General features: G+C 42.3%; 2 protein-coding genes across 2 annotated transcripts; both read left to right on the top strand.

Annotated features, from left to right (window-relative positions):
- The first annotated feature begins 2,925 nt into the window (after positions 1–2,925).
- On the top strand, positions 2,926–17,920 carry ARPIN (actin related protein 2/3 complex inhibitor). Its single transcript, XM_075273310.1, has 6 exons — positions 2,926–3,055; positions 5,162–5,237; positions 9,587–9,719; positions 12,885–13,091; positions 14,593–14,759; positions 17,525–17,920. The coding sequence occupies exons 1-6, from the start codon at positions 2,964–2,966 to the stop codon at positions 17,531–17,533; spliced, it is 684 nt and encodes a 227-aa protein (XP_075129411.1). The 5' UTR covers positions 2,926–2,963; the 3' UTR covers positions 17,534–17,920.
- A 21,160-nt stretch (positions 17,921–39,080) lies between these two features.
- On the top strand, positions 39,081–68,719 carry AP3S2 (adaptor related protein complex 3 subunit sigma 2). Its single transcript, XM_075273312.1, has 6 exons — positions 39,081–39,207; positions 39,288–39,379; positions 42,522–42,633; positions 58,490–58,561; positions 64,364–64,471; positions 67,514–68,719. The coding sequence occupies exons 1-6, from the start codon at positions 39,139–39,141 to the stop codon at positions 67,640–67,642; spliced, it is 582 nt and encodes a 193-aa protein (XP_075129413.1). The 5' UTR covers positions 39,081–39,138; the 3' UTR covers positions 67,643–68,719.
- The last annotated feature ends 3,370 nt before the right edge of the window (positions 68,720–72,089 follow it).

Genomic DNA, 72,089 nt, shown 5'->3' with positions numbered 1-72,089 from the left:
CTCCTCAGTGCAGCACTCCGTGAAGAATGGGCTGCCATTCCCCAAGAAACCTTCCAGCACCTGATTGAACGTATGCCTGCGAGAGTGGAAGCTGTCATCAAGGCTAAGGGTGGGCCAACGTCATATTGAATTCCAGCATTACCGATGTTGGGCGCCACAAACTTGTAAGTCATTTTCAGCCAGGTGTCCAGATACATAGTGTATATCATACTCAACTGTCCCTGGCACTCCAGTGTCCCAGGACACTGTCCAGTCGTGCCCAGAGTTGTCCCGGTGGAAGTCCTCGCCACACTTGACCACTGAAGCCAATCAGTGGCCTAATGAAAGGACCCCAGATGTCACTTACATACTAGTACATCACCTGTGAAATCCGGTTCCTTTACTTCGCCCTCTGATTGGCCTAAGCAGTCACATGTGGCAAGGAATTCTGCTGGAACAAGCCCTTGGGAGCTGCTGGACATCAGAGAGCCAGGGAGAGGAGAGTATGATTTTTTATTTTATTCTACACCTGTCTCCTCGCAAAAATATGTAATTTCTGGACAACCCTTTAAGGCCGGGGGCCCAACAAGGCATAAACGCCATGGAAAAAACCACAGCGTTTTACAGTCTCTGCAAAGAGGAAACTCCTGTGGACTTTCTTTAAAAATCGGTCAGGAAAAACTGAAATGTGTTGCCATCTTTTTTTTAATTGCTTTTTTTTTTTTGCTGCGGCCCGCTATGGCCCGCCTTAGCCTAAAGGTGAAGTTCCTTTTGCCCACAACTGGAGCCCTTTGTACAAGAATTATTCAGTCTCTTAATTTTAGTCTATCCCAGAACTGAAATCTACGCCATCCAGTGGTGCATCTATTGCAAAAAAAAAGATAATGTGCCAAAGATGTGCCACTTCTAAGCAGTTTTCTGGCATACATGTCATAGCACCCAAACCGTTATAACTGTTTGTCACTGTATTTTCCATAGTTTTTCTTTTTTAGTTGAAAATGCTATGGAAAAATAGTGTATAGCAACATATTAAAACGTCTAACATACACATTTTGGCATATTTGGGGTCACCGGTTCCTCTAGGTATGACAGTTTTCTGTATGTTGCATACCGTAGCAGCTCAGAAGCTTTCCTCATATTGTTGTCAGTCTGAACTTGAGCAGACTACGCAAACTCTACCAAAAGGCTAAGGCCCCGTGGTTTTTGTTGTGGAGTTTACGTTTCGTGGGACCACCGGCCTTGGACTGAGGTTACACAGCAATATCTGGCTGTGACTCCTAACACACAACTAAAGATCACTGTATTGTCTTGCAACATCTGCACAAACTTCGCATCGTGAGACTGTGGTTGTAGTTGTGACAGTAACATTAGTATTAGGGCGCATTCATACGAGCAAGCTTCAGCCGTGAAACTTGGTCCGTGTGTTGGCTAGAATTACTGGCCTGCAACTTATACTGGGAATGACTCCTATCAAAATAGTTATCTAAGCTGCTAGGAGTCCCTGCCTCCCAACAACATCATCCAGAATCAGACACTGTGATAAATCAGGCTGTCTGTCTAAGGGCTCGTTCACATCTGCGGCCCGGCACTCCGTACTTAGGTTTCCGTTTCCTGCCTAAAACACAGGCAGGATACGGAAACCTGCAGGAGTCTCTCTCACCCATTCATTTGAATGGGTGAGAGAGATGTCCGGCCGTGCGCGGCGGTGAGCGTTTTAGGCTCTCCGCCGCGAAACCGGGTTTTATAATCCGGACACAGAGTCGGACATGCAGTACTCTGTGTCCGGATAAAAAAATCCGGTTTCGCGGCGGAGAGCCTAAAACGCTCACCGCCGCGCACGGCCGGACCCGGTCTATGGTTTCCGTCTTCTGCCATGCAGAAGACGGAAACCATAGAACGGAGACCCCAAACGCAGGTGTGAACCCAGCGTAAATTTACACTACTGAGTTTCCCCCTGAAAATAAGACAGTCTCCAAAAATCCTGAAAAATCATGCTATGGCTTGTTTTTGGGGTAGGCCTTATTTTCAGGGAAACATGCTATTAGTAAATCTTGGCTAATGTGTACGGCTGTCCTAAGCCTACAGTACATTTACTCCACCATTTTTCATGGTCGTTTGCCCCTGAGAGGTGGCTATTTTCACCGATCCCTTATACATTACAGTATATGGAGGGATCTGTGAAAACAAACAAAAATAGAAAATGATCCATATTTTGATGCCCCCATTCACAAAGAAATGAATGTGACTGTGTTATAGGAGCAGCGGAGGATGCATATCCAATAGTAAGGCACAAAACTGGAATCACTATATTGTAAAGTTTGCTAATTTTCAGTTTTAAATGGAGAGAAAGTATTTTAACTTATGGGAGTTGTGTAACTGTATAACAGGAGTATATACATATATACAGGTTGTGTAACTTGTGTAGCTGTATACACTGTATAACAGGAGTATATACATGTATACAGGTTGTGTAACTTTTGTAGCGGTATACACTGTATAACATATGAGTATATAAAGGTGTATAGAATGTGTAACTTTTGTAGCGGTATACACTGTATAACAAATGAGTATAACTGAGTATATATAATATACTGTATATATTATGTAGCTGTATGCACTGTATACCATCTGAATATATGTATATACAGTGTACAATCCACCCTCCTGCCCTCACCTGCAGACATGACACTGTGCCCACTACTGACGCTTTACTCCCAGGAAGGAGGGAATATCATTACAGACTGTACCATGTGCACGCAGTGGAGGGGGTGTTCTATTATTGTAGTAGCTAGTAGTTAATGATATATAACATTACAGCTTACATACTGAGTTATATACTGACACAGTATACACAGGGTACACGTCTGCCGTAGTGTTATGTACATGCACAGTTCCTGTCACCTCCATGGCCCGGAGCACTGCACTGGTTCCTTCAGCAGCTGAGTGCTCTCTTTCCGGCCTGAGTGTGGAGAACTACTGTCACGATGAGCCGGATCTATCACGATAGTGCCTTGCAGAATAAGCCGGTGCATGATGAGAGGGTGCCCGGGGAGTGGCAGCCGGCGATATACCAGAGGTATGAGGAGTGGGCACAGCGCTGTGTGCCGGCTATATAGGCTGATATAGGAGGAGGTGCAGCCCGGGCATACAGGGGGGAATAGGAAGGGGCTGCAACTAGTGCGCTACCGGCTGCGATAATACAGGATTGGGCCACATGATGGAGATGTCATACCTTACAGCACTGTAAACATTGGGGGACACTGGTAAAAGTTTCCTATTGGGCCACCTTATTGAAAATAAAAAGCTTGGAAATCCCCGTATTACTTTGTGTTTTTATGTTTCCCCCCTATCTATGGCTTTTTTTTAAGTTATACAGAATTTTTCCTGCATTTTTTCTACAATTTATCCCTGAAGGGGGAGGGGGGAGTATACGTCATTTGGGATATTATTGGCGTCTCTCCTGCCACATTGCATGAATTTTGGCGGAGTGGGGACCCCGAGTGATTTATTATAACGGACACCAGTTTTATGCCATGAGTATAGTAATGTACACCAGTTCTACCCGGCATAGGTTCCTATTATAGCGAAAGGACACCCAATAGATTTAGGAGGAGGCCCTGGCTTCTATATACTGTATACACATTTCCCTTCGCCATTTGAGCACTGTGTATATAGCGATCAGGAAGGCAGCGACGGTTCCTTGTAAGAAATCTGGTGATGGGAAAGAAGTTAACAAAGCAAAGAAACTTCTATTTCAAAGGCAGTACCCAAAGGTAGTGGGAATAGAAGAGGATCTGTCATCTCCTCTGACATGTCTGTATATAGTAACAATTGTGGAGCATCTTTTCTCAGAAATCTGCGTTGCGCGGTTCCTCTGTTATTCCTCCTAGAAATGTATAAATGAATTGAAACCTGGGTATTACCTGTTAGACTCCAGATATCCATGATCTGTTACACTAGTAGTCCCAGCCTACACTGCCCTTCCCTGTACTGTATATAGTGAGGACAGTAGGACCGCGAGGAGGTGGAGATCACTATGATTCAGGGAGTCCTGGTCTTCTGACTGGGTTCAGGCCATGAAATGTGGTCCATGTATGGTTTGGAGCTTCTGGCCAGATTCTTCTCATGCATGGGACCTTGCAAAGCCCCTACTGCTGCTTTAGCTTCCTATAACAGATATTACTCTGATTTGGTAGTTTAACCCCTAGACGCCACAGCCAATAACAACCACTGCTCCCTAGTGATGTAATCATGCGGTTGATGTGGGCTTGTCAATAAAAAAAAAGAGGAAAAACTCACCTACTCTGTCTTCCACTCTGAATTTGGTTTCGCATTTTGTACTGGCATTTGGTGGGCTGTAAATGAAAGAGCTCGGGTGACCACTGCTGCCAGTCACTTGACTCCCACTCACATATGATGTATTAGCAGTGACATCACCCGTGATTGGCAACAGTAGTTACCTCAGCCACTTCACTTCCAGCCCAGCAGGTGCCAGCACGGACTAGCACAAGCTTGAGGGTCTTGAGGCCAGAAATGAGGGTAGGTGGCCATGGAAACCTCTTTAGGCCGGGACCTCACGGGCCGTAAACACCGCGATTTTCCCGCAGCGTTTTACAGTACAAAGTGAATCCCATGCCCACTTTGCAGTAGAAACTGGGGTTCGGACACACCGCGATATCCAAAACTGGCATGGTTCTGGAAATTGCAGCATGTCAATTATATCTATAGAAACACCGGCGGTTTCCCCATAGGTATAATTGTAACAGAAATCCGTGGAGGAAAACTCAGCAAACTTTCTGTTTAAAACACTGCGGGAAGAACCGCGATGCATTGCCGCCGTACTTTTTGCGGGAACACTTTTTGGCTGTGGGATGTCCCTAGAGGGCCTTAGCCTTAGTCTTTTGCAGATTTTGCTGCCGTTTTTTGAGCTAAAGTCAGGAGTGGATTTAGCAGATGGAAGTGTAACTACATCCTATATATTTCCTATTCCTTTCGTGGCCACTCCTTGGTTTGACTCAAAAAAGCACAGCAACAAAAAAAGTTTCTTTTCTCCAATGTGGGGCCTTAGCTTTAATGCTCATAATAAACAGGTCCATAAAAGATTAAAACTTAGATTCATCTGATTCCAGGAGGTTACATATCTCTGGCGTTTATTATCACATTGTTTTATTGGTTTCTGTAGTGGACCAGGCATACTTCTGGAAGGGACGCTAGTGGATTACTCTCGCCATACTATAACAGACATCAAAGGGAAGAAGGTAAGTAGCCGTTTAGTCTTTCTCGCTCTGGTGGACCTGGTCTGACTACCTATTACATGAGTTCCAAGTACTACTTGCAGCTCCCTTTTGCTGATAATGGACAATCGTCTTAAGGCCGTGTGCCAGAAAAATATGCAGTGTTTTTACAGTCACTGCATAGTGGATGGGATGTTAGCGAATCCCACCCCCAAAGTGTGGGAAAATACATGCTGCGGACAAGCTGTGATATCCAAAACCGACTGCGGTTTTGGAAATTGAAGTATGTATGTCTATTACACCTACATAAACGTTGGTGCTTTCCCTATAGCTATCATTGAAGCAGAAAGTCCACTGCTTTTTTTGCTGCAGGATGCTACTTGGGGCTTTAACCTAAAAGAGATTTCTTAGCATTTACAATTGATGGTCTATCCTGCAACCCTACCAATTGTAAGCCAGAGATGATCTCTGCATCCTCCTCATTACAACACACACTTCCATACGTTGTATTGTGGCTGTGCCCGGTACTGCACACAGATCCGAGTGACTATGACTAACCTGCTGTAACATGCAGAACCAGGTACCAGTACCACAACAAAGCAGATGGTGTTGTGCCTAATAAACTATGGAGTGGCGGCTGAGGTTGCCACAATACTGTGGCCCTTTCACTGAGCTCATTCTAAGGGTGCTGGAAATTGGACCCAGATTTTAAAGATGCACCATCCCATGATGGATCATGACATTATTGGAATGTACATTCGCCTTCCCTTTTCCCCTCACTAAAAGCTGAAGTGTGATACATGCAGACAGTACACAGTATATACTTACAGGACAAATTGTGGGTATAAACTTTTGATTATTTCAGCCATCCTTTTTCGCAGCCTTCTCGGCATACACATACACAGCTTCTTTTTCATCAGGTTAGTGGCACATTCTGTCGTGTGCTATATGTATAGAGCTATTCTCTCCTAGAAGCAATTCTTTTATGTTAGGGCTCTGTACATTTGGCACCCAGCAGAGCCCATATTGCAGCACACAAAGGCTGAGGAAAAAAATGGCTGCCTGTTAGCAGTGTTTTATTTTTTGTATACCTTTTTGTCCCTCTGTTCGAGTATTTTCTAGGCTCCAGTTTTTGTATTAGTTTGCAGGCACGTTCTATGAATTCGGCTCCTTATCTGCAGCTGGAATATTGATTAAGAAGGATGGGAGTGGGCTTTATAGATTGTGCTAAGGAGCCTAGTCTTACCCAAATAGTTCTCTTTTATACTTCAGATGTCTTGCAGTCAAGCGGCAGTATGTTTTATTGATTTTTTTTTTTAGCTGTACAATTACATCTACACGAGTTTGTAGACGGCATGGTGAATACCGTGCCGCTGAGCTACGGAGATCAATTCCGCTGCTTACATGCAATCGCTGCTCAGTTCCTGGGGTTCACTTGTCTGATGTGCTGCTTTTATTTTCTGATGTTTGTTTTAGCCCTTTATTTTTTATGTTATTTCTATATGTATTAAGCCTTTGTCTTCCCATACTTCTGATACCCAACAGGATGTGAGCGATACAGAGATCAAACCAAAGAGATTAAATGGAGCGTGAAAGTATAGTCTGTTCACAGATAAAAATACATGCCCAGAGCTGGGGAAGAAGAAGTTGTGTAATGATCTTTCTGACAAGTGAAATCACATCTCGCACTAAGGGCTTTGGACTGTTCGAGCTGACTACAGCTTCACCTACCGCCATCCACACACTAATAAGAATATGTCTTCCACTCTCTTTATATGAGTCCTAGATTTCAGATGGCTTTGGCAGTGCCACTATTCCTCTGAATTGAATTTTGTTCCTACTTCGGTAATCAGCTTAGATGAAGAATATTTTCCTTCAGTACACTTTGAGAGTTTTCACACATGCCATTTTGATGCAGTTTTATTTGAAGCTAACATTAGAAATCAATTAAAAAATAGGACAAGTAGAATCTGTTCTGTACAGTTCCCCTTCATCAATCCGCCCCAATACATAGCACTTGCACAGCACAACCCACATATGTATTAGGGTCTTTCTACACTGCGTCTGTAGCATACATGCAGATCAGTATATTATAACTGAGGTCTCTAAATACACATCTATAGACACATGTTTTTGGTTTGGCCAATATAGGAATTTGATTTGTATATAATAGGAGAGGTCTTTGTGCACAAACATAGTCCTTCCTGAACTAAATGGCCTATATATCGCAGTATATACAAATATATAGGGGATGGATTGCAAGGGACACTCAGTCCTATTTTCAATACATGACCCTTGAGGTGTTAGTAATAATGACACAACTTTGAATGTCAGTCCCTTTTGGCTGTACAGTGGGGCATTCTCACCACAAACTCCCACCGTGACCATGTACAGTCCTATGAAAAAGTTTGGGCACCCCTATTAATCTTAATCATTTTTAGTTCTAAATATTTTGGTGTTTATAACAGCCATTTCAGTTTGATATATCTAATAACTGATGGACACAGTAATATTTCAGGATTGAAATGAGGTTTATTGTACTAACAGAAAATGTGCAATATGCATTAAACCAAAATTTGACCGGTGCAAAAGTATGGGCACCTCAACAGAAAAGTGACATTAATATTTAGTAGATCCTCCTTTTGCAAAGATAACAGCCTCTAGTCGCTTCCTGTAGCTTTTAATCAGTTCCTGGATCCTGGATAAAGGTATTTTGGACAAACAATTCAAGTTCAGTTAAGTTAGATGGTCGCCGAGCATGGACAGCCCGCTTCAAATCATCCCACAGATGTTCAATGATATTCAGGTCTGGGGACTGGGATGGCCATTCCAGAACATTGTAATTGTTCCTCTGCATGAATGCCTGAGGATTTGGAGCGGTGTTTTGGATCATTGTCTTGCTGAAATATCCATCCCCGGCGTAACTTCAACTTCGTCACTGATTCTTGAACATTATTCTCAAGAATCTGCTGATACTGAGTGGAATCCATGCGACTCTCAACTTTAACAAGATTCCCGATGCCGGCATTGGCCACACAGCCCCAAAGCATGATGGAACCTCCACCAAATTTTACAGTGGGTAGCATGTGTTTTTCTTGGAATGCTGTTTCTTTTTGGACGCCATGCATAACGCCTTTTTTTATAACCAAACAACTCAATTTTTGTTTCCAAAATGAAGCTGCCTTGTCCAAATGTGCTTTTTCATACCTCAGGCAACTCTATTTGTGGCGTACGTGCAGAAACGGCTTCTTTCTCATCACTCTCCCATACAGCTTCTATTTGTGCAAAGTGCGCTGTATAGTTGACCGATGCACAGTGACACCATCTGCAGCAAGATGATGCTGCAGCTCTTTGGAGGTGGTCTGTGGATTGTCCTTGACTGTTCTCACCATTCTTCTTCTCTGCCTTTCTGATATTTTTCTTGGCCTGCCACTTCTGGGCTTAACAAGAACTGTCCCTGTGGTCTTCCATTTCCTTACTATGTTCCTCACAGTGGAAACTGACAGGTTAAATCTCTGAGACAACTTTTTGTATCCTTCCCCTGAACAACTATGTTGAACAATCTTTGTTTTCAGATCATTTGAGAGTTGTTTTGAGTAGCCCATGATGCCACTCTTCAGAGGAGATTCAAATAGGAGATCAACTTGCAATTGGCCACCTTAAATACCTTTTCTTATGATTGGATACATCTGGCTATGAAGTTCAAAGCTCACTGAGGTTACAAAACCAATTTTGTGCTTCAGTAAGTCAGTAAAAAGTAGTTAGGGGAATTCAAATCAATAAAATGATAAGGGTGCCCATACTTTTGCACCGGTCAAATTTTGGTTTAATGCATATTGCACATTTTCTGTTAGTACAATAAACCTCATTTCAATCCTGAAATATTACTGTGTCCATCAGTTATTAGATATATCAAACTGAAATGGCTGTTGCAAACACCAAAATATTTAGAACAAAAAATGATTAAGATTAATAGGGGTGCCCAAACTTTTTCATAGGACTGTATGTGAAATATCTGCCATTTTAGGCTAAGGCCCCATTCAACCAATCCCTGCAAAAAATGCTGTGGCTTTTTGACAGAAAGTCAAAAGTTGGAATGTATTATTATTATTTTTTTATAATGGCATCTATATAACATATGTGCTTAACTCTAAAGCGAAATTTCCACAGCTTATTGGCTACACGTAATTCAAGTGTGAACTTAGCCTAAGGACTTCTAACTGCGCTGGAATCAGTGGAGCAGTGACTATTAACAGATGCTAAGAACTAGAATTAGTGGAGGAGGTGAAAGGTCCTCTTAAAAGAGATCATCTTATTCTCTGACTTTAGGAGAATTTTATCTGACCATCTTTTTTTGTCTTGTGGGATTTTAGGAACGATGGTACATTCTCTACTTAAGACCAAACAAGATACATAGGAGGAAGTTTGATAGTAAGGGGAATGAAATAGAGCCGAACTTCAGTGATACTAAGAAGGTGAACACTGGCTATCTCTTGTCTTCTTACAGTAGGTATTACATCTATATATGTTTATACAATCTTATTATTATAAAGAACTACAAAAATAAGTATTTTCCTGAAACGCAACTATTATGAATTCCAGTAAAGAAAAAAAGACATATGCAAATTATAGGTGATTGTTTATTACATAATATTTTGGAGTCAGTGTGTTGATGAGACTTCTTGGACATGAAATATTAAAGAGGTTCTTCAGCCATAAGTTTTGTGGATAGGGGATATCATCCACCAGACTTAAGAACTAGGGTGTTTTGCACCCAAGTTTAAAGAGAGGCAGTGGGGTGCAAAACACCACAAGAAAAAAATAATGGAAGAAAAAAGTCTGCTGTGCCCTGAATACTGCACCTAGAGTACTAAGGGCTCGTTCACATCTGCGCCCGACATTCCGTTATGCAGGTTTCCGTTTCCTGCATAAAACAGAGCAGGAGACGGAAACCTGCAGGAGTCTTTCTCACCCATTCAAATAAATGGGTGAGAAAGCTGTCCGACTGTGAGCGGCGGTGAGCGTTTTATGCTCTCCACCGCGAAACCGGGTTTTTTAATCCGGACACAGAGTCGGACATGCAGTACTCTGTGTCCGGATTAAAAAATCCGGTTTCGCGTCGGAGAGCATAAAACGCTCACCGCCGCTCACGGCCGGACCCGGTCTGTGGTTTCTGTCTTCTTGCATGTAGAAGACGGAAACCACAGAACGGAGACCAGAACGCAGGTGTGAACCTAGCGTCAGTCTGGTATTATTCTAAATCTATATCTTCTCTATATTATAAAAATGAATTCTTGTCTGTGTGTCTGTTCTCTATGCGCGACCAAACGACTGGACCGATCTTCACCAAATTTGGCACATAGATACTTAAGGTGTCCGGGAAGGTTTAAGACAAGAATCCAACTCACTCAGACGTACCGTTCTGGAGATACAGCTTTCCCAACACCCTGACCCCCCATTAGCCAAAACAAACCTGCAAGTCTTTCACTCCTATTCCAAGTGCAATACACACGGTCACTCCACATGTATGATCCAACACTGATATACAAACTGAGATACACACATCAGAGATTTAGATAGCACTTCTTCACACAGTTTCACACACCAGAGGATTAGATACGCACATCTGCTCAAAGTTCCGCCCACTGAAGGATTAGATACACAGGTCAGCGCACAGTATCACATGCCAGAGGATTAGATATGCAGGTCTGAACATAGTTTCACAACCCAAAGGATTATATACGCACATCTACACACAGTACCACACGCTGAAGGATTAGATACACAGGTCAGCACACAGTATCACACGCCAGAGGATTAGATACGCGCATCTGCACAAAGTACCACATGGCTAAAGATTAGATACGTGCGTCTGCACACAGTTCTACATGCCAGAGGATTAGATACGCGCGTCTGCACAAAGTACCACACGCTGGAGGATTAGATACACAGGTCTGCATAAAGTATCACACGCCAGAGGATTAAATACACGCGTCTGCACACAGTTCCACATGCCAAAGTATTAGGTATGCGTGTCTGCACAAAGTACCACACACCAGAGGATTAGATACACAGGTCAGCACACAATATCACACGCCAGAGGATTAGATACGCACATCTTCACACAGTACCACACGCCGGAGGATTAGATACGCACGTCTGCACACAGTTCCACACGCCAGAGGATTGGATACGTGCATCTATACACAGGTCCACATGCCGCAGGAATAGATATGCGCGTCTGCGCACAGTTCCACACGCCAGAGGATGAGATACGCTCGTCTTTACATAATACCACACCTTGGAAGATTAGATACGTGCCACTGCACAATACCACATGGGAAGGGTTAGGATACATGCGTCTGCACACAGTACCACATGCTGGAGGACTAGATACACAAGTCAGCACACAGTACCACATGCCAGAGGATTAGATACGCACATCTGCACACAGTTCCACACGCCGGAGGATTAGATACGTGCGTCTATAAACAGTTACACATGCCGCAGCATTAGATACGCACGTCTGCGCATAGTTCCACATGCCGGAGGATTAGATACGCACATGTTTACACAAATACCGGAGGATTAGATACGCGCGTCTGCACACAGTTCCACACGCCGGAGGATTAGATACGTGCGTCTATAAACAGTTACACATGCCGCAGCATTAGATACGCACGTCTGCGCATAGTTCCACATGCCGGAGGATTAGATACGCACATCTTTACACAATACCGGAGGATTAGATACGCGCATCTTTACACAATACCGGAGGATTAGATACGTGCGTCTGCACACAGTACCACACGCTCGAGGATTAGATACACAACTCAGCACACAGTACCACACGCTGGAGGATTAAATACGCATGTCTGCACACAGTACCACAAGCCAGAGGATTAGATACGCGCGTATGCACACAGTACCAAGCGCCAGAGGATTAGATACACGCGTCTTCACACAAATCTACACGCCAGAGGATTAGATATGCGCCACTGCACACAATACCACATGCCAGAGGATTGGATATGTGCCACTGCACACATTACCACTCGCCAGTGGATTAGATATGCACCAATGCACACAATACCACACGGGAGGATTAGATACGCGCCACTGCACACAGTATCACACGCTAGAGGATTAGATACGCACCACTCCACACAGTAACACATGCCAGTGGAATAGATACGTGCGTCAGCACACAGTACCACACGCTGGAGGAATAGATACATGGCTTTTAACAGAGTACCACATATTAGAGTTTTACTCAAGGATTCCATAGCAACCCTGCCATTTTTCTTCACTACTTTATGTCAGCCTTAAAGGGGCATGGCACTGTGGGTGACACTGTTACACAAAGTCACATACACACAGCTTTACTTCAGGTCTCCATAACAACCGATCGCAGGTTTTTCACTGATATTTGAAATGAGATACACATGATCACATGACGCCTAGGGACACACACAAACGATATACAAAATATACCAGTGCAAAATTGGACAATTCTTATGGGGCCACTACATGAACAAAAAAATTAAATATACCCACATTACATGCTTCATTGGTTGTGAAAGTGTTGAGCTAATTCTCTACTACTGTATATTAAAATATGAGTTATCACAATGATTTTTACATAATTGACTTTACGATCTTCTTCACTAGAGGTGGAAGCGAAAGGTGAAACAGACAGACTACAGACAGAGGAGCTTAAACATATTATTAACAAGGAGGACTTGCTAAAAATCAGTATGAGGTTTACCCCCAGAGATGGTGTGGCATTTTGGCTACCAGAAGCTGAAATGGAGAAAACTGAACTGGAGTTTGGTGAACAGTTACGTGTGAAAACCTTGGGAGATGGACCATTTATATGTAAGATTGTTGCTCTAGTAAGAGTATCTTCTATCTTCTCCAGCATGCTGCATTCTCCATGTCTTGTTGAATGCATTATTGTTAGCCAATATCAAGCCTGCAATGCAGGACACCATAAATTCTAATCTATCAACTGCAACCAACAAGTAGTGGTATTCTGGTGTATAGCTCCATAAGTTTTACAGCCTTACTTTTATGTCATTACAGAAGCCACTTTTATGCTTTTTGGGTAGATTATGCAGGTTCAGTAAATTATTTTGCTGGGATATTTCAAGTTTACTACCAATGAGAAATAAAACCTTCACACCACTTATAGATCAAGATCTCACAGATCACAGATTTTTCAAGCTAGCTCATTAAACTTTTCACCCCCTCATCCCTACAGTCTTGAACCTCTTACACGGAGGCTGATTGAATTTGTGCAGAGGCTGCTGTAATTACATGACCATATACATTAACGGGTTTCCTATAGCTGTTACATAAACAGCTTGTAGTTTCCCGGTTGGATAGCATATTATTAAAGAAGACCTTCCACCACTTCTCCTTCTTTGCATCCTTTAGTAGGTGCTGCTCCACTTATTCTGGTACAGATAGCCTTTTTTTCTCTCTCTCCAGCCTTCACCATCCCTGAGCAATCAGTGCTGTTAGTTTCATGACCCAATGTATTAAATAGGCTTTCTGTCAAGGGAGCAGTCTTGGGCTGGAGCAAACACAGGGACCACCCACTTAACAGTAGAGAGCTTATTTAGGATATTGGGTGCTGAAACTATCAGTAATGACTGTTTGGGAATGATAGGGACTAGAGATGAGCGAACACTGTTCGGATAAGCCGTTCCGAACAGCACGCTCCCATAGAAATTAATGGAAGCACCTGTCACGTACACTTTGCCAGCGGCCGGTCGCCATGCCAGATGCTTCCATTCATTTCTATGGGAGTGTGCTGTTCGGAACGGCTGATCCGAACAGTGTTCGCTCATCTCTAATAGGGACTAGAGAAAAATTCCAACAGCACCAGAATCAATGGATTGACACTTATCGAGCGATACAAAGAATTGGAGTTGGTGAAGAGTCCTCTATAAGTTATTCTGTCTTTTGTTCGCATTGTTTCTCTCACAGACTGAGGACCAGATATTTTTACCCAGACTAATAGAATATTTATTGTCTGTTTATTGTCTTAGTGGGAAAAAAAACAACAAATCTTTTGCATGATGTAAGCTTGTCACAGTAGTCAGAATTTCCATACAATTAGATACGCCATGCTCGGACACCCAGGATTCTGTTTGGATTTAGATGCAGAATTTGCTGACATTCCACCAATGACAAATTCATGCTGTGTCTATATGGCCAGATAAGGGAACGTAAGAAACAAACAAAAAAACAGTATCATATTATAGCCAGACACTTGGCTTTCAGGTGATGTGTTTTAATAATAATGGTGTATCTCCCTGCTGCATCAATACTGCCAATGACGGTCGAAAGTGATACCTTTTCTGTCCTTTAGTTTCCTTAGCAAAAATTGACAGTGGAACAGTGACAAAATGTAATTTTGCTGGAGATGCTCCGACTGGTGCTTCCTGGACAGACAACATAATGGCCAATAAATCTCACAGTGCTGATCCCGCACCTGAGGCCCGTGGTCAAGGTGATGGAGCTGAAGATGATGAATGGGTATGAAAACTATAACAACTTACCAGTGTCCAATATACTATTAAAGGGATAGGCTACTTTTAAATATATATGGGGGCAAAAAGGTACGTAAACTGGCTCTCATCCAAAGCTGCCTCTTTAATGATATCGGTTGAAGGTGGCTATTATATAAATTATATACAGTATTATATCCAACTCTAAAGTTATGTTCACAGGGAGTTTTTTTGCAAATCTGCTTCAGAAATTAAACTTTTTTTTTTACATATTTTTTTTTTACATTGTGTTTTTTGCAGTTTTGATGCAAAAAAAACCGCATCAAAACCGTATCCCATTTTTTCAGCATTTCCCCATTGATTTCAATGGGTTTTTCAAGATAGAATCCTCCTGCAAAAATTTCTGTGTGAACATACCCTAACAGACTTTACAATATGACTTGGGGATATATGCCAAAAAAGTCCAATTGTTGGCACTTATGAGGTACATTTTATCCTCTAGGATGGGAGCATATTAGCAGGCCCTTATGTTATGTAACTGAATCATAAGATGTATGTATCATGAAGATATAGATAACTTGTGTATCTTCATATTGAATATGAGCATTACTCCTAAAAATGGTATCCAGTTTTAAATGGCACTTAAATTGACACAGTAAGGAAATCCATTTTGTGGGTGTTATGCTACCTATCCGCACAACCTATAATACGCTGTACAGAGGTGAACAATCCTTGCTGCAATTCTAGTGAATACATATTTCCTCAAAAGCATTGTCTACATAGGAATTTGCATGTTCTGTTTACTTGAACCAGTTGGAGATATTTTTATAGTCTTCAGATTTCCTGTCTTTGTCTGTGGAAGGACATAGCTTGATTGTTCATCACATGATGCAATAGAGGACACTATTATTTTAGCACTTTGTAATATTGTTGCCTGTTAGTATATACCGTATATACGCAAGTATAAGCCGAGTTTTTCAGGATAGTTTTTGTGCTGAAGAAGCCCCCCTCGGCTTATACTCAAGTTGGGTTGGGCGGCGGTAGAGTGTCTATGACCAGTCAGTAGAAAATGACTGTGAAACACATACACAATAGGTATCCCTGTGTCTGAAAGTGCCTGGTCTGCTGAATATAGGGTATCTGCAGTGCTCCTGTTCCATCGGGTAGGGGTTGATAAGAGCTCTGCAGATACCCTATATTCAGCCAGGCTGAAATCCAAGTGGGGGGAAAAAACTCAGTCCTCAAGCTCAGGGAAGGGGCAGACAGACAACCAAAACACCCCTTCCCCACCACCCAGCAACTACTGCACCCAAAAACTCCGGCCATTTTAATTTTTGAAATTTTCCAGTAGTTGCTGCATTCCTCCCCCCCCCCCCCCCCCTCGGCTTATACTCGAGTCGATATGTTTTCCCAGTTTTTTGTGGTAATATTAGGGGCCTCGGCTTATATTCAGGTCGGCTTATACTCGAGTAAATACAGTAATAAAATGTTGTGCTACATTTAAAATCACATATTTAATGGGACTATATTCAAACATAATAGTCAGATCTGGTATATACAGAGTTGTCCTTCAGGAGAAGCAGTGCTGCTTAGTGAGAACATGATCCTACATACACCATATAATGGAACATGGCACTATTCTTTTTCTTAGGAGGTTGCAGACATTTGAAGGTATGGTAAAGGTCTCTTGCACTACTATGGAAGCCCTATTACAAAAATGGAATTGTAATATGGCCAAGTGCTTGAGCCTTTATATCAAGTCATTTTATACAGTATGTAGCGTGCTCTGCTATGATATTATTACTGGTAATACTAAAGAGGATTTGGTGAATTCCATTATAAATCACTTAGATTCATTAGGATGTATAACAAAATAGATCTCTTATGGCCATTAAAGTGCCTTAAAAATGATGCCAGTAAATGTGAGTAGTTATTACACATAGCAGCTAGTCATTTTTTTTCTTTTTTATAGAATCCCCAGACTTTGTTTCTCTACAAAAGTCTTAGTGTAAGTTCACACGGGGTATTTTGTACCGGAAACCTGAGGCGGAGGACACCTCCAGTTCTGATCCAAAATACGGGTAACCACGACTGAATGCCGGGGCAGTGCACCGGCATCCAGTCCAACACTCCGCTCCGGATTAGGCCCAATGAATGGGCCTAGTCAGGAGGGAGTGTCTTCAGGCGGATGTCGCGAGGCAAATCGGCCTGAAGAATTAGCATCTCGCTTCTTTTGTTTGGTTTGTTCCGGCTATCGGAAAAAAGACCTGTCCGGCTCCCATTGATTTCAAAGGGAGACGTCTTTTTGGTCAGGATTTTGAGGCAGATACGGCCTCAAAATCCTGACCAAAAAAAACCCATGTGAACTTACCCTTAGTCCTTGGATTCCAATGACGCAGCCAGTATATTGAGAGACGGACCATGTAACCCTTCTTTGGCCACTCTTTAGCAATGACGACTGAGAACTAAAGCTATATATATCTCTTTTATTCTTGTCATATTCTTAAATGTTACTGTTTTTCTTAAAATGTTCTTATATTCCCACGTGCCAGTCTCTTAATGATATAGCAGATGTGTCAAAATGAATTCCACATCTAAGATTCTTGACAGTAATAAAAGCCACTTGACATTTCTCGGGTACAGTTCTATACAATCTTAACATGAAATGGTTAGGCAGGAGACTCTACTTTTATTTTGGGGCAGTTTAACCACGTTATGGCCTTTATATTTAGAAACCTTATTACATAAACTTTCAACCTAAACTTGCCTTATGTTTGTATATTTATTTTACAGGATGATTAAGGACTCGCTGGTGGTTCAGCACAGTACCAGAATATGTCCCAGCCCTCCCAAGCTGATCAGATCAAGCAAGCATTTCTTTGCTGGATTATTTGTGATCAATGACTACATTTATGACTCTGTGTACGACACATCTGACCGTCTTGTGCTGTTTTGCCATTGGCATTCGTGGTCATTCCTTGGACTGACACTCCATACCCACTCCTTTGATAGCGAGAACAAATCCGCCTCAAAATTCGCCTACAAAAACAGCTCCCATTGACTTCAATGGGAGCCGCTCGCTTTTTTAGCTAATAGCGAAAAAAAGAAGCGAGATGACCTATCTTGTCATGGATTCCGTGGCTGATTCAGCCACAGCGTCTGCGGCTCAAGACACGCTCCTGTTTAGGCCCATTCAATTGGGCCTAATCAGGAATGGGGTGTCGCAGCGGAATGCTGATGCACGGCACCGACATCCCGCTACAACTAGCCGTGCGGTAGTTTGCATGGCAGAAACCATTTTTCGCCAAGTGAACATATCCTTATGCTTTTTGTATGGTATGTTTAGTTTTAGTTAGATTTATGTGCCAGTGATGGGGTTATAGATTATGGCTATATTTCTATGTTGCTGAGGTGGTCTCCACCACATTTCCTCTGCAGTTGTGGTACATTTCGAGCCAGCACTGCACTTGCGTTATAGGTGCCAGTCTTTCATGGACTATACCTTTGCTTTCACTGGGAAGCATTATTGGTAGCAGACTGGTGCTGCATTGCCATACTCAGTGTATAAGGGTGGTACTTTACTGTCATGTAGTATTTCATATATACAATGCTGTCTGTACTTTTAGTTCGTGACTGTGTCCTGCATTGAGGAAACATTTTTGCTTTGTCAAATTTATTCTTTGTATTTTAGATTATCAGTTGTTGTTTTTTTAATTTCATGGTTCTGAAACAAAAAACGAATGCCTGCACTACAATGTATTGGTTTGAGGATAATCTTTTATTATATTTTTATATAAAACTATACAAAGTAAATAAATCATGTACACACACATTACACTCTCTTTATTCAGATATGCCTTTGGCTACATTCTGTGCTGAAACACATCACTACTTTAACTATCATTTTACATTTTTTCTTCTCAACTAAACTCCTGGGTTTTGGGTTAATAATGTTATAAGATATTAACATGTTTGGCCTTCGTACCTATTTTTTTTTCCTGTCTTTAACCACCACTGCTAATTGTCAATATTGCAGTAAACCAGTAATTCTGTTAAATGTAGAATGTAAGTGAAATCACCACTTAATAAGGAAAAAATACGTATGAGAAATGTCCTGAAATTAATCAGTGTCCCTTATTTATTAGTGACTCCCCCTGTGGTCCTAGAACTGAGTGCAGCTATAACTACATCCAGGTACATAGTGTGCCACCTCCATAGTAATGATATATAGCCTGGAATTAATCATTGTGTCACTTATTTATTAGTGGTGCCCCCAGTGGTCCCAAAACTCAGTGCAGTTATAACTACGTCCAGGTACATAGTGTGCCACCTCCATAGTAATGATATATAGCCTGGAATTAATCATTGTGTCACTTATTAGTGGTGCCTCCTGTGGGACCAGAACTGAGTGCAGTTACAACTGTGTCCAGGTATATAGGGTGTCTTTCCCCCTTCATCAGGTAATCACAAATTAAATCCAGCGGTATGTCATTAATGGCCACGTGGTAACAGTAAAATTCATGACCAGTAATTATATAAATCTCAAGTTAATTGGCCTTTAAGGGTTGGTTCACACTAGCGCTTCTATTCCGTCCGCAAGGAGTCCGCTTGGAGACCCCCCCGGACGGAATGCAATCGCAATTGCAAGCCATGTGCTTGCAAAACACATGGAACCCATAGACTATAATGGGCTCCATGTGCTTGCCGCGCACTGCCCGCACGAATGAATTGTGCGGGCAGTGCGCAGCAAGCACACGGAGCCCATTATAGTCTATGGGCTCCGTGTGCTTAACTGCACAGCGCTTGCATTAGCGTTGGTATTCCGTTCGGGGTGGTCTCCATGCGGACTCCTTGCAGACGGAATACAAGCACTAGTGTGAACCAACCCTAACTTGCTGAGAAATGAAAGCACTAGTGGCCCGAGAGCTGCATTGAGCTATAGCTACATCCAGTACATTGTGTGGAACCACCTGTAGGGCTGCTCCGCACAGCTGAGTTTGGGATGGGAACTTGGACTGTATATTGGTTAAATTTACTTACCCAAATCCAGCTCAGTTGAACTGAACATGTTAAGTTCTGTACAAATAAGCAGCATTTTGTGTTTTGGGCCAGTAAATCTGGCTACTACATGGACAGCGTTTCTTGGCCCGAAGTCAGCTGTGTGAAAGAACCCTTAGCGCTTGAGAAACTTTGTTCATTTTATATAGGCTGCACTGACTTTGCTGGTTAGTGAAGCATGGATGAATCAAAAGAATGTCAAAGAGTCTGTGAGCAAAAGGAGCTCAGCTTTATAAATAAAAGGATATAAAAAGATTTCCTTAGACTTGAAAATGCTGATCCATTGCAACTATGATGAACAAGTGGATATTGGCTCCCAGTCAGATAGACCAAGAAGGATTTTAGGTAACTGGCAGGATAACATGACCGAGGAGGAAACAGAAAAAAACTGTACCAAGAGCTAATAGCAACCACTAGGCATGCATGTAACTCCCATGGGAGATGCGGATCCCAGTGTGCGGAAGCTGGCCACAGGAACATGGTAAACGAAGTTCACACGTCAGAAACATCACAGTGTACAAAAAAGGAGGCAATGAGCGCGCCGGTCCAAACACATTCTTTTATTAGCACAACGTGTTTCGAGAACAAGTGTGCACACGCAAATGCATTGTATTACTAAAAAAATCTACGTATGGACCAGCGCACTCGTTGCCTCCTTTTTTCTATACTGTGATGGCAGGATAACATGTTAGGGTGTAAACCCTAACGCTACCTCTATAATTTGAGATTCTCTGAAAGTACAATGGTTTTGGGTAATCTAGGACGGATGGATGATACATCACCACACAGGGATTTAGTGAAAAATTATGGCAGAATAAAGTAGCATCTTATTAAAAGATATTGGGGGAGAATTTGAGCAATGAAGCTGTGCATGAGAAACAACAATAATCTGAAATATAAGTCATGTTGACCCTTTAGTGACTGAAGGTTTTGAAGTGGCAATCTCCATCTCCTGACCTCAACATCATTGAGCCACTTTGTGGATAATCCAGACCTGCAGTTCACGCTAGATAAACAATAATGTTTTTACAGGATCTAGGGGCATTTAACCAAGTGGAATGGACAACTATACCACATGAGAAATGAAGGGCTTCTAACATAAATCAAAGACGACTGCAAAAGGGCAATAAATTATATTAACGAAATGTATCTCTCTACGGGATGGATCATTTATATATATTGATCAGTGGGGCCTGACACAAGGACCCCACACTGATCAGCTGTACTGGCAATCACAGCATTAACTCAGCCCTATTCAGGTGAGTGAGAGCAGACCTTTGTGGCTTCCACTATACAACCGACACGACCTTCTGCTTCTAACTGTCAGACCAATCAAATATTGATGACCTATCCTATGGATAGTAGCAGTATTAAAACAGTCACAGTGCCTAGACCAGGAGTCCCCAGCCTTCGGTCTGTGGACCAGGACCGGGACGTTGTTTTTTTTTTTTTGTTTGCTTGCTGGTCTATGGGCAGTGAGCTGGCTTCAGTTTTAGCTGGATTCTTTTGCTAGGCCACATTGCTATGGTAACGTATAAACTATCTGGTAGAGAGACATCCTGTAGCTGCTAAGGATGCCGCGCTATCCAATAGTTTACACGTTATTATCATAGCAATGTGGCCTAGCACAAAGTATCCAGCTTTGGTGTCTAGCGATTCGCCATGTCCACTCAGATGCTCGTTTCACGCCCGCCTGCCCCGCAGAGCATTCCAGCGGAGAGCCTTCCCATCCACACAGTGGAGCCCAACTATAACCCTGGCCCCATATGATGAAAGCCCCATCCTGCGGGCTTTGGGAAGATTGTCTTGCTTGAAGCCAGTCCCTGGTACAAAAAAGGTTGGGAACCACTAGCCTATACAATCCCTTTAATAATTTTATCACTATGATCTATGTAATGTTTACACTGTTTTGTGGTGTATAACAGGTTAGTTTTAAACACATCAATAATAATATTGATTGATTAATTAAAAATAATACGTCTCACATATTCTGCCGAGGGTATGTAAATTTATAATCCCAACTGTTCTGTCATAGGAGCTGAAAAACAGACTCAAAGCTGTGACAGATCTTCACACCGTGGACAGCAGCACTTCCCCAATAACTCATAACAGGGTTCATTGTTTTGCTAGAAAAAAAAAAAAAAAAGAGTGATGCATACTGATAAATCTGCAACAGAGCTCCAAACAAACCTACAGTGGGGCAAAAAAGTATTTAGTCAGTCACCAATAGTGCAAGTTCCACCACTTAAAAAGATGAGGCGTCTGTAATTTACATCATAGGTAGACCTCAACTATGAGAGACAAAATGAGAAAACAAATCCAGAAAATCACATTGTCAGATTTTGTAAGAATTTATTTGCAAATTATGGTGGAAAATAAGTATTTGGTCACCTACAAACAATCAAGATTTCTGGCTCTCACAGTCCTGTAACTTCTTCTTTAAGAGTCTCCTCTTTCCTCCACTCATTACCTGTAGTAATGGCACCTGTTTAAACTTATCAGTATAAAAAGACACCTGTGCACACCCTCAAACAGTCAGACTCCAAACTCCACTATGGTGAAGACCAAAGAGCTGTCAAAGGACACCAGAAACAAAATTGTAGCCCTGCACCAGGCTGGGAAGACTGAATCTGCAATAGGCAACCAGCTTGGATTGAAGAAATCAACTGTGGGAGCAATAATTAGAAAATGGAAGACATACAAGACCACTGATAATCTCCCTCGATCTGGGGCTCCACGCAAAATCTCACCCCGTGGGGTCAAAATGATCACAAGAACTGTGAGCAAATATCCCAGAACCACGCGGGGGGACCTAGTGAATGAACTGCAGAGAGCTGGGACCAATGTAACAAAGCCTACCATCAGTAACACACTACGCCGCCAGGGACTCAGATCCTGCAGTGCCAGACGTGTCCCCCTGCTTAAGCCAGTACATGTCCGGGCCCGTCTGATTTTACTAGAGAGCATTTGGATGATCCAGAAGAGTATTGGGAGAATGTCCTATGGTCTGATGAAACCAAACTGGAACTGTTTGGTAGAAACACAACTTTTCGTGTTTGGAGGAAAAAGAATACTGAGTTGTATCCATCAAACACCATACCTACTGTAAAGCATGGGGGTGGAAACATCATGCTTTGGGGCTGTTTCTCTGCAAAAGGGCCAGGACGACTGATCCGGGTACATGAAAGAATGAATGGGGCCATGTATCGTGAGATTTTGAGTGCAAACCTCCTTCCATCAGCAAGGGCATTGAAGATGAAACGTGGCTGGGTCTTTCAACATGACAATGATCCAAAGCACACCGCCAGGGCAACGAAGGAGTGGCTTTGTAAGAAGCATTTCAAGGTCCTGGAGTGGCCTAGCCAGTCTCCAGATCTCAACCCTATAGAAAACCTTTGGAGGGAGTTGAAAGTCCGTGTTGCCAAGCGACAGCCCCAAAACATCACTGCTCTAGAGGAGATCTGCATGGAGGAATGGGCCAACATACCAACAACAGTGTGTGCCAACCTTGTGAAGACTTACAGAAAACGTTTGACCTCTGTCATTGCTAACAAAGGAGATATAACAAAGTATTGAGATGAAATTTTGTTACTGACCAAATGCTTATTTTCCACCATAATTTGCAAATAAATTCTTACAAAATCAGACATTGTGATTTTCTGGATTTGTTTTCTCATTTTGTCTCTCATAGTTGAGGTCTACCTATGATGTAAATTACAGACGCCTCTCATCTTTTTAAGTGGTGGAACATGCACTATTGGTGACTGACTAAATACTTTTTTGCCCCACTGTATCCCCTGACATGAAAACAAAAGATTAATGCTGAGATCTCACATTGTGGAAAAGCTGCTTTTTGTGTTACAGATTTTATTGTATCTTTTTAGCCAAACCCAGGAGCGACTGCAAAATATAAAGGAAGTTTTAATACCTTTCGAGCGAGTTACTGCCGGCTTTGACTCAAAAAAATGCAGCAAAATCTGTAACAAAAAGAAAAACAGCTTTTCCGCAAAATCCCAGGTCAATTAAAAATCAGTTTTGAAATAGCTCAAAAATATAGAATATCTACATTTCAGGGCAATTCTTGGCTGCATGATAACCTGTATTGTTTAGTTTCCTGGTAGCCACTAGGGTAGCCTTATCAAAAAGGAGGGCAGGTGATGAGCATGTGCTGAATGACATCAGCTTATGTCAAGTGATCAGGGAGTGCTACAAAAGACAAATAGAACATTGAAAAAGAAAAATCCCCATAAAATAATAAAAAAAACCCATTAAATGCTGACCTATAAAACTGCTATATTATACAGAAGACCTTTTGCAGTAGTATAGAATGAGCCAGTGAGGTACACCCCAGGGTGTGAGATAACACTCAGTAATCTGTTCCTCAGTGTGGAAGACAGTCCATTTTTCAGTGGTTCTTGCTTTCCCGATGTCCTGCTCATCTTTGTTTGAATAAAGTACATTATACAGATGAGGCTGGGGTCACATCTGCGTCAGAGGCTCCATTGCAGAGATCGCCAAAATTCAGCAGAAAGTAAAATGTTTTCATAATGGCAGACACCCAATAGTGCCATAGTCAATGAGGTCCGCCAGCCTGTGCTGTTGTAGCGGTCCAGCTCTCCGAGCCTGGCGCTTGTGTGCACCCAGTGTTAGTGCACCCACCTAGCTTCTTTTATGGCTGCAGCTTTGTAGATAGATGCTAGACTCCTGTTACTACAGAATGAAGCTGCGTGCTTCCAGGTGAGCAATGCCAAAAGAGGCTTTGTTCTTCTGTTGGTCAAATCAAATGTATGTCAAACAGACAGGACACTCTTCTGACAAGACTATTCAGAGAATCTTTAATGTGCACGTGACTGCCATTTTCAAAAGCGTGACTGTATATGGGCCTATTCACATATCCTGTTTTCACAGATGCACATAGACTCAGTCCTATGAGGAATCCAAGACATTTTGCATGGCCATTCTTTAGCATGGTTGTGGAACTATAGCTTAACTTGTAAAGCCATTTTCTCAGTTTAATCCCTGCCCAGTAGAGGGCGTCATCTACCTATTGTCTAGAAAATCATGACTTTAAACATTATTACAATAACTGTCACAGAAAAAAAGTGCACTACAGCAACATAAGGTGTGTGCGTAAGGTGTGCTGTTATTGTGCAAAAGGAGTAAATCATATTTGGCACTGATGATACTGTACTGAGCTATAAAATAATAGTAACATGATAATGTATTGCAAAATTTATAATGCAATATCAGTAGAGGAATATTTTTTGACTCGACTTCCCAGAAAAGGTTATTAATAGCTAAAGAGGTTTTCTGGGCTGGGGACTGCTTTAATACAGGTGACCTAACCTCAGTATAAGTCATCAATATCAGATTGGTGGTGGTCTGACATCTAGTTCAGGTCATCAGGATAAAATTGTTGGTGGTCTGACACCTGGGAAAGGTCAAAAGGATAGGTCATCAGCAGTGTAACTAGGAATGGCGGGGCCCCGTGGTGAACCTTTGACGCCGAAGACCCCGACCAACCCCCCCATTCCTGCGCGCACTATTATGCCCCATCGTTGCCCCTGCACACAGTATTATCCCCCATAGTGGCCCCATCACCCAGTTTTATACCCCATAGTGGCCCCATCGCCAGGCCCCCTAATGTCCTGGGCCCTGTGGCATCTGCCTCCGCTACTTCCACGGTAGTTACACCAATGGTCATCAGGATCAGATCAGTGGTGGTCTGACACCCAGGATACATCAGAAATAAGACCTTTTAGGCCCCGTTCACATGGGGCGCGGATGGCGGATTTTGGTCCTGATTCTGTACAGAATATGGCCAAAATCCGCCTGCCACGACTTCCGACAGTCGTGGCACTCCAGTCCGGCGTAGGCCCAAATGAATGAATCTGCCTGAAGAAAGGGCAGATCACTTCGCTCACGGAAAAAAGAGCGCTAGCGGTCTACATAGACCGCTATTGTGAAGGGGTGGATTATGACGTGGATTCCGCACCAAAATCCGCCCCCATTTGCCCTGTGTGAACGAGGCCTTACATGGATGAAAAGTTATGGCTATGTGGACACGGCAATTCCAAAAAAAAAAGAAAAGCATTCCTGTCGCCTTAACCTTTTCGCTGCCAAGGGTCTCTGGAAATTTTGCACCTCCAGTAGCCAGAGCAATTTTCACAGTTTTGAGATGGATAAATCAAAGCTAAATTGCAACATTAAAAAAGCATCCAACCCCCCCCCATACCTATATATTTTCTTAAAGTAGACACCTGCAGCATTGTCTCAATGCAACATGGTACTGTATACGAACAGGCACCTTCATGCAATTTTGATTTAAAGTGAATGTTTTATGAAAAAATGCAAATAAATTTGGAAATCAAACAATAAATTATATGTACCAAACCTCCTTAAAATAAGAATTCAACATGTGCAGAATTCATACATATCACTATGGCCTGAACCCGCATGCACATGTCTTCAGAAAATTGCTAGAACTGGAAGGAACAAAAATCTGCTTTGAAGCTGGAAATGCTAAAAAAGTATCACCCTATAAAATCTAGGGATTACACACCATGAAAAACAAGTGAACCCCTAAACCCTATATATTTTTTGAAAGTAGACAACCTGAAGATTACATATATCTCAATGGGTCATCAATAGCCACATCCACCTTCATGCAACTTAGTGACAAACACAAAACATTTTTTTTTTAAATGCACTAAAACACATATTTGCACCTAAAACTCATGTTCAATCTCAGATTCATATACAAAATACATCTAAAATAATAAGTTAAGGTGTATACAATGTGTATATATACTATATGTACTGCAAACATCAACTACAACAAGAGCTCGGACTCCCAAAAACCCTAATACAGAAGATAGGCAGGATTTTGCTGTTATTCACTAATATGTTATAAAGCTATACTGCACCTACCAAACTGTGACTGTGATACCAAAATCTAACTTTTTTGAGATTGCACAGCATACCGTATATAAAAACACAATTTAATAGTTCATATATACAACCACCTTCATGCAATGTTGCGGCAAACAGAGATTGCAAGCAAAAATTGAAAATAAATTCAAATTTGCCACTAAAGTGCCGGCTCAAGCAATCCCTTTCTGCAAACATAATGTACTGTCCAAAAAACTGCAATATATGAGGAGTACATACATACCACACATGTATATATTTACAGGAGCGGGTGTTAAAGAAACGCCAAAATCGCAGAAATGCGCCATCCCATTTTGTGCATGCAAATTAAATAGGACTTTACATAAAATTATTATTTTCCATCCCCCTATAAAAATTTTAGCAACCTGTACGTTCATCTCTAGTGATAATAGTTTTTACTATTATTTTAGCATGTAACGGATATTGCTTGAGGCGTATTTTACTCTAGAAAGCTCAGATATGGACAGGGATTGGGTGAAATGTAAACTTTATTCATGACTTTGTATGTGTTGTGTAAGTGTTTGGTGCGACTTTTTTTTGGCGCTGTGACCTGGACAATAGTAAATGTCTGGGTCACAGCGCCAATAACCTTCCTGGTTGTGTTCAGGAAGTATAACATAAGAATACCCCACTAGTAAAGCTCAGGGGGAATTATATTATACCTGTATGTGACAATCAGACAGCAAATCAGTATGCTATCTGATTGACAGGAGGGGGGAAATAGGGACTGAATCCCTCCTCCCCCTCCTCCTAGGGTCACATAGAGGTTGTCCACAAAGATTAGAGAAAAAGCTTCTCTATCTCTGTGTCTCCTGCACGCTGCTGCAGCTGCAAGTCCTTCTCCCCTTCCTGTTTCACTAATACTTCCCGAGACAGGAGGGGGGTGGACAATTTAAAGTCCTGTATCTCAGGACTTGTTTGGCCTATGAAGATAATTTTAGATTCATTTTAAAGATGAGAATCTCATCTTTAAAATGACACCAAGATCTTCATAATAGCCCTTACAGATTTTTAGCGAATTGCTGTTAAAAACACTGTCGGGAATTGAGATCTTCAATGAGATCTAAATCCCCAATAGCATTTTCAACAGTGAATCGCTTTGGCACAGTAAGGGTTAACATGAAGAACTTGGTGTCATTTTAAAGATGAGATTCTCATCTTTAAAATGAATCTAAAATTATCTTCATAGGCCAAACGAATCCTGAGATATGGGCATCAGAAGTTAAGCACGTACCTCTACGTCCTCAACTATGCAAGTGACACCCTGGGAGGACGTAGAGCTACGTGATTGGCAGTGAAAGGGTTAATGCCAAAATAACCTGGGGACTTCAGGACAATATTGAGAGATGAATGTTATAGTTTGTACAATTAAAAGTTGTACAATTTTTCAAAAAACTTTCAGTGTCAATTCCTGACAGTTTTCCAGATCTCTGCTTGCTGTCACTCATTCTGCTTAGCTCCAGTGGACAAAAATCAGTCCATGGTCATGTGATGTACACACAGGTGCCCAGCTCATTAGGCCCCATTCACATCTGCATTAGGGCTTCCATTCGGGGAGTCCGAACATAGTACTTTTCTCTCTGCATGTTTCGTGTGCAAACCGAACGGAAACCACACAGGCCTCATTATAGTCTATGGGGTCCGTGAGGTTTCCTTAGGTAACTGTTTTTTAATGTGTATAGGTTTCCCCAAGCAGACTCCCCAGAAGGAATACCGAATGCAGATGTGAACCAGGCCTTACAGTCACAGCGCAGTAATCAGACATTTGCCTGGTAACAAGCTGTGCACCTGGATGTAAATCACATGACCATGGACTGATTGTTATCCGCTAGAAGTAACAGAATGAATGACAACAAGCAGAGATCTTGGAAAATTGTACTTTTTTTTACAATTAGAGGAACAATAACGTATCACTAACTATTGGTCTGAAACTAGACATCCCCTTTAAAGGGTAAAGCTTGTGTGTAGAAGTTTTATGTTATGTTGCAATAAGAAGAAGCCATGGGGATTATGTGCAAGTAAATGTGAAAGCGGAGGCCACATTCACCATCGTGACACAAGCCATAGCTACACAAGTCGGACATGTAGGACTTTGTGTCCGGTTTAAAAAAAAAAAACGTAGTGGAGAGCATAAAACGCTCACCGGCGCTCACAGCCGGACACTGTCTGACAGGTTTGCCAGCAGAAGACGGAAACCGGAGTACAGAGACCGGACGCTGGTGTGAACCCAGCGTGACTTCTGGGTTTATACGCTGTAACAAACCCTCACTGTTTATGATATAACCAATAAAGTTACTGTCTCTCTTAGAAAACCCATTTTCATACTGACCCAGGGAATTCTGAGATAATAGAGGGGGGGTCCTCCAGCCAGGACCCCCAACTATTACCGAGAATGGAAAAAGATTAAAAGCAGAGCCTCTTGTTCTAGAAGACCCAACATGTCCATGCACAACCCAGTGATGTTAGTGAGAAGTGTGTTATACTTCATTACCTCTAGAGGCGCTGTAGGGAATGTGAACGCCTGCAGTCAGGTCCGACCACAGGTTACAGGAAGGGATGGTAAAGAGCTGACAACCCTTTGGGGCTCTGTTCACACCACCTATAGACATCTCTAGGTAAAATGACTTAAGTGAGATTGGAAACCCCTGAAGATCCCGAGTGCTGGGGAAAGCACATTGAGGCCTGTACAAGATTTACTACAAGGACATCCAATGAGAATAAAGACAAGGACAAAGATGTAAGAGGTAAAGGGGAGAATTTTATTTATAGATGGGGGCGAGGTCATATTATATTATTATATGCCTATTATATATACTATGTCTATATGTATGTGTATGATACTAATCTTATTTATAGATGGGGGCGGGGTCATATTATATTACTATATTCCTATTATATATACTATGTCTATATGTATGTATATGATACTAATCTTATTTATAGATGGGGCGGGGTCATATTATATTACTATATTCCTATTATATTATGTCTATATGTATGTGTATGATACTAATCTTATTTATAGATGGGGCGGGGTCATATTATATTACTATAGTCCTATTATATTATGTCTGTATGTGTATGATATTATATATAATTATTATATTGTACTATTTATTACTATGCATTAAAACAATATATTATGCTATTTTTTTTTACTTACTGAGCCACTATATATATATGTGTGTGTTCTGTCTAACATATTTTATTTAAATTTTTTTATATTTCCCTCCAATCTATAATCTTAAAACTATGTATTAAGTTTTATTTTTAGCGACGTCTACTAACCTAGTGTATATGTGTATGAGATCTATAAATTATATTTTATTGAAAATTTTTTTTCCATTTTTTTTGTACTATAATATTAAAACTACCGGTACATATTATCCTATTTTTCTATACTAAGCTAGCGTATATATATGTATATATTCTATATGTGTGTGTGAACTATAACCTATATCTTTTTTTTTTTTTCTTTTGTACTATCATTTTAAAACTACATATTATCCTATTTTTTTCTATACTAAGCTAGCGTGTGTATACTGTATATATGTATATATTCTATATGTGTGTTTATGTGTGAACTATAAGATATATCTTTTTTTTTTTTAGTTTTTATCTAGATTTCTAGTCTACTATTTATGTTTCTTATACATTTATCTTATCTTTATATTTTTGTAACTACATTTTTTTTCCTATTAATTCCTATTTTTAGCCATCTCGGACACCATGATTCCTAAGCTCCACCAGTCCACTGCTATGCCATATCCTGGTTTGAAATGCACCTTTGGGGCCATATAGTTGAAGGTGCCCTTCAGGCCACAGATTTTGGTGGAGGCGGTGATTCCATCTAGGGCCAGCCCCAGGTCGATGATGCGGGTGTGGCCTTCTGCATCCAACGTAATGTTCGCTGGCTTGATAGCACTGTAATGAAATAAGAGAAGAAAATGACGATCTTCCCAGTGACAATGGAGACGGGGATGGGTAAATACAAGACCAGGCAGAATAGCCAGGCAGGACCCTAGGAAAGCTGGGTGCATGAAATCCAGAATGTAAAGGAGAGACATAGAAGGAAGAAAGTTCTTACCGGTGGACGATGCCGTGTCCATGTAGGAACTGAAGTCCGCAAATAATCTCTGCCGTGTAGAATCTCATGGGAAGAACAAAGAGAAATCTCAGTGTTAGCAAATCCCTGACTACAACCCTCGACCTCATCTTTTATCTTCTCCCCCTAACCCCCCCCCCCCTTCCCGGTATTTACCCCATTTTCTTACCTTACGTTGTCGATGTTCAGGCAGCCGCACATCTTTATCAAATCCGCCAGGCTGCCGCCAGACAGATACTCGGTGATGAAGTATGCCCGCTGCTCAGAGTGGTGTGCGGCATAGAGGTGGCATATGAAGAGGCATTCTCTGGCAGCGGCGAGTATCTGCTGCTCTCTCCGGCTGGTCTCCATATCGTCCTCTCTTTTCTCGATGGTCTTGATGGCCATGAAGGTCTGTCGGCCAGGGACTGATGCCAGGAAAACCTGAAGGAGACAAATAGAAAATGGTTGTTACATCAAAAAGGAAAAGGGGCTCATACGCATCATGTAGTGTCAGCTCTGGGATTGTGTATGGAAAGGCCATAAAGGGGGTCTCTACTATTACCATATGGGGATGAACAGGATAGGCACAAGATGGCTGGGTGGATCGGTTTGGGATCAGCATTTGGCTCAATTTAGATCACTTTTTTTTTTTTCATCTGTTTTTCTGATCAGTTTAACCCCTTAAGGACCCGGCCATTTTTTGGTTTCGCATTTTCGTTTTTCCCTCCTCACATTTCAAGAGCCATAACTTTTTCATTTTTCAGTTCACAGAGTCACATGATGGCTTATTGTTTGCGGGACAAATTGTACTTTGTAATGGCATCATTCAATATGCTGTGCAATGTACTGGGAAGCTGGAAAAAAATTCAGAATGAGGTGCAATTGGAGAAAAAATGCATTTGCGCCATTTTCTTATGGGTTTAATTTTTACAGCGTTCACTGTTTGGTACAAATTACATGTTACCTGTGTTCTACGTGTCAGTACGAACGCGGTGATACCAAATTTATATAGTATTTGAAATGTTTTGATACTTTTAAAAAAATGATAAACTTTGCAAAATAGAAAAAAATTTTTGTGTCATCATGTTCTAACACCTGTAACTTTTTCATATTTCCATGTATGGAGCTGGTTGTGGTGTCTTTTTATGCGGGACAAGATGACGTTTCTATTGATACCATTTGGGGAAAGATCTGATGGTTTGATCACTTTTTATTCAATTTTTTATAGGAGGCAAAGTGTTGAAAAAAACGCTTTTTGGCGGTTTTTATTTTTTTTGCCGCTACGCCGTTCGCAGTACGGGATAAATGTTTTAATATTCTAATAGTTCGGGCATTTTGGAGCGCAGGGATACCTAATATGTTTATGTTTAATGTTCTTTAATTACTTTTATAGCTAATCTAGGGAAAGGGGGGTGATTTGAACTTTTATATTTTTTTTATTTTTTTAATACTTTTAAAAACTTTTTTTTTTCTTCTGTTACATTTATGATCAGACCCCTTAGGTACCTTGAAACCTAGGGGGTCTGATCGCCCATACTATTCACTGCAATACTACAGTATTGCAGTGAATAGGAAAATCGCAGCACTTCTATTAGACGATGCCTCTGACATCGTCTAATAGATCTCATGCAGAGACAAGCCTGGAAGCCTTCAATAGGCTTCCGGCTGTCATAGCAACTGATCACCGCCCTCATGTGACGTTCAGGAGGGCGGCGATCGGCGAAACATGGCGGCGCCCATGCCGCCGGCGCCGTTTACACACTGCGGTCACGTTTGACCGCAGTGTGTAAAGGGTTAACAGCAGCGATCGGCTCGGGCACCGACCGCTGCTGTTAGTGGCAGGTCCTGGCTGTATGATACAGCCGGCATCTGCCGTGTATGGAGCAAGCTCAGCGTGTGAGCTCGCTCCATACATCCCCATGCGACCCATGACGTACAGTTACGTCCAGGGTCGCTAAGGGGTTAATGAATGCCAACAGATGGTCGTCCGTATACATAGAGGTAAATGTTCAAAAAGAAAATGGATCCATTTTCTACACAGAAGGGTAATCTACCATACTTATGTCTCTGTGCAAATAAAAAAAATGCAAGATATGGATTATATGATCAGAATAGAGCCTTATTTACATTGGATCAATGTATGTATTGTATAGCATAGACCAGGACATGGATATAAACAGTCCGCCCCCCACAGCTCTGATCCTGAGATCCTCCATGAGTCAGAGTACCCCTTTATATTAACACTAAACCTAACTATGGTGATACACAGAGCGGATGAGATATGGGGCCTACAACAGTGGTCATGGGGGCAGGAAAGTCTCTGGGTGTCCTTACAGTCGCCCCATAGACCTAGAATATAATTAACCCCTTAGCGACCTTTGACGTAGTATTACGTCATGGGTTGCATGGGGATGTATGGAGAGAGCTCACGAGCTGAGCTCTCTCCATACACAGCAGATTCCAGCTGTATAATACAGCCAGGACATGCCACTAACAGCAGCGGTCAGTGTCCGCACCGATCGCTGCTATTAACCCTTTACAAAATGTGGTTAAACGCGACCGCAGCGTGTAAAACTGTGCAGGCGGCATGGGTGCCGCCATTTTCCGCGCTCCTGAACGTCACCAGAGGGCAACGATCGGTTGCTATGACAGCTGGAAGCCTATTGAAGCCGTCTCCTACACTGTCGGCCTCCGGAGTGGTCCATCTTCAATGATGTCAGACATCACATGACCCGGGACGCAGGCCGGGGTCATGTGATGTCAGACGTTTAGGCCAAAGCCTGCCCGAATCCTGGAGAGGTAAGTAACAGTGTTTTTTACGTTTCTTACCTCTCCCGGGCCGCCGATCATTATACATGGGGGTCCGAAAAGATCCCCGAGTATAATGATAGCAGCGGTAGCGGCTGTCACCGGGCCCCTAATGTCCCGGGCCCTGTGGCAGCTGCCTCTGCTGTTATAGCGGTAGTTACACCACTGTTCTAGGGCTCTGTAAATGCAACATGGTATCTAAAAACCATCCTAATGAAATTGCTGCCCGAAATCCCTAAAGGTGCTCTTTGATTTCTGAGGACACGTATTGAGTCACGTTGCACAGTAGGGCCACATATGGGATATTTCTACAAACTGCAGAATCAGAGAAATAAATATTATGGTATGTTGTGCTGTTAACCCCTTCTTTATTACAGAAAAATGTGGTTTGAAATGGAAAATGTGCATAAAAAAGTGACATTTGGAAATTTCACCTTCATTTTGCATTAATTCCTGTGGAACACCTAAAGGGTTAATAAAGTTCCTATATACAATTCTAAATTGTTTGAAGACTACCGTTTCAAAAATGGGGTCATTTATGGGAGTTTTCTATTATATAGGCCCCTCAAAGTCACTTCACAACTAAATAGGTCCCTAGAAAACAAAATCTTGAAATTTTCTTGAAAATCTGACAATTTGCTACTAAAGTTATAAGCCTTCTAACTTCCTAGAAAAGTAAAAGGACATTGAAGAAACAATGCCAATATAAAGTAGTCATATGGGAAATGTTAATTAGGAAGAATTTTGTGTGTTATGACTGTCTTTGTTTTCACGAGAATAACAGAAACTTTCAAAATTGATAATTTTATGAAATTTTCAGTATATTGTCCTTTTTTTTTAACAAACAAACGCAAAGTATAATGACCAAAATTTACCACCAACATAAACTACAATGTGTCACAAAATAACAATCTTGGAATCACCTGGATAGGTAAATGCATTATGAAGCTATCCTCACATAAAGTAAAAGATGTCATATTTGAAAAACAGGGTCTGAGCCTTAAGGCCCAAAGTACCCTGCGTCCTTAATGGGTTAACCACTTCCGGACCGCCCACAGACTATAAATGTCCGGATAGTGGTTGCCTAGTTCTGACAGGACGTACCGCTACATCCAGTCAGAACACAGCAGCTGCACGGAGATCATGCAGCCGCCCTCTGACCCGGCGGTCAAGTGATCTGCCGGGAGCAGCGTCTTGCAAGAGCTGCTGGGTCCTACAGGACCCAGATCAGCTCTGTATACTGTGTATACAGCGTTCAGGAGGCTTTATTCCTCCTGCAACTGAGGCTAAATGTACCAGCCTCAGTTGCAGTGGAAATCAGCCTCCAATACAAAAAAAAGTGATCAGATGTCCCCAAAGGTCTCTTATCACCTTATAGGAACACAATCTGAAAAAAAAAAATAAAAAATAAAAAAAGTTAATAATAATACGCTAATAAAACGCTGTTATTAAATGTTATAGCCCCACCCCTGACGACACCATAGAAAATAAAAAATTACCGTAACGGAGAGGAAAAACTATTTTATAAAGTTTTTCAGTGACACTTCGTGTTATTAAATTAAAAAAAATAATAATAAATTGAAAACCAGACACAATTTCCCTCCTATTATGTTTATATTTTCCCGGATATAAAAAAAATTAAAACACATTTGAAAATAAAAACAACGTAAATATAAAGCCCTATGTGTCCCCGAAAAAAGACACAAAAATTACTTGAGTGAGACATACGAGAAAAATGTTACAGCCCTCAAAACCGCACATACAAAATGAACCTAAAATGTGTCTGGTCCTGGACCACAAATTGGCCCGGTACTGAAGTGGTTAAGGGGTTAATATCTACCCAGCCCGCAATGTTGACAACAGGAAATAAAATGGGGGTCAAAATGAATAAGAAGTGATAAAACTTACTTTGCCAAAGCTGCCCCTACCCAACATCTTGTGGAGGATAAAGTGGCTGATGGTAAGGCCGGGGTAGGGGCCTGATGTCTCAGCGTCTTGGCTTCTGCCAGGGGTCAGCTCCAGGTCCTCCGATCCTTTATCCTGGGATCTTCTTCTTTTCTTGTTCTTCTCCTTTAGTCCATTGTCACTCTCCTCTTCTCTCTTCATCTTCTCCTCCTCTCCGTCACTCTCCTCTTCCCTCTTCTCCTCTCCTCTTCCAATGGACGCCATTCTGGTCGTCTCTCACAATCCAAAAATATCCAAAAGGCTAAATAAAATATGAAGAAATCCGTAGAAACTCTTCTTCTCTCCGCCGTCGACAGTTAAGAACTGAATGTCAGTTGGCCGTGCGTAGGTGACGTGATGTCATGGCCGTGAGACCCTCAGGTAGCTCCTGCCTGGCAGTGTTCCATTGCCCTGCACTGCCATATACACTGTGGAGTTGGCATCATGGGGGACAGTCCAGTGTCCTGAAGATTGGGAGAGACCTTTATGGCAACTTCTAGTGCTGCATTATTAGTAGATGGGGAAGAAGTGACCGCTGTATGAGAGCCGGCCGTGCCCATAGTCCATTATTATAGAAAGTGTTACTACTAATATGTATGGAAAGAATATATGTGTAATACATGTTCCTGAGTGTCTATAAAAAAAACAATCATTTGAAAGGGCTCAGACATTGGTTATTGGGGCACTCTACTCTTCTTTATGGGGACACTGTAATTTTTTTTTATGGGGGCACTGTAATCTTCTTTATGGGACACTCTAATATTCTTTAGGGGCACACTAATCTTTATGGGAGCACTCTAATCTTCTTTAGGGGTACTCTAATCTTTAGGGGACACTCTGGCACTAAAGGTACAGAAAATGATCAAGTGAAAATTCTTCCCCCTCTTACAATGAGCTTTACTCTAGATTTAGTGTATCCGGGATAGAGAGGGATTAACCATTTAATTGTAATAGCGCCCCTGGTGGTTGCACCTATAGACCTGGGTTTTATGCATTGTATACAGACCATTGACATTCCTCCCAACCGTCCCTATTTCCGTGGGACATTCGCGAATTCGGTGTCCTGTCTCGCAGTCCCGGTCAGCGGGAGGTATGTCCCGGTTTCGGACGCCGATGAGTTGAACACATAAGTGAGTAAAGCAGGAGCTGTCACAGCTCAGCTCCTGCCTTACTGCTGCGCTCCGGCTTCTGCATGTGTAGACAAGATATGATGACGTCACATCACGCCTACAACTATGTGAGTGACCGTGGAGAGAGCGGCGGGGGAGCGTTGGAAGGTGAGTATAAATGTTTTTTTTGTGTGAAACATTGAGGGGAACATAATGAAGGGGGGGGGGGGGGAGACATGAAACTGTCGGCAGAGATAGGGGGACATGAATCTGGGGGCAGAGATGGGGGGACATGAATCCATACCTCCCAACCGTCCCGATTTCCGCGGGACATTCACGATTTGGGTGACATGTCCCGCGGTCCCGGTTGGAGGGAGGTATGTCCCGATTTCAACTCAGAGCAGCGTCCAGAGGACGCAGATCTGAGTTGAACACATATGCGGCTGAAGCAAGGAGCTGACACAGGTCAGCTCCTCGCTTCGCCGCTGTGCGCCTCTCTCGCTGACACATATGCGGCTGAAGCGAGGAGCTGACCTGTGTCAGCTCCTCGCTTCGCCGCTGCCGCCGACTACTGGCTTGTAGACGCGATGTGATGATTGCGTGTAAAAGCCAGTAGCCAGTGGCAGCTCAGCCACAGGTCAGCTCCTCGCTTCAGCCGCATATGTGTCAGAGAGAGGCGCGCAGCGAGGAGCTGACACAGGTCAGCTCCTCGCTTCAGCCGCATATGTGTCAGCGAGAGAGGCGCACAGAGAGTGGCGAGGGAGCGGAGGAGAAGGTAAGTGTAATGTGGAGGTGGAACGTGAAACTGGGGGCAGATGAAGGAGAGGACGGCATGACACTGGGGCAGAGATGGAGAGGACGGCATGACACTGGGGCAGAGATGGAGAGGACGGCATGACACTGGGGGGCAGAGATGGAGAGGATGGCATGACGCTGGGGGCAGAGATGGAGAGGACGGCATGACGCTGGGGGCAGAGATGGAGAGGATGGCATGACACTGGAGGCAGAGATGGAGAGGACGGCATGACACTGGGGGCAGATGAAGGAGGGGACGGCATGACACTGGGGGCAGAGATGGAGAGGACGGCATGACACTGGGGCAGAGATGGAGAGGACGGCATGACACTGGGGCAGAGATGTGGGGACATGAATCTGGGGGCAGAGATGGAGAGGACATGAATCTGGGGGCAGAGATAGAGAGGACATGAATCTGGGGGCAGAGATGTGGAGACATGAATCTGGGGGCAGAGATGGGGGACATGAATCTGGGGGCAAAGATGGAGGGACATGAATCTGGGGGCAGAGATGGGGGGACATGAATCTGGGGGCAGAGATGGACATGAATCTGGGGGCAGAGATGTGGAGACATGAATCTGGGAGCAGAGATGTGGAGACATGAATCTGGGGGCAGAGATGGGGGACATGAATCTGGGGGCAAAGATGGGGGGACATGAATCTGGGGGGAAGAGATGGAGGGGACATGAATCTGGGGGCAGAGATGGAGGGGACATGAATCTGGGGGAAGAGATGGAGAGGACATGAATCTGAGGGCAGAGATGGGGGGACATGAATCTGGGGGCAGAGATGGGGGACATGAATCTGGGGGCAGAGATGGGGGACATGCATCTGAGGGCAGAGATGGGGGGACATGCATCTGAGGGCAGAGATGGGGGGACATGCATCTGGGGGCAGAGATGTGGGGACATGAATCTAGGGGCAGAGATGGAGAGGACATGAATCTGGGGGCAGATGAAGGGTGTATATGAAACTGTGGGAGAGATAGAGGGGGGACATATAATTTACGGGTGACTGTAGGAGGATTATACTGTGTGCGGGCACATGAAAAATTAGCGAATGGGCGGAGTCAACACAAAAGTGGGTGGGGCTAAATTTACAGCAGCGCGCTACATTTTGTCCCTCTTTCGGTTCTTCAAAAGTTGGGAGGTATGATGAATCTGGGGGAGAGATGGAGGGGGGACATGAATCTGTGGGCAGAGATGGGGGACATGAATCTGGGGCAGAGATGGGGGGGGATATTAAACTGAGGGAGAGATGGAGGGGGGGGGCATATAATTTACGGGTGACTGTAGGAGGATGATACTAAGTGGGGTCACATGAAAAAAAAAAAAAATGAACGAGAATGGGCGGAGTCAGCATAAAAGAGGGCGGGGCTAAATTTGCAGCACGCCGCACATTTTGTCCCTCTTTCTGCTCTGTGTAAATTGGGTGGTATGCGACACTACTATGTACACAACATGTATATCTCGTATCCTCGTCTCCACTATGCAGCAGCCCTATACACAAGCCCCTGCATCCTCGCCCACTGCTCCAGGTGAGGCGCCCACCGCTCACATGTAACCGGAAGTGGCTCCGCTGGGGGACCGCATTGGCTGTTACACCGTCCGGGCCAGGGCCAGGGTGTTGTTGTCGGAGCCGCTGCCTGTGTCAGGATGATAAAAGCCATTCTGGTGTTCAACAACCATGGCAAGCCTCGCTTCATGCGCTTCTACCAGCACTTTGTGAGTGGCCGCCCGGTGTAGTGCCCGCTCCCCGCCCGCCTGCCTCTGCCCGGGCTAATGTCTGCTCTGCTTTCTTATAGCCTGAAGAGATGCAGCAGCAGATAGTGAGGGAGACCTTCCACCTGGTGTCCAAGAGGGATGACAATGTCTGCAACTTCCTGGAGGGAGGAAGGTAGAAGTATGAAGGCACAGAACCCGTGTGCAGCCATGTTGTGCCCCCTATGACCTTAACCATGTCATACCTATAAAGGACATACCTGGCCATAATGGGTGTGACCTGATACCTGTGTATTGTAACCTTCCCATCCCAGTAACATAGTGCTTGGATGTGACTTCTGTCCTGCAACCAAAGAGTCTTGTGGCACCCTGTAGTGTAAGTGAATGGAGAGTTACAATGGCACAAAGCAAACTGAGCCATGCCAAAATATTTGAGACCAAAAGTTGCTGTACTACCACCCTCTGTGTCACAAAACAACTCCATTCATGTACATTGGTAAACAAGTTTCATGGCAACACACTCTTTGGATATGTTAGAGTATCATAGATACAGATGTCATGTCTGGGACCTGCGCCATGCCGAGAATGGTGGTCCCCTGACCTGTCCTGTGAAATATCTGCTGTGTGCAGGTAGAGAATGGCGCAGCAGTCATACAGGTATGCCGGTGCACTGTCTATCTCTATGGGATTGCCAAAGAGAGCGAGCTCTGCTATTATTTGCAGTGTCATAGAGGTGAATGGAGTGGCAGCACACCTGTACAACCAATGCTCCATTCAGATGGGAGTACAAATGACCCCTGTTGTAATCTAAGGTGGTTCCAGAGGTCACTGATAAGAGAATTATCACCTATCCTGTGGATAGTTGATAATTTATAAACTTGGCACAACCTTAAATGTGTTTTCTGCTGATTTAGAATTTTATAGGGAACCTGTCATCTTCATTTCACTGTCAGTACCACAGAGGGTGTCTCATGTTTTGCACAGTTGTGTTTATAGTGCTAGTCTTATGTGCCCATGGAAAAATCACATTTATTCTATTTGTAGATGACTTGTTTGAAGTGAAGCTCTCCATGCCTCTAACCTAGTTCGACCTTCATTCTGTTACACTGTAGGTCTGACAGGTCAGGACATCAACATTTGTGTGATACATTGAGACATTAGTGGGTTTTGTTGTGAACAGTATTATCTGAAGCTAGACAACCAACCGAGTAGATTGTCTTATGTGGAGAGGCAACACTCTTCTACTAAGTCACCTTCAGAGAGGTTCTTATGGAGGCTAAGGCTATTACAATATGTTGTAAGAACTATTATAATTCAGTAATTATAACCACTGTGATAGTGGATAAGCAAGATATTATGTAATATCAGATTTGGAATTTCCTGTTTTTACAAAGCTTCAACATGATTTTTATCATGCATATATCTCTGTTGATGAAATGGTATTGCTATTCAAGACATGGCTCAAGGAGAGAGCATCAAACTCCTTGGACTTCTTGTAGAAATTTATAATAAAATGATCTTCCTTTAGGGTTTTATTTTATTAGAACGATATATGTATAGAGATCCTACCGGCCACATTTTTCGATACTACTATTTTGGTTTTACTTAACCTCTACACATCACTCTGCCGTTAAAGAGTTGTGTCAGCCTTATTCCCTGAAGTGGCATGAATCCGAAATGATCACGACTATAAAGGACATACCTGGCCATAATGGTTGTGACCTGATACCTGTGTATCCTAACCTTCCCATCCCAGTAACATAGTGCTACATGTCATAAAAACAGACTGAAAACTGGATTCAAAGTGAGTATTTTGTTCAGCAGTGGGACTCGAATGCAGGAAACCTACTTGCTATAGTTGGACCATTGCCATGAAAACCCTTAAAGAGGACCTTTCACCATATCTGGGCACAGGCAGTGTTATATACTGCCAGAAAGCTGACAGTGCGCTGAATTCAGCGCACTGTCGGCTTTCCCGATCCGTGCCCGGTGTAAAGCGCTATCGGTCCCGGTACCGTAGCGCTTTACAGTCAGAAGGGCGTTTCTGACCATTAGCCAGAGACGTCCTTCTGCCTCACGGCGCCTATCGCGCTGATCTGTGGAGCGGGGAGGAACACCCCCTCCCTCTCCTGATAATGCTCGTCTATGGACAAGCCGTGTGAGCAGAAGGAGGGGGGCGTTCCTCCCCGCTCCACAGTACAGCGCGATTGGCGCCGCGAGGCAGAAGGACGTCTCTGGCTAATGGTCAGAAACGCCCTTCTGACTGTAAAGCGCTACGGTACCGGGCCGTAAACTCTTCACACCGGGCACAGATCGGGAAAGCCGACAGTGCGCTGAATTCAGCGCACTGTCAGCTTTCTGGCAGTATATAGAACTGCCTGTGCCCGGATATGGTGAAAGGTCCTCTTTAATGACTCCATAATGTCATCGACTACCAGAGATCTGATGTGGGAGACGAGCAAGGACTTATTCTGCGTCCTCCCAGCATTCACAGTATACACATCACTGCTAAAGGTGGGAAAAGCAAGTGTTTAAAAATAAATAAATCTGAAATATAGTAATAAATGAAAATAATAAAACAGCCTCTAGAATGGTGGCACCTGCAGCCACACCCCGATTTCCAGTTCAGTTGTGTGCTCGGTATATGGCTTCCTGAGGCTGCATCTGGACCTCAACCAATCCAGTACCGATGACCTATCCTGTGGATAGAATATCAATATAAAAAATGTTCAATAAAGCTTAATAAAAATGTTTAATAAGAATCACATCTGTGCTACCTGCCCAAAACCAAACCAAAATATAAAGCATAAAATTAATTTATTTAAATTTTTTTTTTTTTTTTTTAAATCGCCCTTTGAGGTATTTGAAAAAGTGCTCTAGACATTTGGGTATTTGAATCCTTCATCTTGTAAGAGTTAAAGGTGTGTTGTATTTTTTTTTTTTTTTTTCTTTTTTTGTCTACTAGACCCTCACTGATCTCTAGAACTGGGGTTCCATGTCCCCCCTGTTTGAATTCAGCAGTGGTTGAATAAACTCTCTGCATCTCCATTCAAGTCTAGGGGATTGCCAAAGATATCAGCACTTGGCTATCTCCAGCAGCCGTATAGAATTGAATGGACCAGCAATGCACAAACCTCATCCACTGCTCTATTAGTACAGTGGGACCCATGGCGCCCAGCAGATCAGACATCTACCATCTATCCTAGCCCCTTTAAGCAGACTTTACTAACAAAGTGAAGATGTTTCAGTTCTTTTAGTCAAGAACTTCTGAGTGTTGTTCATTAGTTCACATTTATTTTCTTATATTCATTTTGCAGTTTAATTGGTGGATCCGACTATAAGCTGATTTATCGCCATTATGCTACCCTTTACTTCGTTTTCTGTGTGGATTCCTCAGAAAGTGAACTAGGAATTCTTGACCTCATCCAGGTAAATGTTATTCATGTTGTGCTAAATTATTATAAGCAACTATATCTATGTAGTACGTAAAAAAAAAAAATCACTTTTGTGCAAGAAAACTATAATGATCAGCTTAATAAAGTTCCCCCATTATTTGTATAACTGCAAATTAAAACTGTGTGTAGTAAATAAATTGTACTTTGTTGGATTTCTCCAATGTAGACATATATCCCCTATTCACAGTGTCTGACTGCTGGGATTCCCAGTGATCAGGAGCGAGTGACTACAAGACTGCCATGTGAGTGGAGAGGTGGTATTTGTGATCGGGACTTCACTTCTTTGCTTCCTCCAAGATGGCAATCTTTGACAGTCCAAGCAATACATGTTTGGCTGCTGCTATGTTCACAACACCGTTCCGTTCACATGGAGCACTTATACACCACTTTAACCATACTTTTTATTTTTTGTATTATAATCGTCATCGGTGACAGCAAAATATTAGTGTGTGCCATTGAGCTGATCCACAGTCCTTGACTGTACCCGTCCGAGGTGCCACTCCCTTCTGACAAAGTATTAAGTTTCATTTCAATGTGTTATGTAATAGAAGCAACTACTATTCTTATTAACGTTTCCGTCTGTTCCTTAATCATAATGTATGCAGTGGTGACTAATTAAGAGATGGGAGCAGAATTTTGGAAATTGTTCAATCGCAAACACCGGCAACACCTAATGTTAAGGGTCCATCAACTAGTCTTATTGGAAATCTGTAGAAATTGGAGTAATCCTAGTGAATTTTCACCTGAGTAATATTTCGACCTACTTTTTTTTTTTTTTTTTTTACACATAAAGTAAATAGAGGTGGGTAATGGGGCAAAAAGCTACTGTCTCGGTCTAATAGAATTAGTATATATACACCAATGTTCTTGTATGCTGTTCAGTTATGAAGTTTTAATCCAATCATCTTTATAGAATATAATTATGAAACGTAAAAGAAAAAAGCTCACCATAACTGTCTCTGTGTCCTATTAGAGTGTTTGAATGATAGTGGGGTATCCCTTGCTTGAGTTCCCCCTCTGTGCCATCTTAGGGCATATGAAGGTTGTAGTGGGTGCTTGTTTTTACTTGGAGTTTAACCCCTGTGTGCCAGAAAAGACTTCCCTCTCTGGTATACATGGTGCAGCCATTGCACTTTATAGGTGATTATTGAATGTATGTCATGTCCAAGGGCAATAACATAATATTTTCTGACTATTTGGATATCATGTTAATAAGACTCTCAGTGGTGAGGAACGCCTCCCTCCCCTCCTGATAGTACTCATCCACAGACAAGGACTGGGGGGGTGTTCTTCAGCGTCATGGCTGGGCAGTAAGGAATGCCCCCTCTCACAGTACAGCGCTATAGATGCTACTGTGAGGAAGGGTGTTCCTGACAGTGTCCCTTCTCACAGTGAAGAGCTACAGTACCGTCACCGATAGCTCTTTATCGGGGGCACAGAACGGGAAAGCTGAATTCAGCGCACTGTCGGCTTTTTCACAGGGTATGAAACCACATGTGCCCCAAGTGGTGAAAGGTCCTCTTTAAATCAACTGGGGACATTGAAGAGGGGGGGTGGAATCATACTCTCCTGTCCCTGATGCTTCAGTGTCCTCCTAGCTCGTCCTGGTTCTTATGCTGAAGGGTCCCTTCCCAAGTTCTGCTGATTGGCCTCAGAGGTCACCGGATGACTGAGGTCAGTCAGCGAATGGCATGCGATAACACTACCTGTGATATCACAGGTTCTCTCCCTGAGGTCTGCGGTGACCACTGAGGCCAATCAGCCGCTTTAGCGGGATTCCGGAAGAAACCCAGGAGAAGCCGCCAGAGCAAGAAAACCAGACGGACAGCGGTGCATTGGGAACAGGTGAGAATTAAAATTTTATTTTTTTCATTGCCCCCAGCTGATTTAAAAGTTTAAAAGGGTTTTTGCGTGGACAATCCCTTTTAAATATGGTTATAAAGTTCATGGGGAAAACGCCTTTAAGGTAGATATTTTGCTATATATGTCTTGTCCAATAGATGGCATGTGTATACTAATAGTCTACATATTTATTTTACATATTCAAACCTTTTTGCAACAGTGTTGAGGGCCAGTTCACACGGAGTAAACGCGCGTGTATTTTGGCAAAATACATGTGTAAAAATAAGACTCCCATTGACTTCAATTACTTTTTTTTTTTTTTTTTTTTACACGTGTAAAAAAAAAAAAACAACCCATCAAAATACACATTTTTACAGGTGTATTTTGCCAAAATACACACGCCTTGACTCCGTGTGAACTACCCCCTTACTAGTGAGCCTGCAGCATAGTATCACATAGATTTGGAAAGACAAATATAAAGCCGGCAGAGAAGTCAGTGGGCCAAACCACCGTCTTCGATTCCTCTCTTTTTCTGCAGACCAACTTCTTCATAAATGCCTAACAGCCTTGGTCAGACAGAAGCAGTAAAGCTCCTCTAATTCCTTAAAAAACACTGACTTCCTATGAAAGTAAATATGTAACAAACTATTCTTCAAATTATACAGTATTGAAAATTGTATAATTAAATTTATTTTGAGGTCAGAGTCATAAAAAGGTCACTGACTTCAACTCTGGTCTCAAAATAAAACTACTGTATATACTCGAGTATAAGCCGACCCAAATATAAGCTGAGGCCCCTAATTTTACCACAAAAAACTGGGAAAACTTATTGACTCGAGTATAAGCCCAGGTGGGGAAATGCAGCAGCTACTGGAAAATTTCAAAAATTAAAATGGCTGGGATTTTTGAGTACAGTAGATGCTGGGGAAGGGGAGGGGGTGTTTTGGTTGTCGGTCTGCCACTTCCCTGAGTTTGAGGACTGGGGCTTTTTCACCCCAATTGGAACTCAGCCTGGCTGAATATAGGGTATCTGCAGTGCTCCTATTAACCCCTTCCCGACGGAATAGGAGCACTGCAGATACCCTATATTCAGTAGACCGGGCACTTTCAGACACACTATTGTGTACATGTTTCACAGTCATTTTCTACTTTGAGGGCAGGTTCACACCAACACCCGATCTCCAGGTTTCCGTTTTCTATCAGCAGAAGACGGAAACCGGCATTCAGTGTCCGCCGGTGAGCGTCTTCTGCTCTCCGCAGCAAAACCGTTTTTTTTGTTTTTTATACCGGACACAAAGTCCTGCATGTCCGACTTTGTGTCTGGTTAAAAAAAAAAAAAAAAAAACGGTTTCACTGCGGAGAGTAGAAGATGCTCAACGGCGGACACTTTTGAGTTTGAAAACTGCCTGCCGGTTTCCGTCTCCTGCCCAGTTTCTCAGGCAGGAAACGGAAACCTGCATAACGAAGTTTGGCAAACCTGCATAATGGCTGACAGGAGCGTGGCGATGCTGTACATTTCAAACTGCAGAAGTACTTACGGTAATTCTGCTAGCACGGCGGGAAGCCGACACGCATCGGTGCGGGCCTGAACTTACGTGGCCACGTCACCCGGCGTGTGATGGAGCGGTGGGGGGGTGGGGTCTGCGTTCCTGGCCTGCTAGCAGAAGGTTACTGTAATGACTCTAGTATAAGCCAAGGAGCACTTTTTCAGCACAAAAACTGTGCTGAAAAACTTGGCTTATTCTCTAGTATATACAGTATTCATTATTTTTAATTACTTGAAGTATTTTTTAATGAATTAGATGCATTACACCCAAAATTGGCCAAGACTCAGACTCCAAAGCCCTGGTGTAAAGTTTATATGAGAAGTTGAAGTGTATTTCTGGGGAATTTTTTTTATTACTATTTAATATCCTTAAGTATCATCCTTTAAAAAAAATGTAATTAAGGTTGTTTCCCATCATGTCATACATCTGTGATCGATGCGGCCAGTTATTAAGCCCAGTGAATGTATGAATAAAGAAACCTATATAGGGGGCACATGCACAGTAAGAGTTTTATGTCCTAGACAGGTGCTGGGGAGAAGGCATAGGTGGTTGTGGGAACTGTAGTTCAGTGTTCAGTACCAGACCTCCAGTCTCTTCATATATCAGAAGAAGCAGAAACAATGTAGCAGCACACAACAGGTTAATACTTAAACCTACCAGATTTGTGAGAATTCCTATCAGTCCCATACAGTTTGAATGGCCAAGCAGTAGTGTGTATGTTAAACCACTGCTTAAATCACTTAGGTTATGAGATCCCTATTGTCATGATTGGTGACAGTACTAGTGGTCCGACCTCTAAAGATCTGTCACTTATATTATAAATGGGTGCTAAGTTGCAATCTTTAGAAAACTAACGTTTACGCTTTGCGTTTACTAGTAGTACAATCACACTATTTCTGGCCATTATATCACTTGTATTCTGCATAATTTTGCAGTTCTCCCCTCTGCAGACCTTGTATCTAATTTTCAATTGAGACAGAGTATTTTTCTATGTAAGATATACAAAATTTCTTAAATTGTCCCGTACTGGCTGCTTTTGTTAAAACGTTAGTGACCATTAAGTTTAAGGGGTGTTTGTTGGGGCTCTGGTATCTTCACCATGATATAGCTGAAGCTCCCGGCAGATTTCCACATCTATATAGCATGACTAAGCATTGAATGTGTGAATGGGTTCAGAATATTGCCATTTAGACTGTATAGTTTATGGCCCTTCTATTATTACCTTTTTTACTTGATATGAACTTGCATATCATTGACCTCTGTATTTATGTTATTGACATTCACTAGCTTGGTTGACATAACTATGCATTCCCTTATACAATAAGCATGTAATGTCTGATAACACTATCTTTGTTTATTTCTACCCCCTTTCCCTTTCTTCTTTTAACTCAAACTTGAGTTTGCACACAATTAATTGACCATGATTACTTTTTTTTTTTTCCTTCAAATTACTGACTGCTGTAAAAAAATGGTAAGAAAAAATAACACTAGTGAAAATTTTGTACTCCATAAAGTAGTGTATAGAGAAGGGAGTGGGGCATGGCAGTAATCAGATGGGGCCGCCGCTATAGCAGAGATGTCACCCTGGGGAGCCCATGACAGGATTATTTGCGAGTGTTAATTTGCAGCAAAAGTGCAAGTGGCTTTTTCAAGGAACATGGCCTTTATAAAGCCAAATGTATTCCAACTCCATATAACCTTTCACCCATAATTTTTTTTTTTTTTTAATGTCAGTCCTTTAAAGTTTATTATTTATTAAAGTTTATCATGTTGTAGTAATCTCCTGTACACACATACATATACAAATCTGTATTGTGAGATGTGTGTTTAATATAGAAAGAAAGCTAGATAGATATTGTGGGGAAGGTAGTTTGATAGCAGCAAAGGGGCAGACCGAGCCAGTCAGAGAAAGGGACACAAAATCTGGGGCAAACAGGTTTATTTAAAAAAATAAACAAAAAACATGCAAAATAAATAAACCTTCAAGTCAAGAACAAAATTACAGCCTTAACCCCTTCCCGACATGTGCTGTAATAGTACGGCGCATGTCGGGCCTGTAACTATGGCGACCGCCCGGGAGCCGGGCGGCCGCCATAGCCGCCGGGTGTCTACTGCTTTAAAGGGGCTCTATCACTAGGAAAAGTCATTTTTAACTAATCACACCTTTGCATAGCCCTTAGAAAGTCTATTTCACACCTACCTTTTGTATGTAGATTGCCTCACTGGTTTCTGAATAAGTCCGTTTATATTCATATGCTAATTAGACTAGTGCACGATAGATGGTGCACACCTCTCCTATTGTCTTCTATGGGAGACCGCTCCTGCTGCTGCTGATGACTCACTTCCTGTTTGCTTCACACACATAGAAGATAATGGGAGAGAGGAGGCTGCTGGGAACTTCCTGTACTGGCTGGAGGCTCATTAGCATATGAATAAAAACGGACTTATTCAGAGACCACTGAAGCAATCTACATACAAAAGGTAAGTGTGGAATAGCCTTTCTAAAGCCTATGCAAGCATGTGATTAGATAAAAATGACTTTTCCCAGTGATAGAGCCCCTTTAAGCACTAGACAACCGGCTCTCATGCCTCCGATCGGTCCCCGCCGGAGGCATTAACCCCTCCCGGCGCCGCGGTCGGAGGCGCCATTTTCCCGGCGGCGCATGGGCGCCGCCATTTTGCCCGGGATCGCCGGCTCCTGGAGCATGCTCCAGGGCTGACGTCCCGTTGCCATGACAGCCGGGAGCCTTGTACAAGGCTCCCAGGCTTGTCTGCAAATCCTCTCTTTTGCAGGCTGGTCTATGCAGCCTGCAAAAGAGAGGGTGATTTTTTTTCAATGCATTAGCATTGTAATGCATTGCATTAGTGATCAGACCCCTCTGGGGTTCAACACCCCTAGGGGGTCTAATAAATGCAAAAAATAAAAATAAAAAAAAAATATAAAAAGTATTAAAAGTTCAAATCACCCCCCTTTCCCTAGAACACATATAAAAGTAGTTAAAAACTGTGAAACATATACATGTTAGCTATCCCCGCGTCCGAAATCACCCGCTCTACAAATCTATAAAAATATTTTTCCTGGTCGGTAAACGCCGTAGCGGAAAAAATAGTCGAAAGTGCCAAACCGCCGATTTTTCACTGTTTTGATTCTGATAAAAATTTGAATAAAAAGTGATCAAAGCAATAACATTTCCCGAAAATGGTAGAACTAAAAAGTACACCCGGCCCCGCAAAAAATAGCCGCCCTATGCATCCCCGTACACTTACGTATAAAAAAAAAGTTACGGCCGTCGGAATATGGCGACTTTTAGAAAAAAATTTTTTAACACAGTTTTGGAATTTTTTTTTTTAGGGGTCAAAATGTAAATAAAACCATATAAATTTGCTATCCCTGGAACCGTACCGAAACACAGAATATAGGGGACATGTCATTTTGGCTGCACAGTGAACGCCGTAAAACCAAAGCCCGTAAGAAAGTCGCAGAAATGCATTTTTTCTTCAAATCCACCCCATTCTGAATTTTTTTCCTGCTTCCCAGTACATTATATAGAATAATTAATGGTGGCATCATGAAGAAAAATTTGTCCCGCAAAAATTAAGACCTCATACAGCTCTGGGAGTGGAGAAATAAAAAAGTTATGGGGTTTAGAAGGAGGGGAGTCAAAAACGAAAATCAAAAAATGCCATCGGCGGGAAGGTGTTAATGTCAGGCAAAAGGCAAAACAAAACTCCTGCTCTTCCAAGCTCTAACTGATACAGAATCCGGCTAACCACACTTGTGGCTTACTTTCAGCCACACAATCAAACAAAACACAAGTCCCAGTTTGGTCTCCCCAAACTCAGCTCTCCAGGACAGACCCAGGCATCTCCTCTCACTCCCAGGATCTGCCCTCAAGTGCAGGCTCTGCAGTCTTTTATGGGTAATTTAGAGCTTATGACCCACAGCTGGGGTGAGATGTATTCCAGACCTGCCCTGGGCCACATATAAGTTATAAACCTGGGGGAGATATACCAGGAGTCCAGCACTCTATATATGTATGCTCGTAATTACTAAACATAAGAAAAAACAACCTGATTTGATCCCCTTGTGTTTACATTTTAATTGTACTTAATTTCCCATGCGGTTTACCTGGGGTCTTGAACCCACAGTTTTGTACATGGAAGGCAAGAAAACGACAACTGAGCCACAACTCCAGCCATTGTTAGTGGTGTCATTTTTCTGACCCGCTACCTTCAACTATAAATTTGTTTCCCTGCATAAAATAGTACATACAATATGTTCCCACACGAGCATAGGACTGGTGACATGCTTGATGTCATGTAAGGTGCTTACAGCCTCATTCAGTGCTCTCTCTCCTGAGGTACGTGCTATGGAGGGGGCTCCATGACTGGATGATGAACACATTGCATTAATCGCATTCAGCTTCTTCTTTCCTGCCTTGTACTGATCTGCTGTGGTGCAGGGAGGGTGAGGGTTGTATCAGCGCTGCTCCTGATCACTGAGAAAGCAGTCAGGTGCTCTGGCACTGATGGCCTAACCTGCCTTAGGACTCTGAGATATCAAGTATTTTATAGTCCAATAAATCCGGCCAGCTGAATCTTCCAACGATCTATAGATTAATAGCTGGTGTATGGCCGGCTTAGTAGTACCTGTCACCAGGTAGAAATAAATGCCAAATGCTTTGTTTCTGCTGGGCTCCTGAACAATTTGTATATTTTTATAAATCCGTCAATCCGCTTATATGTAAACTATCTGTAATTCACCATGTGGGCGGTAACCTTTTGTAGTTCTCTGAAAATCTAAAAAGGCCCCCCCCCCTTCCCCGCCACTTGGTGAATCAGTTTCTTACAATCTTCCAGGGGCCATATTGCCTGAACAGGTGGTTGTGCTTTGGTTTTTTTTGTGTGTTATTTTTTTAATCCAAACAGCAAGTTAATCAGGGCTACAGCGTCAATTGCCTGATGCGTGGCATTTAGCATCTTGTACTTGGGTACAATTCCTCTATGAGCCTATAGTTTGTATTACATTCTGGTTTGAATTTCCATTGTTCCGATCTGTCTGAGGATTAGAGCAATGGACACTCCCCCTGGGGGAGTCGGAGTTAGACCGCACTGTTCTATGTGTATTGGCTGCAGCTTAGCTCCCATTCAAGTGAATGTACACTGCTTTGCAGTAACCTGCTCTGACCACCACAGATGACAGAGTTGTTGGCTTCCTTCTCTAGTCTCATTCATGTATCAGACTTAGGCTAAGACATCAATATATCACATTTAAGCCCAGAAAATCCCTTTAAGGTTGCACATCTTTATAATCTTCGTAGTTTGGCACTTTGCCCCCTACTCCGAGCTTTGATGATTAGGACCAGTTCACAGATCCCTTTTACTCTTTAGATTGTAAGTTTACTGCAGTAGGGATGCTTATTGCCTTTGCCATAAAACAATAAAAATATCCTGCTGACAATTTATTGTGGTAGCAAATGTTTCATCCGAGCATTGCTCCAGTTATAGAAAACTCATGGTGTCTCAGGGCACAGACTTCAACCTGAGAAGTTGCTGAACTTCTTACTAGAGCTCACAGCAGCCTTTGTTTCTGTTGTTCTCCATAGATGGCCTGTAGGCTTCCATTACAGTCCAGGGGCTGTCTTTAGCTCCCCAAATAAACCTAGTTTTTTTTTCTTTGTTTTTTATCTAGTTATAGTTTATATACTGTAATTTGCTACTCTTCTGCTAGTTATCTTATAGGCAGCATATGGAGGGAGAGATTTGCACGTGCGAGGTACTTTTTTTGTATAATTTTTGGCAGAAATTAATAAAACTTTGTTCTCCTTGCTCACAGAGCAATTGTCACCTTTTGACAACTGGGCGTCACCAGATGGGGATTGCATCCCTATACTCCAACATTGTCCTTACAGTCCTGCTTGTATCCGACCCTTTGACAAGGACACACCTCTTTAGAGAGGGGAATAATAACACCCAGTTGTCAGTTTAGTCATACATTTCTAGTAGGAACAACAGAAGAATAAGGGCTCGTTCACACGTGAGCCCAGGGGAGGTTTTTGACAGTGGATTTCGCGTCAAAAACCTCCCCTTACAATGGTGGTCTATGCAGACCGCCAGGCTTCTTTTTTCCGCTAGCGGCGGGCTGCTGCTAGCGGAGAAAAGAAACGACCTGCCCTATCTTCAGGCGGAAGCCGCACCGGTTGAGCCGCGTGGCTTCCGCCCCCAGCAGCACCCTCCTATGTCGGCTCATTCATTTGAGCCGTCAGCGGAGGGGAAAGCCTCAACCGCGATGGTCGCGGCAGGCAGGTTTTGACCAGAGAGACGTGGGTCGCCGCGTCTCTCGGTGTCAAAACCCGCGCGGGCAGTTCACGTGTGAACTAGCCCTAACACAACACGGAGTTATAAAAGAAAAGATACTTCAGAATTGTTTATGAGCAATGTAAATCAGATGTTAGTAGTGACAGGGCCTCTTTAAATCATGTAAAATTGCTCATGTGCATGTGGTTTTTGTCTGACTTTATAGATCTCACTTCTATGAGTAGCCTATACTATATATTGTAATCTACATAGAGACACCTCTTTTTCTTGAAAAAGCTTTATTTTGTGTATCCTAGAACAGATAACTTTAACTTCACATTACGCAATGGGGTCTGTCGTACTGGCGTGTGATTTATGAGGTGGAAACATGTAAGTAGCTGCCAGACATATCCTGTGCCACGTATCTCGGGGAAGGATTGGTTTCACTGGTTTACAATCTAAACTGCCTGTTCTATATTTTCTGCACAGAACAGTCTGCTGGTCAACATAGATAAGAAATTATTTCCATGGGTCTGCTGACAATAACCTCATGTCTTTCAGCATTACACGGTAGGTAAATGTCAGCAGACCACCCCGCATCAATTTTGCCAAGGGCTGCGTACAATATACTGTATGTGTGAGTATCATGTCTGTCTTGTGGTGTCTGCCATAAAGGGAAATGCTATTGATTAGCATTATCCCATACCTTCTCAGTTTTGTTTTGCACCCATTAAGTGCTACACAATATTGTAGAACTACGGAGCATAGCAAGATGCAGAGAGGCTTCAAGTTGATGCTGCATCTTTTGTCATTGTCAGCTGCACCCTGGGCCAAAGCTAATAAAGTTTTTCTCATTAATATCCTTGGAAGCGACAACATCGTGTGTAGGTGCCGATACTAGGAATGAAAAAACAAACTGTTGCGTCTGAGCCGGTTGGCTAAACTTTCTCCTCTTCCACACTAGTTATACACTTCTGTAAGCATATCTTTGTAGCAACCCTCAGAATCAGCAGTAGCAGCATTAGGGACATTACACAGCAGTACTGAGAAATGTGGCTGTGAGTCAAGCCCTGGGATGAAACGGAATCAAATCACCAATTGTGTCTTTCTGCAGCTGCATCCTTCTCCTCCCAAGTCCTTAGACTTTTATGGGCATGGGTGTGTAAGCAAGTTAGGAAGCTGTGGGTAGTGGGGATAGGAGACTAAGTGGCGAGGCAACACTGAGTAGTTAAAGGGGCATTCCCATCTCCAAAAAATACAACACCTTCTCCCAATCACCAGGTTAGGAGTAACGAAAACGGTTATTATTCACTGCTATGGGAGTTTTGTAAACCACATGGCTCAGTCATGTTGATCTGTCTCTGGACCTCCTGTCCAGCCCGAGTAGACAGAGACCATGAAACACTGAGATGAGATTAACACTGTAGATGAAGTCTACCTGCAGTAGATTGGTTACAATCCTGATCACCGTACCTTGTAGTAGTAATTCTAAAGCTGTTACCGGTTACAGCTATACTGTGGTTTTTCAATTTTGGAACCTTATTTTTATGTAAATTGGAATTTGGTGTATGCAAATGAGGGGATATGATGAATTTTGTCTAAACAACATCAACCAAAACAGACCATGAATGCAAACAGTGCGGACTGGACCCACCAAAGGGGACCCCAAGATGGCTACAGTCAGCAAGGCAACAAAAATGTTCACAAGCAAAAGATAAAGAGAGTGGAGAGAGAGATAGTGGGGAAAAAAAAGGGAGAGCAAGCTGGCAGGGAGGATAATGGGGTGAGTGGACAGGGTAACATACCATGTGTGGGCCCGGAGGACAAAACTGGTCAGGTCCACAGTAGAAGGATCTGTAAGTCACTAAGGTCAGATACAGTGATAAGAGAAAGGCTAATGGTGGGAGATCATGCTCAAAGCTCAGATCCCAGTGTTCAGGCCCAGAGCCCAGAAGCGCCTGTTACTCTCCAGAACATTGGAATTCCAACCAGTAAAGCCAAATTTTGTTACAGGCTCAAGCTGTGTCATGCAGGATGGAAATGAGGTTTTCCATGTGCATAATCTCATTGATTTTCAGAATCCAGAGGGAGATGGTCGGGGATGCCTGCAGGAAGAGCATACGCAATTTTGTGGGGACCCTATACCATCGGGACGAGATCTTAAAACTGGCCTCCTGGTAGCTGGAGCTGATAGAAGCCTTGTGTATGAGACGTAAAATATGTTCTAATTTTCCTGGGAGAGAGGTACAAACCCACTTCCCAATTCAACATAAGGGGGAGGGTCGACAAACCTGTTAGGAGGGTCAATCAGAAACTTGTATGTTACTGAAAGAGAATGGCGCAGTAGACTGTCACCTACACAGAAGCGTTCCAAAAACTTGTGTACAGACCTAAGTTCTGTCGGGGCCAGAAGTGAGTTCATAAAATGACAAAGCTGCATGTCGCACTAGGTGTTGAGGGAGGTGGGGCAGTCAAGGATGGGGTAGCCGGCGCCATCCACCAACTGCTGTCACTTTGGTGGTGGCATACACGGTAGATCCCATAGCGATGCCAGTTGCAGAATGCTCTGTCAAAGATTCCTGGAGGAAACCTGGGATTCCCCAAGATGGGGGTGAAACCAACAATCTTGAGGAAGGAAGTAGCAGTGGATAGGGCATCTGGAGCAGATTCTGAGCATAGGGCTGATGGTGGGGTGGGAATGGAGGGCTGGCAATAGAGAGGGCTCAAGCCATGGGGTTGTCTGCAATGGAACAGTCTCAAATGCTTGCTTGATGTAGATCCAGGGTTTAATAGAACTATGTCTACACAGTTGACTATCAGGGCCAGAGGAACAGCGAGGTAATACAACTTCATTTCAGGAATCGATAAGCAATTCTTAAGACGAAAAAGGAGTGACGTATTAACTCTAGCCGGTTTGCCCATCCAGATAAACGTCAATTGGATGGAGGAAAGGGTCTGAGAAAAGGAGGAAGAGACATGAATGGGCAAAGTCTGCAGAAGGTGAAGACGTGGTGGCAGGATATTCATTTTAAAGATTATTCACCTCCCAAACCAAGTAAATGTCCCAGCTGTCCTTCTAGTGTTATCGGCATAGATTGACGCCAAAACGGGTGGGAAGTTGTGCAGGATCGGATCGGGTGTGAGATGAACACCTACATAAGTCTCTAGATTCTTTAACAAAGCAGTCCCCTTCATTTGCACATGATTAAAACAGTGATTTACATACCAGCAGCGGGGCTCCAAAGCTGAATAACAATAGGCATATTTGTAGACTGTAGAATAGCCTCTTCATTTTTTAAAATTTATTTTTACCTCCCGCCTGCCATTAATATGGCCCCTACCATGCTAAGTAAACTCTTGCTAACCATGAAATTCCAGGTTTTGCTTGGCAGTTCTTAAATCCTGCCAAGTATTGTTGTCCTGCCATACAAGTCTGATACTTGATAGTGCAGGAATGGATTTACCCACAAGGATCAGTACATTGAAAAAAATAACACTTTATATTTTGTGACAACAAAACCCCATTTGAAGTGGGTACATGGTAACCTCATACTTATGAAGTGGAGTCTCAAGAGACCAAATAGCTTTTATATGTATGCTTTGGCTAGATGGAGGTGGATTATTTAGCTGTGAATGAATAACTTTTTATTGTATTGTTTCATAAGCAAACTCTCATTTCTCTTCTCAAGAGCTAGAAGTGTTTGTATTAGTATCCCAGTGACACATGATACTATGACCGGTATCAAAGTAATAATCATGGATGATATGGAAAGTCATATGACCTCATGACCAGTGCTTGTATCTGAGAAGATAATTCTGTTAACTGCTAGTAGATAATCATGAGTTAATACATATCTCCAAGGAGATAATCATTTTCCCAAGGTATTGATAAAGTCTATATGAGACTTTAGGTATTTTGACAGCTGCGGTATGGTTTCATAACTTGTACGGTATCGTAAGTTTCACAATGCTGGCTGATAGTGTAATGAGAACAAAGGGGATGGTTGAGGAAAGTGAATAAATATCCTTATGTTATCTTAGTTTCTCAAGTAGCCCGCTAAGTGAGGGAGTGACGTTTAGGCCCACGCTTTGGATTCTAGATGCCAACGATTGCCACACACTATATGTAAACCAAACCATAGGATGTTTTACAACATCAGCACTTTTACAATTTCCTATAGCGAATCTCAACCCTTAGAATTCAAGGGAAAAAGAGTAATGTTCATATTTGAAAACTACTTTAAAGTTTCCAATTTCAATAAAATAAACAATATAATATACCATAACTTTTGCACTGATCCTGTGTTAGAGCTGTTATTGATCCCCTATTAACCTTCATAGCTGCATCTACAATTCTGCTGGTTATCATTTGTGACAAATCCAGGATCAGAGGCATCAATCCTGCTTTTGCTCTGGAGCAAGACATTGCCCAAACTACTGATGTGATGAGCTGAGGAGTCATCCCATACTACAGCCGGTCACCCCTAGTAGTGATACGAGGGACACTAGCAACGCAGTGACGTGTTGTCTCTCATGTCAAAACTTCCAACTGGCATTTTTCAGCAGAATAATGCACGCCCATAAACAACAAGGATTTCCCACAAATGGCTCTACCACATTGCAACACTTCCTTGGCCTGCCTGGTTCCCCGATCTATCGCCAATTGGGCATTCTGGGACGCTAACTGTGATAAATTGAGATTGTACAAGATCTAAAGGCCCAGCTGTAACATCTGTCGTCCACTGTGCCACAGGATATCATATAGAATCTGTATACCTCCATACCCAACAGTATCTTGTATCCAAGGTACAGGAGATCCAACAGGGCACTAGAGCCTCATTTCAGTTGTACATACGGTAAATCATCATTACATTCATAAGTTTCATTTGATTCCAATAACACTGTGTGTGTGGTGTTTTTTTTTTTTTTTCCTTATTACATATATCCTGTGGGATAGGCCTGGGTGACATTTATCACGGGATTGAAATCTGTTTTTGGCTATGCTATTGTTTACTTTCGTCAGAATACTCCTTTTTATATACTTTTTATTTAGATATGATTTAAGTAGTGCCATAAAGAATATAACTGTTTTGATTTGTTAAATACATTTTCACTGTTTTAAAGGCGTTGTCTGGGTTGTAAAGTATATATTTAAAATAAAAATATTTTTCCTGTACGGTGAAGATCGTAGCAGGAAAAAACACATAATCATAAGTGCCATTTTTTTCACTGTTTTGCTTCTGATTTGAATAAAAAGTGATATAACGTATATACTCTAGTATAAGGCAAGTTTTTCAGCACAGTTTTTGTGCTGAAAAAGCCCCCTTGGCTTATACTAGTCAAGCAAAAAAAAAAAAAAAAAGTTGTTTTTTTTCTTCTGGGGGGGGGGGGGGGGAGTCTATGACCAGCTGCAATAGTAATGTTTAGAATCTCCCATAAAATAGTGAAGAAAAAAAAAAAGCTTTAAAAAAATATATAGTAAATAAATAAAAGTTGTAAATCCCTCCTTTCCCTAGAATATATAGAAAAGTAGAAAATGACTGTCTAACACATACACATTAGGTATCCCTGTGTCTCTGCCCGGTCTACTGAATATAGGGTATCTGCAGTGCTCCTGTTCTGTCGGAAAGGGGTTAATAGGAGCACCGCAGATACCCTATATTCAGTCAGGCTGAATTCCAAGTGGGGGGAAAAAAATCCCAGTCCTCAAGCTCGGGGAAGGGGCAGACAGACAACCAAAACACCCACTCTCCTTTCCCAGCACCCAGCATCTACTGCACCCAAAAACTCCGACCGTTTTAATTCTTGACGTTTTCCAGTAGCTGCTGCATTCCCCTCCCCCCCCCCCCCCCCCCCCCCGGCTTATACTCGAGTCCATAAGTTCTCCCAGTTTTTTGTGGTAAAAATAGGGGCCGCAAAATCAAGGCCGCAAAATAACGTGGCATATACGAGACTAACTCCCATTGAAATCAATGGGAGCGTGTACGGCCCGCAAAGTTTCACATGCCGTATACGTGCCACATCACGCGGCACATTACTCCGTATGAAATCCCCCTTATAGTCCAAAAATTATGGCACATACAAATTGTCTTAATAAACATTTTGATACCTCGCCATTCATTTACATTTCTTCTGTACTTGCAGGTTTTTGTGGAAACTTTGGATAAATGCTTTGAAAATGTATGTGAGCTTGACCTGATCTTTAATGTGGATAAGGTGAGTTATGAAGGAACTTTTGAAACAACTATTTTTCCATTTTTAGAATCCCAACAGGATATTTGTACATAAAAAAATGTGTATTATTCATTAAAGGGCTTTTCCAGTGTAATTGATGACCTTTCCTATAGATGGGTCATTAAATATTTAAAGACTGACAGAGGTTTGACACCCGGGCCCCTGCGTGGGTGCGTGCTGTGCAGCCTCTTCAGTACTTGCTAATATGTCATATGTTTGTATAGTTAAGTATCGCAGCTCAGCCCCTTTACTTGAATGGTACTGAGCTGTGATCAGGCCATGTGACCAATAAACATGATGTCACATGGTCTGTGAAATGGAAGTGGCGCTAAGGTAGCATCATTGCCATTTCAAACAGCGTGTGTAGGGCTCCCATGGATCCTGAAATGATGTGTAGCTTTGAGACCTTGTATTTTGTCGGTACATAACACTTTTCATCAGTTTTTATTACTTTTTGTTTTTTGAGAGGTAAAATAATCAGAAAACATCAATTTTGGCATCAGAATTTTAATGTTTGTCATTTATCATCATGTAGAATAAATAAAGTACTAATTTTATTTAGTTATGCATGTTGTGATACAAATTCTGTGGGTATTTATTTTCCTTTTACTTTTATTATTCATTTACAGCGTGCGGAAAACACATGGACCCCATTATAGTCTATGGGGTCCATGTGGTTTCATTGCTCACCAATGCGCTCGGTATTCCCCCAAGCGGAATACCGAACGCAGATGAGACCCAGGCCTTAGTCCACCTTGATATGGTGGTTTCCTTTTTTTTTTTTTTTTTTTTTTGGCCTTGCTGTTCAATTCATAAATATTGGGTTGTCATAGGGACAGCACAAGGTTTCTCCTTGATCTGTCCCTTCAGACCTCTGTGACATCTTCATAGCCTGGCAATAAAGCAATCTAAAAGAAATTAGATGCTATATTCTGCAATTATTAAAAGCGAAATAGCTAGGAGACTGGCGTTTTACTGTTGGTTGCAATACTGTTTATGGTTCTGTGTAATCCTCTTATCTTCTCAGATAAAATAAAAATGCTGACATTTGTTTGTTTTCTCATTATTCCTAAAATAAAATAAAATAAAATTGCATAATATAGTATTTTCACGCACCCTTCCAATATAGCTTTATGAATTCTAACAACCTGAATTATTGCCTTAATATAGTTAATATGTTTAGAAATGATATTTCTTGGATTGATTACTTTTACACTTTTAAGTATGCAATTGACTATATTGTAGCCAGCATGGCTTATGCTAAGTTCACACTAGCGTTCCGAATGGGGACCAGAAAAATGGAAACCCTATCTGCTTAAAAGTTACCAGCAGAAACCCGTGGACCCCATAGACCACAGGTGTCTAGGCCCGCATGCCAAATCCAGTCCAGCACTTGGGCCTCAGGCAATATTATAACAATTATAACAATAAAGATGGCAGCCGCCATCTTAACTACTGTGCTATGCTGGCGGCCGCCATTTTTATACCAGCATAGCGTAACAGTTGCAGAGCCTCTCTACCTTCCTGCACCCCCCCCCCCCCCCACACACACACACACACTTCCCCCTTGATCCTGGTGACGGGCGGTGAACCAGTACAATTGCAGCTTGTTCCTGCGAGCATCAGAATGTAATGATACTGTGCGCGGTGACTGGATCCTGGTGACGGGACACACACACACACACACACACACACACACACACACACACACACACACACACACACACACACACACACACACACACTGAATTTTACCCTCAAATCTTTCAACTTCCCTAATGAAAACTACAACCCCCCAGCAACAGCAGATCCTATGCGTTTGTTAAGAGTTGTATTTCCGGGGATTAGGAAGGAAACTGAGAGGGTGGACAGGGGTGCAAGTGTGAACTAAACTGTGTGTGCAAAACTCAAGAAGACACACTATATTTTTTTTCACAAAAAATTTCACTAGTGCAAAAAAAAAAAAGCACTAGTGAACAATGGCTTGTACACCAGTTTTTTTTTTTTTTTTTTTTTTTGTGGACAACCTGTGATATATCAGCCTCATAGTATTTACACTCTACAAATAGGATGCATGATGTTAGAAAAAAATGTCATGCATCCTATATAACGCCATGCATTCTATTTGTACATCCATACTAACCTTCTCTGTTGTCTTCCTCTGCTGTGTGTCTCCTTCTGTGCCCACTTCCTTTTGCATTGCCATCTGCCCACCTCCTTATTGTACCTGCTTCCCATCTGTCTACCCTCTTTCTTTTATTACCTGCATCTTGCCTGTCTTATTTGTAGAAGCTGTCCTTTGTGTTGTAAGAGAGAATATCTATGGTGAAGTCTGTGTGTGAAAGGGAACCTATCAGTAGCTTTATACCCCTAAACTGCTTGAAATTGTCAATTGTTTGGTTTTCTTATGTTTTATGTTCTACGGGCCTACGTGTAATTGCCATGTATTTGTGGACCAGTATTCCTGGATTTCCTATATTATGGTCACTTGGGTTTGTCTCTGCAATGTGTTTACCATTGTACAGTTACTCCTGACAGTATGGCAGAACAGGATCAGTAATAGATAGAACAAACGTCTTCTTATTGTACATGCCCACAGACTCTGAGACCAATGCAAAATGTCCTGTAGCCATAATGTGATTATTAGCAGCAGAAAAACTGATAGGGCATATTTAAACTTTTCTTGAAAACTCAGGTACCCTTTAAATGCAACATGCCATAGGTACTGGAGATATTTTAAGGCTGTCAAATGTTTTGACCTGCTCTCATTACAAAAGAATTGGAAGGAAAGCGGTGTACTTTCCCTGGCACAGATTTTACAGAGCTTATACACTTCATGCTCCCTGTGCACCATTTCCTCTATTAGGCTTTGGCAGGTGCTTTTACATGCTTCTATGGGACTAGATATTTTCTGCACCTGTCAGCCTGAGATTACTGTTATTTGACCATAACTTTAGTGTATTATAGTATTAGAGCATACTGCTTGTATAATACTGTAGTTTATAATTAAACATTGAACAAGAAAAATGGTCTTTGCATTTGTAAATACTGTGATTAGTTTAGACTCTATGTAACATTGCTTTGCTTTCTAAGCATGACTCTCTAAGCCTAAGAAAGCAAGCAATATTATATAGCTCCAACTTTGCTTTGTTCCATTGCCCCACCTGCTGCAGAAAATGTTCTACGGTAGCACATTGCTCAGATTGTTGCGGGTGTCATTGCACTTGGTGTGGCTGATGATTAAAAGATGTGCTCATATACTGCGAGGGATATACCATAAACCAGGCCTACAGATTAATTTCCAGTAATTTGGTCAAAAAATACATGCTGGTTATGAATCATTGAGAAAATAATAATTCCATAGTTTTATGTACCTAAAGAGGACCTCTTCAGTGCACTGTTGGCTTTCCTGTTGTGTCCCAGGGCTGGAGATATCGGTGCCGTTATAATGGCAACAGTATCTCCCCACTGTCAGAAGGGTGTTCCTGACAGTCTAGCTGGGCTAAGAGGAACACCCCTGTGACAGTACTCATCCATAGTCCTGTACTGTCAGAGGGGGCGTTCCTTCCTGCCCAGCCATGACGCTACGCTATGAGGAAAGCCGCCCCTCCTGACTGTACTTGTCTATAGACAAGTACTGGTTCCTCATAGCTCAGCGTCATGGCTGAGCAGTAAGGGACAGTGGGAAGAGATCTCTTGGTGTACATGAATTCAATTAACCTTGAATAATATAGATACCCTTTGCTGCATTTATCACTGTTTGTTTATATAGGTTTTATGAGCAAAGATTAGACAAAAAAGGTTCAAGGATCACTTCTAGTGTAATGGCCAATGATGTCTCTATCTTTCTAACTTTAGCTTTGTTCCTGCTGTCAAAGCAACATAATTATGAAAGCTTTTACTTTAGAGCCTCCATAATTCTAGGTATAGCTAATAGCTCACTTAGGCTATGCTTACATTGCCATTGTTCTGATCCATCATAAGATCAAAACAAAGACCTGAAAGTTGACTGCTGATGGACCGCCGTCTGTATGTATCCTTTATCATTGTATTGTTAGAAAAAAAAAGAAGGTTTCTTCCATAATATATGTCGTTTTCCATTGGAAGAAAAAGTCTTGTGTGCCATAGTCTGAAGCTAGGTTCACACTAGCGTTTGGATTTCCGTTTTTTGGGTCCACTTGGGGAACCCAAAAAAAAAAAAAAAAGAAATCTCTTTCTGCTTAAAAAGTGGTTACCTGCAGACTCCATAGACTGTAATGGGGTCCACCAGATTTCCACCCGAAATCAGCAGAGAAGAAAAAGTTCTGCTTAAACAGAACCTTTCATGTCCTCGGGCACTTGTGGTTTTATATACCGCTAGAAAGCTGACAATGCTGAATTCAATGCACTGTCAGGGTGTTATACAGCACCCATCTCTGCCCACTGTCAGAAGGGTGTTCCTGACAGTCTAACTGGACTGTGAGGAACACCTTCCCTGGCAGTACTTGTCCATAGCCCTGTACTGTCAGCGAGGGTGTTCCTCAAAGCCCAGCTTAGACTGTCAGGAATGGGGTCAGTCATGTTTCTACCATTGTTATGCTGAAACTGGCAGAGAGAAAATTACTCTGCTGATTTTCTTCTGAATCTTCTACAGAGACTCTGCCACAGATGTGAACCGAGCTTATCTGCAGCTGATACACTGTGTGCTGCTAGGTTTTTAGACTTGAGTCTTTCACTGCACAGAATGCAGCAATAAATAAATAAGAGAATATAGAGACCAACTCTATGTAAGCAAGCAGTCTGATAAGTGCAGCCTAATAAGATATATTACAAACTTCCATATATTTTCATGCACGTTTCATTTATGAAAAGTTTTTTTTTTTTTTTTGTATAATTTGAGTATCGCTTCTACAACAGCAATGTGCACATGCCTGGAAGAGGTCCTCCAACTATGGCTATATGTGCAGGGGCTTTCCAGGCTGGGGGCCAGTTTGAATACTATTGACCTAACCTCTGGGTGGGGCATCCCTATGAGATTGGTGGGAGATTGAGACTCAGACGCTGCACTGATCAGCTGTTCCAGACAGAAGGGCTCCATCCATTGTATAGCGGCAGTACTGTAGCTCTGCTTCCATTCAAGTGAAAAGCAGCAGCCTCACCACTATACATTGTACATGACCTTCTGCTTCCGGCTTCATCCCTTGCATAGATTCCCCCCCCCCCCCCCCGGAGAACCCCTTTTATATATCTTTATATATAAAGATATACAGTGAAGATCTACTAAGAAGCTGTTATTGTGTGTAATACTACATTTTGTACTCCAATGGCCACAGCAGAAGGAAGGTTTGTCACAGTGCAGCTGTTTAACAGGGATCTTTGGACAAGCTTATGTTTTTAACAAAACCCTTAAGTTTTGTTTGCTGGCAAAATAAATATGTAATATACATTCTAACCATTGGTCTCTAACGTCTGAAATATTGCTCTACTTCTCCCTTGTAGGAAAGTCTTATGACCACAGTAACCTGCTTGTTTTTTTCCACAACCACTGTTGTTCAAACATTGAACAGAACTCTTTTGTGCGGTTGTTTTCATGGTTGTAAGTGTTATATTTTGGTTCCAAATGTAGAAAATAAGATTTTTTCCCCTAAAAAAAATCCACTTTGCCATTTGCTGCATTGTGTAGACTATATAGAATTTTTAATTTTTTTTTTTTGTTCATTTGGAAACCGCTTTGAAAGAAAACTTTGAACAAAAATGATGATGTACTTTTTACATTGTGTCATTGATTTTCCTCTCTGCTCACAGGTACATTACATATTACATGAAATGGTGATGGGTGGGATGGTTCTGGAGACAAATATGAATGAAGTTGTTGCCCAAGTGGAAGCCCAGAACAAATTGGAGAAGTCTGAGGTAAGTTTAAATGAAGAACTCCAATTCCCCCCCCACCCTTTTTTCATCTGGTGCTGATAACTGTAAGGCGTACCTGTCATTTCATCTGGTGACTCAGGAGTAAGTAAATGAGGAGTAAGACTACCGTATTTTACGGACTATAAGGCGCACTGGACTATAAGGCGCATTGCCCATGAGCACCTTATAGTCTGTCTCGGTTCATATATAAGGCGCACCGGACTATAAGGCGCAGTCCGGTGCGCCTTATATGTTATTGAAAGCGGCGGCACGCAGACTTTGCCAGCGGCCGCTTAACCCCCCGCGTGCCAGCCGCTTCTATTGGAAGCGCTCGGCAGGAGAGGAGTTAAAGGGGCTCTATCAGCAAAATCATGCTGATCGAGCCCAACCGTAAAAGTTATATTAAACTACACCCCCCCCCCCGTTTTAAAATAAAACCCTGAAACAGAATGTGAAACTTACCGAACGGTGCAGGGTGGGCGGGCATTCAGGCCTCCTCTTCCTCCGATGTTCCGTCCTCCTCCTCCGGCACTCGTGAACTGATAATGGCCTGGGCGCATGCGCAGTAGCCGTAGTAGAAGCATTATGATATTGCGCATGCGCCCAGGCCATTATCAGTTCTCGAGCGCCGGAGGAATTGGTCAGGACATCGGAGGAAGAGGAGGCCTGAATGCCCGCCCACCCTGCACCGGTCGGTAAGTTTCACATTCTGTTTCAGGGTTTTATTTTAAAACGGGGGGGGGGGGGGGGGGGGGGTAGTTTAATATAACTTTTAAGGGTGCATTCACACTACGAAACGCCAGCGTGTATCACAGCTGTACACGCCGGCGTTACAGCAGGGCTGCCGGACACTTCCCATTCATTTCTATGGGAGCCGGCATGCGAGCGCTCCCCATAGAAATGAATGGACTGCTTTTTTCCATTCATTTCTATGGGGAGCGCTCGCATGCCGGCTCCCATAGAAATGAATGGGAAGTGTCCGGCAGCCCTGCTGTAACGCCGGCGTGTACGGCTAAGATACACGCTGGCGTTCCGTAGTGTGAATGCACCCTTACGGTGCCTTTTATGTATGTATGGAAGCGGCACGCAGACTTTGCCGCCGCTTCCATCCATATATAAGGCGCACCGGACTATAAGGCGCACTTACGATTTCTGAGGAAATCGTAGGTTTTTATGTGCGCCTTATAGTCCGGAAAATACGGTATTTATGGTTATTGGACATATACCCTGCAGTTTTTACTCTGGCAATTGCATCTGCAATCTCCAAAATTGTGGTGCAATGTCTGGCTCACAGTTTAGCATATTGAACCACGATTCTTTTCAACAAGCCCACATATCATACAAACTGTTAGGACGTGTCTAAAACACATGGGGGGTGAGGTATAAAACTCAGTGTGTCACTGTGTCCTAAGACAATTGTGCATGGTTAGTGACCTGCAGTACCAGCCTCAGGATAGAAGTGGCACTGTTTATTAAGAGAAAAGCGCTACTAGGAAAAGTCCATGACATGCAATATATCCATGTGAACATAACATGGCTTATCTATCTGAATTGCTGGAATTTATTACTATGCATTATCTTTAATGGACTTCACAGATAAAGCACTTCCTTAGATCTTGTGCCATGGATGACTTTCTGTAGCACATCAGGCCATATACTTTATGAATACTTCTAGGTATTGAACGGTATTAGTGGCCAACGTGTTGAGGAAGTGACCAGCATTAATTCATTGCTTAACATCCGATTGAAACAATCATTTCTTTATTTATGAACAGATTTATTACACAATTATGCAATACAGTACTAAGTGAGGCCAATTTATGAAACTGTCTTTATTGTTTGTAGCAAGAAGTCATAGCACACCCTTACAATATATATTCTTCTTTTAAGGAATGTTCTGTGGTTGCTCATTGTGGGCAATAAAGACGTTTTTTTTTTTTTTTTTCTTCTTCTATTTAGACCAATTCATAAGCCTGACCTAATGTGTTCATGCCATGCAGTTAGGGTGGCTATGAATGTAAGGAATTGCAAATGGTGCATGGCGGAAATGGAGAAAATGCAGTTATAGTGTTTAAATCTTATAAAGGAAGGAATTAAAAAAATTTAAAAAAAATCTCAGAAGAAGAAACAAATGCCTTTTATTTCAGGAAGATTCCATTGTTCCCTAAAAGCAAAAATGGAAATGAAAGTGAACTCACTACTGAAGTGTTCTGGTTACATGGTGAGGGTGTTGCTGGAACACAATTCTTATCTTGTTGCTGCCAGGAGTATGAGTTGACTTCTAGATTTTAGAAAAAATCTGGTATCCCTGGTTGGATAGTGAAAAATAACTGTTGCAAGTTTATTTTTCAATTAGCTGTGTGTGTGGCTGATATCCTGCATAGTCTTCCTGGCTCGATCCCTGTTGTATTTGGCTTGTACAAGTATTGGAGCTTGTTCTGTATATTTTACACTTTTGGCCCTCTGTACCAATTCTGATTTATTTATTTTTTTTAAGAGGGAGATAATACATATCACCATTTATTTGTGTAATTTGTAAATTGTATTTTTCAACAACCTATTAGTTATTATTTGTAACTTGGATCAAGTCAGACCAAAAATTTAGGAGTTTCTGTTCCCGTAACACATCAGTCACTTGCCAGTTTGTTCTGTGACTCATTTTACATTTTAAACGTTACCATTCTGCCAGTTACAAGATTCTGTGAAGAGACTGCAGAGGGGATAGGGTACTAAATTATGCAGCACACAAGGAACATAGGTCATCAGAAATGGTCTATTGTTTAGATGAAATTTGTATGGTAAATTTTATATAATTTTTCATGTCTCTAATAAATTCTGCAATCTTGCCGTTTTGTATTCCTTCCTCAGAGCTAATAGACTTCCTGTTCTGTAGAGATAATTTCTTTAGTAGTCATCTCATCATTACCACAGACAGGATTACAATGGCATTGTGTTTTTCTCCTGTAGCTATGCAATGTCTTACCATCCTTTATTTTTCTCTCTTTTTTTTTTGGTCTTCTTTCATGAATCTTCCTTATGACTCAGACCGGATTCTCTGCAGCGCCTGCTAGAGCGGTTTCCGCAGTGAAGAGCATGAACTTACCAGAACTACCACGAAATATAAATATTGGTGACATCAACATCAAGGTTCCTAATCTCTCTCACTTGGTATAGAAGAGACCAAGATCTGTGGAGTTCTAATTGTCCTGGACTGTTTCATTATCATATATGATATATTTAGAGAATAGGTTGTTTTAGATATATTGCAGAACTGTGACATTGAGGAAACTATAATCCTGTATATAGCTCATTGGTTGGTAGATGTTTTTGTGTTTATTTAAAAAAAGAAAAAGAAAAAGTGCAGTGCTTCCCAATAGCACATGGTAAATGTAGGAAGAAAGTGTTACTGGCAGTTTTCTGCAGAAATGTGTATGTATGTATGATTCTGTAACAGTCTATCCCCCTACATTTTGGACCTGAGAGCCTTTTGTAACCTCATTTAGGGAGTGGCCTCTTGGCTCTAAAACCAGCAGCATGGATGTTGGTTTTAAACTTCCATGGTAGATGGAGCTACAAGACAAAGTTCTCAATTTAGTACCAGTATTAGGCTCTTGTTCATACGTGCTTGGATGTGGTCAGACAGAAACGATAATGCTGATGTGAACAAAGCCTAAGGCACATAACTTGTTTCTTATTGTTTGTATTGCAAAGTCATCTAATCTATTATTGCCTTGATTTCTTAGAAAATAGGTCAAAAGGGAATGTAACCTCTTATGTATGTTTGATTTATACATTTATTTTATAGGTCTGTGTTTTATTTATATATACTGATGTACAAACTCTGAATATAGGCTAGAAAATATGCAGATTATGATTATTTGCTTGTTAATTTTTGTTTCCTAGTACAAGACCTGGATAATGATGAAATTAAAAGCGAATGTAATATTGACAGTATGCCATTATGGTGATTAGAGATGAGTGAATGGAAGCTGACAAATTGAAATTTAATCGAAATTTCAGGAAATATTTAATTCGCAGCAAATTCGGATTTCCTCACGCTTCATCGTAACAAACTGCGTATTTTCCTAAAATGGCTGCTGCACATGTTAGGACAAGGGGTAAGGAATTCTGAGAACGTAGGATCTCCCACAATGCCATGTGTGCAGCCAATCAGCAGCCAGCCCTCTGATGTCACAGCCCTATAAATACCCTCTGCCATCTTGGATTCAAGCATTTTCCAGTGTACTTAGTGCAGGGTGAGATGTCAGCGGACACTGGGGAAAGTGGTAGAAAAGACTTGAAAACTGATATTTTGCTGAATCGAAGTTCAAGGAAAGAGGTATAGGGAAAGGATAGTAAGTAGAGATGAGCGAATATGCTTGATCGAATACCTCGGCCGCATAGCTCCCGGTGACAGAGAAGGTGGGAGGGGCAGTAAAAATTCGAAGCCCCGGAAGTGTTTTTGCATCGGGAGCTATGCGGCCGAGGTATTCGATCGAGCATATTTGCTCATCTCTAATAGTAAGGAATTTATACAGAGTGTTAAAGCAGAATAAGGTTTATTGGGGTGTTTGCAGCCTGGGTAATAGGAACAATTCTACTCCACCTTGCTACACTGACTGCCATTTTACTGCTGCTCATTGTAGGTTTGCAATAGATCATACCTGTGTAATTCAAATTATTGGGGTCTTAGGGTGTGTTCACACATCAGTATGCCATCCGTCCGTTTGAATTCAGTTTCACACTTTAAAACGGATAGCGTTTGCTATCCGCATCAAAAGGTGTCAGTATACAATCGGTATGTGCTTCAGGCCGTTTTAAAGTGTGAAACTGAATTCAAACGGATGGCATACTGATGTGTGAACACACCCTTATTAGTACTCGTGCGGTGCAGTTATATGTTGTAAAGCCTTTTCTTGGAATTTATTAGTAGGGAAAAAAGAAGTGGCTTATTAGCCTTTGTGTGTTGAAGGGAGAAATTTACCGCCCTTTTTGTCCTCTTTTAATTTCCTTAAGGGCCTGTGTACACGTAGTTATCGCGCGCACATTTTAGCATAATACACATGTATAGAATACATGTGTAAAAATAACACTCACATTGACTTCAATGAAATTTTTTACACGTGTAAAAAAACCAAAACGCGTCAAACGTCACGTTTTTTGGCGCGATTTTTGACGTGTTTTTTACACGTGTAAAGAATGTCATTGAAGTCTATGGGACTGTTATTTTGTTATTGAGTTTGTAGGGTATAATAATCCAAAGAATAAGGATAGTATTAAATTATTCTATTCAGACTTATCAATAAACCACCACAAGGAATAGAAATATATAAAGTGAAAACATAACTTTTAATAAATAAACATTAATATTATTAACTCTAAAAGGCCAGGGAGGAAAATCTATGAACCAATGTGTGCTGTGCAAACAATATAAAAATTACACAGGCATGGCAGCCTCCATGAAAATGAAACCATTGACACTCAGCAGTCAGATGCTATTGCGTGAAGTCAGGTCAACATGTATAAGAGGTTGCTAATAGTAACACACTGCTACATAACCAGGTAATTCCACAATTCTAGGGGCTCAGGGTATACAGGTAAAAGAGGAAATAACAGACTGGATACTGACGGGAAATAGACAGAGTGTGATACTATTAAGCCCTAAGAGCCTAGCTCAGGACCATTCCCCTAATGGTAAATGGCCTGACAGGAACCTATCCCTATGTTAAGGCCACCCTGTGGGAAAACCTGAAAACACTCAGGAAAAATTAAAATGGTTGAGCATGCCACCCGACATGTATGTTTCATCAGGGAAGATATAAACAGACAACCCTGAATCATCAGGGGTTAATGGTGCTCAAACACACAAACAAGCCCTGTATAGGCAGAAGATTAGAGAAGAAGAACAATATATATAGAGCAATGTATCACTCATACTCACTCATACATGTTCTAACTATGCATCCCATAATGTCATGGGGGTAGACAAATAGATAAGAGCGAGTGTAGTGAAAGCCTGCCACAGATATGCAGGATAACAGTCTCCTGAAGTACCAGGCCTCTGCTTCAATATATGGGGTCAGGATGCGCGCGCTTCAAATCGGAAGTCCGTAACTCATGCATGCGCGCACCAAGCTTAAATGCAAGCTCCAGAGCAAAGAAAGGTAAATATGTAACAACAACGCCAGGGAGACCATCTGAAGACAGCTCAAAATGAAAAAGTATGTGAGCAGGAACATATATACCCGGAGGACAGTGCCAAACCGATATATGTACATATATATATATACACTCACCGGCCACTTTATTAGGTACACCTGTCCAACTGCTCGTTAACACTTAATTTCTAATCAGCCAATCACATGGCGGCAACTCAGTGCATTTAGGCATGTAGACATGGTCAAGACAATCTCCTGCAGTTCAAACCGAGCATCAGTATGGGGAAGAAAGGTGATTTGAGTGCCTTTGAACGTGGCATGGTTGTTGGTGCCAGAAGGGCTGGTCTGAGTATTTCAGAAACTGCTGATCTACTGGGATTTTCACGCACAACCATCTCTAGGGTTTACAGAGAATGGTCCGAAAAAGAAAAAACATCCAGTGAGCGGCAGTTCTGTGGGCGGAAATGCGTTGTTGATGCCAGAGGTCAGAGGAGAATGGCCAGACTGGTTCGAGCTGATAAAAAGGCAACAGTGACTCAAATAGCCACCCGTTACAACCAAGGTAGCCAGAAGAGCATCTCTGAACGCACAGTACGTCGAACTTTGAGGCAGATGGGCTACAGCAGCAGAAGACCACACCGGGTGCCACTCCTTTCAGCTAAGAACAGGAAACTGAGGCTACAATTTGCACAAGCTCATCGAAATTGGACAATTGAAGATTGGAAAAACGTTGCCTGGTCTGATGAGTCTCGATTTCTGCTGCGACATTCGGATGGTAGGGTCAGAATTTGGCGTCAACAACATGAAAGCATGGATCCATCCTGCCTTGTATCAACGGTTCAGGCTGGTGGTGGTGGTGTCATGGTGTGGGGAATATTTTCTTGGCACTCTTTGGGCCCCTTGGTACCAATTGAGCATTGTTGCAACGCCAAAGCCTACCTGAGTATTGTTGCTGACCATGTCCATCCCTTTATGACCACAATGTACCCAACATCTGATGGCTACTTTCAGCAGGATAATGCGCCATGTCATAAAGCTGGAATCATCTCAGACTGGTTTCTTGAACATGACAATGAGTTCACTGTACTCCAATGGCCTCCACAGTCACCAGATCTCAATCCAATAGAGCATCTTTGGGATGTGGTGGAACGGGAGATTCGCATCATGGATGTGCAGCCGACAAATCTGCGGCAACTGTGTGATGCCATCATGTCAATATGGACCAAAATCTCTGAGGAATGCTTCCAGCACCTTGTTGTATCTATGCCACGAAGAATTGAGGCAGTTCTGAAGGCAAAAGGGGGTCCAACCCGTTACTAGCATGGTGTACCTAATAAAGTGGCCGGTGAGTGTACACAAGGATCAAAGAGATGACAGACACGAACACAATGCAATAGTTACCCCATCCATCAAATAAAAGAGGTAAAACTAAGTTGGTCATTCAGTCCCAAAGGTTGGACTGT

Source organism: Leptodactylus fuscus, chromosome 5, assembly GCF_031893055.1.
Source record: "Leptodactylus fuscus isolate aLepFus1 chromosome 5, aLepFus1.hap2, whole genome shotgun sequence".
NCBI classification, from domain to species: Eukaryota; Metazoa; Chordata; class Amphibia; order Anura; family Leptodactylidae; genus Leptodactylus; species Leptodactylus fuscus.
The sequence above is the reverse complement of the archived record's forward strand: the minus strand, read 5'-3'. Positions and strand labels throughout refer to the sequence as shown.

What these genes read in the sequence shown, in the direction of transcription:
- ARPIN (XM_075273310.1), top strand. Translation starts at nt 2,964, where the DNA reads ATGAGCCGGATCTATCACGATAGTGCCTTGCAGAATAAGCCGGTGCAT. An exon ending in CAGCCGGCGATATACCAGAG is followed by an intron (nt 3,056 to 5,161) that starts GTATGAGGAGTG and finishes TGGTTTCTGTAG; the next exon opens with TGGACCAGGCATACTTCTGG. An exon ending in GGGAGATGGACCATTTATAT is followed by an intron (nt 13,092 to 14,592) that starts GTAAGATTGTTG and finishes TCTGTCCTTTAG; the next exon opens with TTTCCTTAGCAAAAATTGAC.
- AP3S2 (XM_075273312.1), top strand. Translation starts at nt 39,139, where the DNA reads ATGATAAAAGCCATTCTGGTGTTCAACAACCATGGCAAGCCTCGCTTC. An exon ending in AACTTCCTGGAGGGAGGAAG is followed by an intron (nt 39,380 to 42,521) that starts GTAGAAGTATGA and finishes TTCATTTTGCAG; the next exon opens with TTTAATTGGTGGATCCGACT. An exon ending in TGATCTTTAATGTGGATAAG is followed by an intron (nt 58,562 to 64,363) that starts GTGAGTTATGAA and finishes CTCTGCTCACAG; the next exon opens with GTACATTACATATTACATGA.